Genomic DNA, 72,089 nt, shown 5'->3' with positions numbered 1-72,089 from the left:
CAGTTCATGCTCTAAGGCCTACTTCGCTGCATGAGTACCTGGGTTCTGACTGAATGATTACAGTTCTGCAAGGACAGTGCCTGACTCAATTTATAAGTGCTTGAGTTTTACTGCAGTGAATGGATTAGCACAAACTGCTTAATGGGTCACTACAATAGTGCAACGGCAGTGACAGAGTGCTTGGTGGAATTGTAAGGATACAGACTAGGGATTTGTAGGTACAAAAGACAAGTGTGCAGGTAGATAGAAGACTACAAGCATAGTACATAGCTGTTTGAAGCAGCTTATGCCCTAAGGCCTACACCGCTGCATGAGTACTTGGGTACTAACTGAATGATTACAGTTCTGCAAGGACAGTGCCTGACTGAATGTATAAGTGCTTGAGTTTTAGAGCAGTGAATGGATTAGCAGGTACCGCTGAATGGCTCACTACAATAGTACAACAGCAGTGACAGAGTGCTTAGCGGAAGTGGAAGGATACAGACAAGGGAACTGAAGGTATAAAAGACAAGTGTGCAGGTAAATAGAAGACTACCTGCATAGTGCATAGAGGTTTGAAGCAGTTCATGCCCTAAGGCCTACTTCGCTGCATGAGTACTTGGGTACTGACTGAATTATTACAGTTCTGCAAGGACAATGCCTGACTCAATTCATAAGTGCTTGAGTTTTAGTGCAGTGAATGGATTAACACAGACTGCAGAATGGCTCACTGCAATAGTGCAACAGCAGTGACAGAGTGCTTGGTGAAAGTGTAAGAATACAGACCAGGGAATTGTAGGTATAAACGAGAAGTGTGCAGGTAGATAGAAGACTACAAGCATAGTGCATAGCCGTTTGAAGCAGTTCATGCCCTAAGGCCTACTTCGCTGCATGAATACTTGGGTACTGACTGAATGATTACAGTTCTGCAAGGACAGTGCCTGACTGAATTTATAAGTGCTTGAGTTTTAGTGCAGTGAATGGATGAGCACAAACTGCTGAATGGCTCACTACAATAGTGCAACAGCAGTGAAAGAGTGCTTGGTGAATGTGTAAGGATACAGACTAGGGAATTGAAGGTATAAAAGACAAGTGTGCAGGTAGATAGAAGACTACAAGCATGGTGCATAGCCGTTTAACACGGTTCATACCCTAGGGCCTTCTTCGCTGCATGAGTACTTGGGTACCGACTGAATGATTACAGTTCTGCAAGGACAGTGCCTGACTGAATTTATAAATGCTTGAGTATTAGTGCAGTGAATGGATTAGCACAAACTGCTGAATGGGTCACTACAATAGTGCAACAGCAGTGACAGACTGCTTGGTTAAAGTGTAAGGATACAGACTAGGGAATTGAAGGTATAAAACAAAAGTGTGCAGGTAGATAGAAGAGTACATGCATAGTGCATAGGGGTTTGAAGCAGTTCATGCTCTTAGGCCTACTTCGTTGCGTGAGTACTTGGGTACTGACTGAATGATTACAGTTCTGCAAGGACAGTGCCTGACTGAATTAATAAGTGCTTGAGTTTTAGTGCAGTAAATGGAATAGTACATACTGCTGAAAGGGACACTACAACACTGCAACAGCAGTGACAGAGTGCTTGGTGGAAGTGTAAGGATACAAACTAGGGAATTGAAGGTATAAAAGACAAATGTGCAGGTGGATAGAAGACTACATGCATAGTGAATAGGGGTATGATGCAGTTCATGCCCTAAGATCTATTTCGCTGCATGAGTACTTGGGTACCGACTGAATGATTACAGTTCTGCAAGGACAGTAGCTGACTGAATTTATAAGTGCTTGAGTTTTAGTGCAGTGAATGGATTAGCAGTCACCGCTGAATGGCTCAATACAATAGTGCAACAGCAGTGACAGAGTGCTTAGCGGAAGTGGAAGGATACAGACAAGGGAACGGAAGGTATAAAAGACAAGTGTGCTGGTAGATAGAAGACTACAAGCATAGTGCACAGAGGTTTGAAGCAGTACATGCCCTAGAGCCTACTTCGCTGCATGAGTACTTGGGTACTGACTGAATTATTACAGTTTTGCAAGGACAATGCCTGACTGAATTTATAAGTGCTTGAGTTTTTGTGCAGTGAATGGATGAGAACAAACTGCTGAATGGCTCACTACAATAGTGCAACAGCAGTGACAGAGTGCTTGGTGAAAGTGTAAGAATACAGACTAGGGAATTGAAGGTATAAAAGACAAGTGTGCAGGTAGATAGAAGACTACAAGCATAGTGCATAGCCGTTTGAAACAGTTCATGCCCTAGGGCCTTCTTCGCGGCATGAGTACTTGGATACTAACTGAATTATTACAGTTCTGCAAGGACAGTGCCTGACTGAATTTATAAATGCTTGAGTTTTAGTGCAGTGAATTGATTAGCACAAACTGCTGAATGGGTCTCTACAATAGTGCAACAGCAGTGACAGAGTGCTTGGTGAAAGTGTAAGGATACAGACTAGGGAATTGAAGGTATAAAAGACAAGTGTGCAGGTAGATAGAAGACTACAAGCATAGTGCATAGCCGTTTGAAACAGTTCATGCCCTAGGGCCTTCTTCGATGCATGAGTACTTGGATACTGACTGAATGATTATAGTTCTGCAAGGACAGTGCCTGACTGAATTTATAAGTGCTTGAGTTTGAGTGCAGTGAACTGATCAGAACAAACTGCTGAATGGCTCACTACAATAGTGCAACAGCAGTAACAGAGTGCTTAGTGGAAGTGGAAAGATACAGACAAGGGAAATGAAGGTATAAAAGACAAGTGTGCAGGTAGATAGAAGACTACAAGCATAGTGCATAGCGGTTTGAGGCAGTTCATGCCCTAAGGCCTACTTCGCTGCATGAGTACTTGGGTACTGACTGAATGATTACAGCTCTGCAAAGACAGTGCCTGACTGAATGTATAGGTGCTTGAGTTTTAGTGCAGTGAATGGATTAGTACATACTGCTGAATGGGTCACTACAACAGTGCAACAGCAGTGACAGAGTGCTTGGTGAAAGTGTAAGGATACAGACTAGGGAATTGAAGGTATAAAAGACAAGTGTGCAGGTAGATAGAAGACTACAAGCATAGTGCATAGCCGTTTGAAACAGTTCATGCCCTAGGGCCTTCTTCGCGGCATGAGTACTTGGGTACTAACTGAATTATTACAGTTCTGCAAGGACAGTGCCTGACTGAATTTATAAATGCTTGAGTTTTAGTGCAGTGAATGGATTAGCACAAACTGCTGAATGGGTCTCTACAATAGTGCAACAGCAGTGACAGAGTGCTTGGTGAAAGTGTAAGGATACAGACTAGGGAATTGAAGGTATAAAAGACAAGTGTGCAGGTAGATAGAAGACTACAAGCATAGTGCATAGCCGTTTGAAACAGTTCATGCCCTAGGGCCTTCTTCGATGCATGAGTACTTGGATACTGACTGAATGATTATAGTTCTGCAAGGACAGTGCCTGACTGAATTTATAAGTGCTTGAGTTTGAGTGCAGTGAACTGATTAGAACAAACTGCTGAATGGCTCACTACAATAGTGCAACAGCAGTGACAGAGTGCTTAGTGGAAGTGGAAGGATACAGACAAGGGAACTGAAGGTATAAAAGACAAGTGTGCAGGTAGATAGAAGACTACAAGCATAGTGCATAGCGGTTTGAGGCAGTTCATGCCCTAAGGCCTACTTCGCTGCATGAGTACTTGGGTACTGACTGAATGATTACAGTTCTGCAAAGACAGTGACTGACTGAATGTATAGGTGCTTGAGTTTTAATGCAGTGAATGGATTAGTACATACTGCTGAATGGGTCACTACAACAGTGAAACAGCAGTGACAGAATGCTTAGTGGAAGTAGAAGGATAGAGTCAAGGGAACTGAAGGTATAAAAGACAAGTGTGCAGGTAGATAGAAGACTACAAGCATAGTGCATAGCGGTTTGTAGCAGTTCATGCCCTAAGGCCTACTTCGCTGCATGAGTGCTTGCGTATTGACTGAATGATTACAGTTCTGCAAGGACAGTGCCTGACTGAATTTATAAGTGCTTGAGTTTTAGTGCAGTGAATGGATTAACACAAACTGCTGAATGGCTCACTACAATAGTGCAACAGCAGTGACAGAGTGCTTGGTGAAAGTGTAAGGATATCGGCCAGGGAATTGAAGGTATAAAAGACAAGTGTGCAGGTAGATAGAATACTACGAGCATAGTACATAGCCGTTTGAAGCAGTTCATGCCCTAAGGCATACTTCACTGCATGAATACTTGGGTACTGACTGAATGATTACAGTTCTGCAAGGACAGTGCCTGACTGAATTTATAAGTGCTTGAGTTTTAGTGCAGTGAATGGATGAGCACAAACTGCTGAATGGCTCACTACAATAGTGCAACAGCAGTGACAGAGTGCTTGGTGAAAGTGTAAGGATACAGACTAGGGAATTGAAGGTATAAGAGACAAGTGTGCAGGTAGATAGAAGACTACAAGCATAGTGCATAGCCGTTTGAAACAGTTCATGCCCTAGGGCCTTCTTCGCGGCATGAGTACTTGGGTACTAACTGAATTATTACAGTTCTGCAAGGACAGTGCCTGACTGAATTTATAAATGCTTGAGTTTTAGTGCAGTGAATGGATTAGCACAAACTGCTGAATGGGTCTCTACAATAGTGCAACAGCAGTGACAGAGTGCTTGGTGAAAGTGTAAGGATACAGACTAGGGAATTGAAGGTATAAAAGACAAGTGTGCAGGTAGATAGAAGACTACAAGCATAGTGCATAGCCGTTTGAAACAGTTCATGCCCTAGGGCCTTCTTCGATGCATGAGTACTTGGATACTGACTGAATGATTATAGTTCTGCAAGGACAGTGCCTGACTGAATTTATAAGTGCTTGAGTTTGAGTGCAGTGAACTGATTAGAACAAACTGCTGAATGGCTCACTACAATAGTGCAACAGCAGTGACAGAGTGCTTAGTGGAAGTGGAAGGATACAGACAAGGGAACTGAAGGTATAAAAGACAAGTGTGCAGGTAGATAGAAGACTACAAGCATAGTGCATAGCGGTTTGAGGCAGTTCATGCCCTAAGGCCTACTTCGCTGCATGAGTACTTGGGTACTGACTGAATGATTACAGTTCTTCAAAGACAGTGACTGACTGAATGTATAGGTGCTTGAGTTTTAATGCAGTGAATGGATTAGTACATACTGCTGAATGGGTCACTACAACAGTGCAACAGCAGTGACAGAGTGCTTAGTGGAAGTAGAAGGATAGAGTCAAGGGAACTGAAGGTATAAAAGACAAGTGTGCAGGTAGATAGAAGACTACAAGCATAGTGCACAGCGGATTGTAGCAGTTCATGCCCTAAGGCCTACTTCGCTGCATGAGTACTTGCGTATTGACTGAATGATTACAGTTCTGCAAGGACAGTGCCTGGCTGAATTTATAAGTGCTTGAGTTTTAGTGCAGTGAATGGATTAGCACAAACTGCTGAATGGGTCTCTACAATAGTGCAACAGCAGCAACAGAGTGCTTGGTGGAAGTGTAAGGATACAGACTAGGGAATTGAAGGTATATTAGACAAGTGTGCAGGTAGATAGAAGATCTACAAGCATAGTGCATAGCGGTTTGAAGCAGTTCATGCCCTAAGGCCTACTTCGCTGTATGAGAACTTGGGTACTGACTGAATGATCAGAGTACTGTAAGGAGAGTGTCTAATTGAATAAATAAGTGCTTGAGTTTTAGTTCAGTCAAAGGATTAGCACAAACTGCTGAATGGCTCAGTACAATACTGCAACAGCAGTGACAGAGTGCTTGGTGGAAGTGTAAGGATACAGACTAGGGAATTGAAGGTATAAAAGACAAGTGTGCAGGTAGATACAATACTACATGCATAGTGCACAGGGGTTTGAAGTAGTTCATGCCCTAAGGCCTACTTCACTGGATGAGTAATTTGGTACTGACTGAATGATCAGAGTACTGTAAAGAGAGTGTCTAAGTGAATATATAAGTGCTTGAGTTTTAGTACAGTAAATGGATTAGTACATACTGCTGAATGGGTCACTACAACACTGCAACAGCAGTGACAGAGTACTTGGTGGAAGTATAAGGATACAGACTGGGGAATTGAAGGTATAAAAGACAAGTGTGCAGGTAGATAGAACTCTACAAGCATAGTGCATAGCGGTTTGAAGCAGTTCATGCACTAAGGCCTACTTCACTACATCAGTACTTGGGTACTGACTGAATGATTACAGTTCTGCAAGGACAGCACCTGACTGATTATAAGTGCTTGAGGTTTAGTGCAGTGAATGGATTAGCACAAACTGCTGAATGGGTCACTACTGTAGTGCAACAGCAGTGAAAGAGTGCTTGGTGGAAGTGTAAGGATACAGACTAGGGAATTGAAGGCATAAAAGACAAGTGTGCAGGTAGATAGAAGACTACAAGCATAGTGCATAGCGGGTTGAAGCAGTTCAAGCCCTAAGGCCTACTTCGCTACATGAGTACTTGGGTACTGACTGAATGATTACAGTTCTGCAAGGACAGCGCGTGACTGAATTTATAAGTGCTTGAGTTTTAGTGCAGTGAATGGATTAGCATAAACTGCCTAATGGGTCACTATAATAGTTCAACCGCACTGACAGAGTGCTTGGTGGAAGTGTAAGGATACAGACTATGGAATTGAAGGCATAAAAGACAAGTCTGCAGGTAGATAGAAGACTACAAGCATAGTGCATAGCGGGTTGAAGCAGTTCAAGCCCTAAGGCCTACTTCGCTACAAGAGTACTTGGGTACTGACTGAATGATTAGAGTTCTGCAAGGACAGCGCCTGACTGAATTTATAAGTGCTTGAGTTTTAGTGCAGTGAATTGATTAGCATAAACTGCTTAATGGGTCACTATAATAGTGCAACAGCACTGACAGAGTGCTTGGTGGAAGTGGAAGGATAGAGTCAAGGGAACTGAAGGTATAAAAGACAAGTGTGCAGGTAGATAGAAGACTACAAGCATAGTGCATAGCGGTTTGTAGCAGTTCATGCCCTAGGGCCTTCTTCGCGGCATGAGTACTTGGATACTAACTGAATTATTACAGTTCTGCAAGGACAGTGCCTGACTGAATTTATAAATGCTTGAGTTTTAGAGCAGTGAATTGATTAGCACAAACTGCTGAATGGGTCTCTACAATAGTGCAACAGCAGTGACAGAGTGCTTGGTGAAAGTGTAAGGATACAGACTAGGGAATTGAAGGTATAAAAGACAAGTGTGCAGGTAGATAGAAGACTACAAGCATAGTGCATAGCCGTTTGAAACAGTTCATGCCCTAAGGCCTTCTTCGATGCATGAGTACTTGGATACTGACTGAATGATTATAGTTCTGCAAGGACAGTGCCTGACTGAATTTATAAGTGCTTGAGTTTGAGTGCAGTGAACTGATCAGAACAAACTGCTGAATGGCTCACTACAATAGTGCAACAGCAGTAACAGAGTGCTTAGTGGAAGTGGAAAGATACAGACAAGGGAAATGAAGGTATAAAAGACAAGTGTGCAGGTAGATAGAAGACTACAAGCAAAGTGCATAGCGGTTTGAGGGAGTTCATGCCCTAAGGCCTACTTCGCTGCATGAGTACTTGCGTACTGACTGAATGATTACAGTTCTGCATAGACAGTGCATGACTGAATGTATAGGTGCTTGAGTTTTAGTGCAGTGAATGGATTAGTACATACTGCTGAATGGGTCACTACAACAGTGCAACAGCAGTGACAGAGTGCTTAGTGGAAGTAGAAGGATAGAGTCAAGGGAACTGAAGGTATAAAAGACAAGTGTGCAGGTAGATAGAAGACTACAAGCATAGTGCATAGCGATTTGTAGCAGTTCATGCCCTAAGGCCTACTTCGCTGCATGAGTACTTGTGTATTGACTGAATGATTACAGTTCTGCAAGGACAGTGCCTGACTGAATTTATAAGTGCTTGAGTTTTAGTGCAGTGAATGGATTAGCACAAACTGCTGAATGGGTCTCTACAATAGTGCAACAGCAGCAACAGAGTGCTTGGTGGAAGTGTAAGGATACAGACTAGGGAATTGAAGGTATATTAGACAAGTGTGCAGGTAGATAGAAGATCTACAAGCATAGTGCATAGCGGTTTGAAGCAGTTCATGCCCTAAGGCCTACTTCGCTGCATGAGAACTTGGGTACTGACTGAATGATCAGAGTACTGTAAGGAGAGTGTCTAATTGAATAAATAAGTGCTTGAGTTTTAGTTCAGTCAAAGGATTAGCACAAACTGCTGAATGGCTCAGTACAATACTGCAACAGCAGTGACAGAGTGCTTGGTGGAAGTGGAAGGATACAGACTAGGGAATTGAAGGTATAAAAGACAAGTGTGCAGGTAGATACAATACTACATGCATAGTCCACAGGGGTTTGAAGCAGTTCATGCCCTAAGGCCTACTTCACTGCATGAGTACTTTGGTACTGACTGAATGTTCAGAGTACTGTAAAGAGAGTGTCTAAGTGAATATATGAGTGCTTGAGTTTTAGTACAGTAAATGGATTAGTACATACTGCTGAATGGGTCACTACAACACTGCAACAGCAGTGACAGAGTACTTGGTGGAAGTATAAGGATACAGACTGGGGAATTGAAGGTATAAAAGACAAGTGTGCAGGTAGATAGAACTCTACAAGCATAGTACATAGCGGTTTGAAGCAGTTCATGCACTAAGGCCTACTTCACTACATCAGTACTTGGGTACTGACTGAATGATTACAGTTCTGCAAGGACAGCACCTGACTGATTATAAGTGCTTGAGGTTTAGTGCAGTGAATGGATTAGCACAAACTGCTGAATGGGTCACTACTGTAGTGCAACAGCAGTGTAAGAGGGCTTGGTGGAAGTGTAAGGATACAGACTATGAAATTGAAGCCATAAAAGACAAGTCTGCAGGTAGATAGAAGACTACAAGCATAGTGCATAGCGGGTTGAAGCAGTTCAAGCCCTAAGGCCTACTTCGCTACAAGAGTACTTGGGTACTGACTGAATGATTAGAGTTCTGCAAGGACAGCGCCTGACTGAATTTATAAGTGCTTTAGTTTTAGTGCAGTGAATTGATTAGTATAAACTGCTTAATGGGTCACTATATTAGTGCAACAGCACTGACAGAGTGCTTGGTGGAAGTGTAAGGATACATTCTAGGGAATTGAAGGCATAAAAGACAAGTCTGCAGGTAGATAGAAGACTACAAGCATAGTGCATAGCGGGTTGAAGCAGTTCAAGCCCTAAGGCCTACTTCGCTACATGAGTACTTGGGTACTGACTGAATTATTACAGTTCTGCAAGGACAGCGCCTGACTGAATTTATAAGTGCTTGAGTTTTAGTGCAGTGAATGGATTAGCATAAACTGCTTAATGGGTCACTATAATAGTGCAACAGCACTGACAGGGTGCTTGGTGGAAGTGTACGGATACAGACTATGGAATTGAAGGCATAAAAGACAAGTCTGCAGGTGGATAGAAGACTACAAGCATAGTGCTTAGCGGTTTGAAACAGTTCATGCCCTAAGGCCGACTTCGCTGCATGAGTACTTGGGTACTGACTGAATGATTACAGTTCTGCAAGGACAGTACCTGACTGAATTTAGAAGTGCTTGACTTTTTTTTTACATCAAAAAAGTGACACAATAGAACAACAAAGAGGCACAAAGGCTTGTAAATCTGCCCTAGAGTATATGCAGCAGTGTATGTATACCGACTGGTAAATTGTAGATTTGAAACACAAGTCTGATTCTACACAAGCAACACTAATAATTACTCTTGAAAGGCTATTGTAACTGCACACATTCCAGAAATATAAATACTGCATTTTACTGTACAACCATGAGTCATTTTGCAAATACAAAAGCAATAACTGGTTTCTAATTCTATTAAAACTTGAAAAAAGGAAAGGTTTTTAAGCACTTATATATCTGCAAACACAAAATGTACAAAAATGCTTCTCTGAGAATAATTCCTAAATGCACACAGATGCACATTGTGATTCTAGACAAAAATTATTAGATCTTGCATTTTACCAAAAAACATTTACTACTCTAGAAACGGTAAGGTGACTAAACACATTCTATATATATGGCTGCTGCATTTTGCTATACAATCCTGACTCATTTTGCAAATACATAAGCAATCTGCTGCATTATTGGCACCAACATTACATCAAAAAAGTGACACAATAGAAAAACAAAGAGGCACAAGGGGCTTGTAAATCTGCAAAACACTATGCCTGTCCTTACAAAAAGGTGAATACTACCACCTCTTCGTTATTTCTATGGTTATGAGTAGTGGGTGTATCTATCTCCTACTACCTATTTTGTTATCTCTCATCACTCTTTGTGTGGATACTCATGTATAAAATCAAGTGTGTGTGTGTAACCTAATTCCCTGTGCTCATCTAATGGCCTTCTCTACCTTTCTCTAGTGGAAAAAGGGGAGGGGGGTTGGCAACGCCTCACGGGAGTAACCACCAGGAGGATATGTCAAACTGGTACTCGCTTGACTCCCCACTGTATCATCATCAGCAGTTGCCAACCCTGAAAATAAAGGGGATAAAACTGTGCACAAAAGAAAAAACTCTGTGTAGTTACGTGAGTGACCCTCTTAGCAATAGGACCTATCCTCCAGGATATGAGTTATAGGACCTACTCAATTAAAAAGAACTCGGCTCCACTAGCATTTCCCACTTTATTCTTTGCCGTGTGCCTGTTCTAATTAAAAACGACCAACATGTTTTATCGCCGCATTATACATTACCGGCGACTTCATCAGGGTTATTCTGGGTCAGCGTGATTCTTGCACTTATCTTTTGATTTTCTCCCTTTATTTTACCAGGTCGCCTTATGTTGCAATGCGTACCAGGCTCCCGTAGAAGAAAATGGATTTAAAAGAACCCCTTTTATCCGTATATGGGTTCTTGTATCCGCCCTTTGGTCGGTATCGTTTGTGCAGTCAATTGTGGCCTCCGCTCACCCTGCTCGTTCAAGTTAGTCGTCGGGATTTCTGTTTTTAGATCTGCCCCAGAGTTTATGCAGCTGTGTATGTATACTGACTGGTAAATTGTAGATTTGAAACACAAGTCTGATTCTAGACAAGCAACACTATTAATTACTCTTGAAAGGCTAACATGACTGCACACATTCCAGAAATATAAATACTGCATTTTACTATATAACCATGAGTCATTTTGAAAATACAAAAGCAATAACTGTTTTTTAATTCTATCAAAACTTGAAAAAATTATAGGTTTTCAAGCACTTATGTGTCTGCACACACAAAACATACAAAAACGCTTCTCTCAGAATAATTCCTAAAGGCACACAGACACACAGTGTGATTCTAGACAAAAAATATTAGACCTTGCATTTTATAAAAAACATTTACTAGTCTAAAAACGGTAAGATGGCTAAACACATTCTATTTATATTACTGCTGCTTTTTACTATGCAATCTTGACTCATTTTGCAAATACATAAGCAATCTGCTGCATTATTGGCACCAACATTACATCAAAAAAGTGACACAATGGCAGCACAAAGAGGTGCAAGAGGCTTTTAAATCTGCCACAGAGAATTTCAGTAGTGTATGTATACTGACTGGAAAATTGTAGATTTGAAACACAAGCCTAATTCTAAACAAGCAACACTATTAACTATTCTAGAACTGAAATAGTGACTGCACACATTCTACATTTTTTAGTACTGCATATTTACTGTACAAAGCTGACTCACCAAACACATTAACTTACCAAATGCTTTCATCACAATGGTTATCCAAGTGCAGACAAACTCAGAATGTGATTCTACACAACTAAACTACTCCTTGCACTTTAGAAGGAGAAACACATTACTCTTATTAAAAACAAAATGCATCACACACATCCCTTTACAAGTTAACAACTCACCTTTCAAATAGATTTGTAGATAATGAAGAATGTCAGTTACACAGCAGATATTCTTATACATAATCTGTGTACTTCACTGTTCTTAGCAAAACCAGAAAATGGCAAACTTTCCCTCTGATTCTACAGACATATACATGTTAATAAACAAATCTGACTTAATTTTAACTGTACAGTTTTTTTTACGATGTGCTATTTTATATACTTCTGTAATGCTTTTATGATATCTGCATATCGAAATAAAGCTATAAACCAACCAATAAACAAATCACATTTCTTCCCACATTATTTCAAAAGCAAACACACATTTCTATTGGTTGAACTTTTGAACCCTTTCCAACTGCCATAACTTCAACCCTAGCCCCATTCTGCCTTCTACCTGTTACCATAGAAACACCTTGTGAAACACTTAACTGAGCACACAGGTCTAACGTTCATCACACAATGTTACTAATCAAAACAGCAAGTGTACTTGACTTTTCAAAACATCAGCTTATCTTATGTAACATACCTTTAATCGGTTTTTGTCAACTAATAAGAATAATGCTTTTAAAAAACAGAAACATGCACTCTAGTTTTCAGTGTAGAATGTTCTCAAACAACCAATCATTTCTTTTCTTTTTTCAAAACTGCATCTTATTCACCATTTTCGAAAAATCTTACTTTTCAAACTGCCATTTCATTCACAGAGACCATCTGAGTGCATCCAGACCTCTCTTCAACATGCTTAGAGTGTGGATTGTGGTACACAGCTACATTTTCTTAAGCCAAAGGTACGCCCAACAGAAGGGAATTCACAAAGACATAGGTTTACCAAATGCAGACATTAAATGGATTGGACAGAGAGGGTTAAAGTGGCACCAATTGATGCCATTGGTTAATTCCTTTTTACATCTCCAACACCGTGACCTCATAATTGTGCACTGTGGTGGCAATGACCTAGGCATTTTGACTGGGTTAGGTCTGGAAATGCTTATGAAGGACACCTTTGGAGAATTGATGACACTTTTCCCCCAAACTGCCTTTGTCTATTCTAATATATGCCAAAGGCAGAAATGGAACTGGTCCAACCAATATTGTCCACAGATTGAGAAAGCTAGGAAACATGTGAATAAATCTGTTTCTGCTTTTCTCTGAGACTATATAATGGGGTCCATTTACCACAACAATCTGCGTTTCAATATGCATGGCATCTACAGGAGAGATGGTTTACATTTTACAGATGAGGGAAACAGAGTCTTCTTCTTGAACTTTAGACTCTGCATTGGTACTTACTTGTAGGTACCAAAATCTCCCAATAAGCACAGGGGCTCTTTTTAGAGCCACCCAACATCTAAACACATAAGCTTCATAGATATCTGAAAAATATTTTTCGTTTTCTTGCTTGAATACGCGTACCGAATGCTTTATAAATCGTGCAACATACGGGGTACGATACGCGTACCTAACGCGTGCACACCAGCGGTCGCGCTAATCACCGAGTTGCGTACGCGTTTCCTAATTTTACCGTAAAAAAAACTGCCCTAAATTTAAACTTTTAGTGCCCCGGGGAGATGACTGACCCCGGGGCTTGGGGGGGCCCCCACACATTTACATTTGCTGCAGGGGGGTTGTGAGCGCCCTGCACATATTAAACCAATTACCCGGGGAGTGGTGGTCCCCGGGGCTCCGGGGGGGCAAAGAGCCCCCCCGCATACATAATGTTAATGCCCCAGGGGTGGCAGTCCCCTCTGGGCCCCCATTATTATAAAAAAAAGAAGCCCCGGGGGTGGCGGTCCCCGGAGCTAACGGGTGGCGTGAGCCCCCCAGCATACGTATCATTAAAGCCCAGGGGGTGGCGGTCCCCGGGCTAGGGGCCCCCTTTGGGCCCCCCATTATAATAAATGACATTGCCCCGGAACTTGCCCCCCCGGGGGCTAATTAGCACTAAAGCAGGCTTCAGGTTTTTTTTTGCTTCATGCGATACGCATATCGTACACGTATCCCGCGTTTTAAAAAACAAAAATGGCCTTGAGGGTCCTCGTGGGACCCCCTGAGCAGGCCGAGGGGGTCAGGGTGTTTCTACCCTACCCCCTTTGCGTCTTTTGCGCACTTGTTTTTCAGTTTTCTTGTGCCTCGGTTCTACGGACACACACGATGGCTGCCAACACTTCCTGGTTTGGAGTGTTGACAGAGAGTTGACAGCCAATTAGCATGCAGGTCGTGCTCGTAAGGGTAGGCACATGATACTCGGACGATACCCGTACCCTACTTCGTCCATAGATATATCTATGATTTAACTTTTGATTTTCTCAGGAACTACAGCACGGATTTACACCATTTAACAAACAGCGTAAACTGTGAACCAAACTTTACCTTTTTGCCAAATTTGGTGTAATTCCGTTCAGCAGCTCAGGCTGTAGCCGCGACTAAATGTCCCTATGGAAAATTGCATGGGGAAAACATGTTTTCTTGGCCCCTGCTGTGCGAATCACTCCAAAACTTTCAGGATAGGAGCAAAGTGGAGCAGGACATCTTCTTGGAGAATTTAGCAAAGATTCATCAACCGGCGCCAAAGTTATTTCAAATAGAGTGTTGCTGAGTTCCTATGGAAACTAGGTCCTAACTATAACTACCTACTGGCGACCGGGATATATATATATATATTTATATCCCGGTCGCCAGTAGGTAGTTATATATATATCTATATATCTATATATATATATATATATATATATATATATATATATATATATATATATATATATATATATATATATATATATATATATATATATATATATATATATATATTTATATTTATTACCTACTGGCAGTCGCCAGTAGGTAGTTATAGTTAGGACCTAGTTTCCATAGAAAATCCGCAACATTCTATTGGGAAGAACTTTGGCGCTGGTTGATGAATCTTTGCGAATTTCTCAAAGAAGATGGCCCGCTCTGCTCTGCTCCTTCCTTGAAAGTTTTGGAGGGATTCGTCAAGTGGGGGCTGAGAAAAAAGGGGGGTCCCAAAACGTGTTTTCCCCATGTTATTTTCCATAGGACGATTAGACACGGCTACAGCCCGAACTGCTAAACGGAATTACAAGAAATTTGGCAAAATGGTAGAGTCTGATTCGGAGATCTCGCTTTTGCTTAAATGGTGTAAATCCCTCCGTAGTTCTTGAGATAATCAAAAGAAAAAATATATATATATCTAGAAGCGCGCACCCGTTCGCGCACCGTGCGCAAATCGGGTGTGCGCGAGCGGAATTCTGATTTGCTGTTTAACGTCTGTGAACATTCCAATCGGTGGAAACCAGGAAGTGTTGGCCGCCATTTTGTCACTACGAGGTAGAAGAGAGCCTAAAACAAAAGTGGAGAATGTGAAAAGGGGGCAGGGTAGAGACTCCCTGCCCCCCTAGGCCTTCTCAGGGGGTCCCTGAAGGACCCCGAAGGGCAAAAAAACCATTATAAAAATATTAAAAAATTGCGAGGTGCGCGCACGTTGCACGCACCCTCGAGGCAGAAGTGAGTCAAAAACAAAAGTGGAGAACATGAAAAGGGGGCAGGGTAGAGACTCCCTGACCCCCTATGCCTTCTCAGGGGGTCCCTGGAGGACCCCGAAGGGCAAAAAAACATAAAAAAAAAATATTCGCGAGGTGCGCGCATGTTGCACGCACCCTCGAGGCAGAAGTGAGTCAAAAACAAAAGTGAAGAACGTGAAAAGGGGGCAGCGTAGAGACTCCCTGACCCCCTAGGCTTTCTCAGGGGGTCCCTGAAGGACCCCGAAGGGCAAAAAAACATTAAAAAAATATATATATCGCATATGTGATCTTAGACACATGACAGTATCCCTTGGAATTCAGTAAAATGATTACTACAGTGAAAGGGGCTCTTGCTGGGAGTACTTTTTCAGGGTTTAGAGCAGTGCAGTAGTGTTGAAAGAGTTTAGCATGTTTTGCTAGGGATGGTGTTTCAGGGTTTAGGACAGTGCAGTGGTGTTCAGGCAGTGCAGGAGGTTAAGGTGAGTCTGAGAATGTAGAAATGAAAATTCACTGAAATGATTACTACATGCTACAGAGGGAGTTGCTATGGCATTTCTACAGTACACCCAGGATCTGTATTACATGTAGTGCTACAAAGTCCTATTCAGCATGTGTTTCAGGTCTCTTAATTCCCAAATAGTCTCCATGCTGGGTAATAAAGATCCTGGGTGTGCTGTAGAAATGCCATAGCAACTCTCTCTGTAGCATGCAGTAATCATTTCAGTGAATTGCAAGGGATATTTAGATTTTTCTAGAATCAGAATGTGAGTCAGTGTGTTTTTGGGAATATTGTGACAGAATCACTTGTTCGGTGAATGTGTTTGCAGACATGGGAATACATGTACTCATGGAGTGAGTCAGGCATTAGGCCATGCAGTGCTTTATACTCCTAGCCCTTACATGATACCATACACTGCCCAAGCACAACTGCATTGCTCTAAACTGAGAAATATCAGTCCCACCTTGACCCCTACAGTGCCTGAACACCACTGCACTGTCCTAAACCCTGCAACACCATCCCTAGCAAAACCTGCTAAACTCTTTCAACACTACTGCACTGCTGTAAACCCTGAAACATCATTCTCAGCAAATGCCCCTATAATGTTCAAACACCACTGCACTGCCCTAAACCCAGAAACAGCACTCCCTGCATGATCTCCTACACTGCCTGAACACTGCTGCTGTGCCTTAAAATTACTTAAGGAGTGAACCCGACTTTACAACATATAGTGCTTTTAATTGCTATGTAGTATGTAGTGGGAGAGGTGTGGCGCCGCGGCCAGGGCGACTGACGCTGGAATCTGGGGATCACGGTTCGATCCCCGGCTCCGGCGGCAGGTTAGCCCAGCACCATGCCACTCTGGGCAATAGCTTGCTTAATCTTCCAGACGGCCCCGCAGCGCCTAGAGACCCTAACGGGTGATTGTGCGCTATACAAATGTGGATTATTATTATTATTATAGTAGTGGTCTATAATTGTAAAAAAAACAAAACATTTTTTTTCTTCACAACAGATTTTAATTATCTAGAGAAAGAAAAAACAATATGCCTTCAAAGAGTGAGAAAAGAAAAAGATATGAACAGGCTTACTTTTCCAAGAAAAAAGAAGTATAAGATTTATCTAAACAGCAATGTGTGGAAAAAACAAAGAAAGCTCCTGGTAAGACAACAAAGGATTTTATAAGGAAAATAACACAAACTAAAAAAAGTGTGGAGAATCAGGAAACAAAACAATTATCTGTAACTACAAAGAAAAACCAGACAAACAAGAAAAATGATGGAAAACTATGAGGTAAAGATATTGTATAAAGTAATAGACGAAAAAATCAGTTTGTTGAAATTCGCAAGCGAATGTTTTATAACAGAGTTGTTTTAAATTTATTAAAAAATATAAAGAATTGTAAAAGAAAAACAGCTTTTTATAATAAAAAGAAACATATTAAAACAATTGTTGAGAAGGCTTTTTAATTAAAAAAAATTGTTCATTTTAGTGATCAATAGGATTCGAACACTAGATAAGCCAATCAATGTTATGAAGGCCAAAAGTAAGTGGAAAAGACTAATTAATAGAACTAATTTTTGTAATGTTTTTTCTGGAGAATGGAAACATAGTTCAAGTTGTGAGCCGTTTTTTTAATGAAGAGAGTTACCTTCAGAGTAATGATTTGTTGCATGCAGTTGACACCAGTGGTCGAGCTTATGAGGTTAAGAATGGTTGTCCGATTGAAAAAGAGAAAATTGTCCCTAGAAATGCAGAAGAGGTGTTAGCTGATGAAGTTTTAGGGAGCCGTCCTAAGGCTCCAGTGTACACTTGAAATTGTAGTAGTATTTGTAGTGTACGACAGGATTCAATTGATTTTTTTTGCAATTTCTTATGTAAGTATAGTAAGAAAAGTGTTAAACAAAAGATTAAGATGTTGCAAGAATTAGACCCTTGCAGAGTGAGAGAAAAAACGGGTTTGCAAGGTCATTCTCTGGCTTGCCTTTCTAAAAAAGTATGTCAGAATGCTTTTCACCATTTCAGGATGTTAGCAGTGCATCATACTCAAGTGAGGAAATTAGTGAGAAGGTTGTATTATGCAAAAAGTCCAGCACTTAAGCTAAAACAGTTAAACAGTGCTCTTTTGCATGGATCTGTATTAGATGTTATCACCATTTGTGAAGAAAGTGAGGTTAGTTACTTTGGTCCTGAAGAAGACAGTGCAGAAACAGATACATTATTAAAAGGAAATGTGGAAGAAAATGTACAGAATTTTAGTACAGAAAATTTTGAGCAAGAAATTACAAGGTTTAAGGTCATTTCAGGTGAAAGGCCAAACTTTTCTTGTATTTGTTGTAGACGAATTCATTATAAAAATCAGACCAGGTTAGTTGATCTATATTTAAAAAGTGAAAAGGAGAATAATAATGAATGGAAGGAATTTGCAACTTATTTGTTGGTAGAGAATTGTTTTGATTTGGGTTCTGATCAACGTATTTGTAAATATTGTTATAATAAATTAAATGAAAACAAAATGCCTGCTAGAGCTGTACATAATAATCTTGAGTTGGTAAATATTCCTTCTGAACTGATGGATTTAAATACTTATGAGTCTATTCTTATTCAATGTGCGCATCCATTTCAGGCTATTGTTCGTATGGAGCCTAAGACGGAAATTGCCTCCTTCAGATTTACAGAGCGGATTAAAGGGAAGAGTTGTATATTTGCCTCTAGATTTAAAGAAAAATATTGAAACAATTGGTGTAGAAAATGTGGAAGAGGAACCTCTAGTTATTCTAGTTAATGGCGTTCCTACGAAGAGTAAGAAAATCTGGCAAGAATTAGTGGATGTTAGGAAAGTGAAAAAGGCAACGTTGTATTTGGTAAAAAATAATCAATACTATAAAAATGTATATGTAGGAGAAGAGGAAACAACTGTAGAAGAGGACAGTGATTTGTCAACTGCACAAATTGAAAAAGTGGATGTGTCCAGAACTGAAGAAATTTATGAACATTATAGTGTACATCCACTTCACTCTAAAGAAGTGATGGGGAATACTATTGAGTTATTCCAAATATAAGAAGCGAAAGGAAGTCCCATTAGTGTATGGGAAGAAAGCTTGGAAGCTCATTGTTTCCCTCAGTTATTTCCAACAGGCAAAGGTGGACGATATGATGAACAACCTGTGCAAATACCTGCATCTGAATATGGACATCAAGATTATATACAGAAGATCCAAGGTTTCGCCAATGTATTCCATATTCTTTTCATCTTCTGTTTGAGAGTGACTTGTCTGGACTCTCTTATGCAGTGAACCATATACTAAAAAGTGGAGTACATCTGCAAAATGTTTCGGCAAAGGACTTTTTGGATAAAGTCCAACAGAAAGATACTGTTTTGGAATCACAGCTAATTAATCTCATGGCATGTCAGCATGGTACTAATGAGTATTGGTACCGTCGTCATGGGGAACTCAAATGTATGCTAAGAAACTTAGGAACTCCTACATGGTTCCTTACTCTAAGCTGTGCAGAGTATGCTTGGGAAGATTTACTTCAATTTCTTCGAGAAGCAAATGCAAACATAGAAAATATACAATACAAGACACCTGGAGAACTGTGCTCTATGGATCCAGTTAATGTATGCAGGTATTTCAATCATAGATTTGAAGCTATGATGTCTTTTATCACAAACAAAAAAAATCCTCCTCTTGGAGAGGTTCTGGATTTCTTTTGGAGAAAGGAGTATCAAGCAAGCGGTGCTCCTCACATACATATGCTGCTATGGATCAAAGATGCCCCCAAATTTGGAACAGATTCAGATGACACAGTGATGAGTTTTATTGAACAATATTCTGCATGTGCTGTACCAAAAAGTACAGAAAAAAAGAATTTTAGACATCAAGTCTTACGGTTTCAAACCCATCGTTGTGGAAAATATTGTCGTCGAAAGTACAAATCTAAGGATTAGTATTACACAAAATGTCGTTTTGGATTTCCACGTTTAGTAATATCAAAAGGAAGAGTGAACAATTTTATGTCATCTTTGCGACATACTGTCACAAGAAAATCACCGAAAGCTACCTACAACTTAAGAAGAAATGAAGAGTCAAAATACATAAATGACTATAACCCAGTCATTTTGTCCATGTGGAATGCTAACATGGATATTCAATATGTTGCAGACAACTCTATTGCTGTGGCTCGATATGTAACGTCTTACATTACTAAATCTGAAAAGACGGACCTAAAGGAAATGTGGGAAGAAATTTCTCATGAAAAGAGCCTAAGTAAGAAATTGTACAGCAATAGTTTGAAGATGTAAATGTAAATGTATTTCGATTTATATAGCGCACGAATCACCCAGGGGTCTCAAGGCGCTTGCTTAGGGAACCCGTCCTGGTATTCCCCTGTGAGATACCCCGGCAGGGTATTCACAAGGTGAAAGCCAGGCATCCCGCCGCGAGGGGCCGGAGTGGAGATTAAGCAAGCTATTGCCCAGAGTCGCAGAGTGTGACCCCGTGAGTCGAGTAGGCACCGGAGCGAGAATTGTCGAGTCCTTGGAATTTTTGAGCCCGAGACCCGGCGAGGCGGGGGAATCGAACCCTGGTCCAACGGCTGATCTCAGCTTCCGGGTCTGCCGCCTCTAACCACTGAGCCACGCTTCTCCATGTTGTCTCATCAAGAAATTGGAGCACATGAATGTTCAGATCCCTTATCATCTGCAAGTCACAAAACCGAGTTTTGAAATCTGTAGAAGAAATTGAGTTTTTAGCAGAAAGAGAACCAGACAGTACATATATTTTGAAGACAAATATGTTGGATACACTCAAACCAAATAGAAGTAATCATCTTGAGAACGTTTTTCTCTATGAAGTACTGCAAAGCTATACTTTTAAGAGGAATATTACAGAAGATATCAATAAAGGAGTATATGCTGTGATTGGATCTGAAGGATGTTTAGTGAAACAAAGAAAAGGACATTTGATTAATCACTGAAAACTGAGTTGTGAAACTCCTTACAAAAGGGAATTTTACTATTTAGCTCTTTTGCAACTCTTTAAGCCATGGCAAACAGAACTGGAACTACTTGGAGATTCTGACAGTTATGAAGATTCATTCAACCCAACTAAAAATACTATAGAATGTCCTGTTTTGACTAATTATCAGAAAATGTTGAATGATGAAATACAGCAAGAAGCTACAATTGCAGCAGAGATTGCTAGAGACAGTTCCCAAGACAGTCAAAGTTCTGCTTCGTTGAGTCAGGATCCACTAGGAGAACCAATTATCCAAAATGAAACAGCAACTGCCATGGATGAGGTGGAAACACCAATGAAACAAGCTCAAGAGGTTGTAATAAAATTAGAAGAATTGGAAAAACAACTAAATGTTGAGCAAAAACAAATATATGATCAAGTGACAGAACAGATTGAGCATGGTTTATATCATGAGAAAAAAGAGTGCTCATGAACGTCATTTAAACCTGTCCAACTGTACGTGAGTGGAGAAGCAGGAACTGGAAAAGGTTTTCTAATTAAAGGAATTGCAACTTATCTACAGAAAAGAACAGAGTCGTCACTCTCTTGTGTTGTTACTGCTCCAACTGGGTTGGCAGCACATAATATTAAAGGGATTACTTTACATCGTTTATTGATGCTGCCAGTAGAGCATGAAAATAAATTAGAATACCACAAGCTATCTGGAGAAGCTTGTTGTGAAGTTTCTAGAGTCTTGAAAAAAATGAAACTTCTCATTATTGATGAGGTAAGCATGGTATCAAATGTAATACTTGCTTTGTGCATTTAAGAATGCAACAAATCCTTAAAACAGAGTATGATGTGTTATTTGGAGGCAAACACGTCATAGTTTTGGAGATCTACTACAACTAACTCCTGTGAAAGGACAACCAGTATTTAAAACAGTTACCCATGAAGACACCAGAAAATGCCTGGGAAGCATTGGAAATGTTAATATTTGGTCATATTTCAAATATTCAGAACTCATTACAAATATGCGACATGCAAAGGACGCTGATTACAAAAGTATTCTTGAAGATATAAGAATTGGAAAAGTGAGTGAACATGGCAAAGAAGATTTACAGGCACGATTACCTACTGTTTCCAAACGAAAATATTCTCCCAGAGAATATATATAGAAAAATTGCAGAAATGAAATCAGTGATATGCTTGATGCCAACTCTGCAAGAATGTTCAATATTCAATGAAAAAATTTTAAAGTTAGAAAATCAAGAAATTATAAAACTGGAAGCTATTGATAGAATAGAGCATGAAGGAGCTACTATTAATTTGTCAGAAAAGTTGAAGTCAAAATTGGATTCTTTAGAGAAATCAATATCTAAAACTACTGGTTTAGAAAAGAATCTATATGCATGTATAAATTGTCGGATAATTTTACAACGTAATTTACATGTGGAAAGAGGTTTAGTAAATGGAGCAATGGGTAATGTTGTTGATTTTGTGAATTACCCAAATAGAGATGACATTGAATTTTTGAAAATCAAATTTGATGAAATTGAAGAAGTACAACAATTGAGTCGTTGTTCAGCTCGATTTTTGCCTGTAAAAGATTTATATGTCCGCCAAAAACAGTTTCCTGTTTGTTTGGCATATGCGGTGACTATTCATAAATCTCAAGGTTTAAGTGTAGATAGTGCTTTGGAGAATATTGAAAGTTCTGTGTTTAAAGAGGGTATGGCATATGTTGCTCTATCTCGAGTCAGTACTGTATCTGGATTATACTTGATTGATTTTGATGAGACAAAGATTAGTGCAGATGTAAATTGTGTAAAAGAGTATAATAGGTTAAGAAGAGAACATGCTCCCAATTTACCTCAATATCCAGTATTTGAAAAGCATGTGGTAAGCCGAAAAAGAAGATATGAGAAAAATTGTAGCGAGGTTGCAGAGAAAAGAAAAAAACTAGAGGAACCAGTGCTAGTAAGCAAAAAGAAAAAGGATTCTATTGAAGAGGTTGTTGGTTTTCAGTTTGAAAACAGTTCTGGTGTCACCTGCTATGCTAATGTAGTGGTTAATGTTTTTTTTTTCTTGAAACTTTACAACAACAAATTGTTGAAAATCGGGACAAAAGATTTTGCTGTTTGTTAAATTCTGTGTTTGAGAAATGTAACAGTAATAAAACTAAAATAGAAAGTGTTTCTGATATTCGAAATGTTTTAGACATATGTTCTGGTTTAAATAAATTTTCACAGAATATTCAGCAAGATTGTCAGGAATTTCTAATGTATATGCTTGTTGTATTGCAAGATGAAGGTATAGATATTGAACATCTTTTTGGCCTTTCTTATAAATGGCAACATGACTGTGACAATTGTTCGTTTTCCAGTAGTACTAAAATAAACACTGAAAGATTTATATATTTGACTTTACCAGACTGCAACTCAGTGTCTTTTAATAATCTAGCTAGAGAAGCAAATCAAAACAAGGTCTGTACCCAATGTAACTCACTAATGTTATCAACATTATTTATTCAAAGATATGGACAGTATGTAATTTTAATGCTGCAACGATGCAGACCTGATGGAAGAAAACTGACAACTTTAATAAAAAATGTTGTGGCTTCTCAACTATCAGGAAGAACTTTTGTAACTGTAGCAAATATTTTCCATGATGGTCCTTCTACAACATCAGGACATTACACAGCTTATTTAAAATGTACAAAAGGCTGGACTCATTGCAAATGATACTCAATTGAATTTTAAACAACGTTTGCCTTATGACTTACCAAATTCTTACCTAGTGTTTTTACAACCAAAATTTTAGGGAAAATAATTGGCCTGGGAAAATTACTGCTGTTAAGAAAGGGTAGTCCAGTGTTGAAATGTACTTCGTGAGTAAGGGTGATGAGGTTCAAAAAATTCTTGTAGTTGATGTAGAGGTAGTGTAAGTGTATCAGATAGTGGGTGATGTAGCTATCACAGGAGATGTTGATCATCAGTGAGGCAGAGGTGTTTTAGACTTGTTGGAGTTGTTGTAGATGTTGCTGACATTTTTCATTCCCTTGTAGAGGTTTCTTTTAATGGTATACAGCTCCTTGGTAAGATAAAGGATGAGTAGAGTGTCATCGGCATACCAGATGATGTTGAGATTCTGATAGCATGCTAGTTGTTTAAGGTTCTATGTACATGATAAATAGCATCGGGTGGAGGTATAACCATTGTTAGATGGTACAAAAGATGTTGGTGCTTTTGATTCAGAAGGTTGGGAAACGGACGCTTAAGAGTACTATTAAGTATCTTCCAAACTAAGGATTTCACACATACTAGTTGGCCATGAGGAATGGTATTTTTGTACATAACTTTTTTTAGAGTGTATAAAAAAGAAGTAATGATGTTTTGTTACTTTGTGATTGTTGGAGATGTCCCGTATTTACGTAAGAAATTGCTGTTCGAAAAAAACATTTAAGATATGTTTTTTCTAAATTTTACATTATTAATGAAAATGTTGAATTTTTTTTAAGACAATCTTATTGGTTGTCTTTTTTTTGCCCGCTGTTATATGAGTACTAATGAACTCACTGTTTTCAGTGAAATTCAAAATATTCTGAGAACAGCAAAATAAGAAACATAACATATATACATTATTTTGTATTGTGAAATATATATTATAACTCAATTTTTTCTTCTCTTCCACAGATACTATATTTATAAAAACTGTATTATTAACTTTTCATTACTTATAAGGTAAGTATGACAAACAAAAAATACTTTATCATTACTCTCTTATTTCTCTTTCCCTTTTCCACTTTCTTCACTCTGTCCCTTAGTCTCCTTCCTTTACACATCTTACTCCCCTTCCCTCACTCTCCTTACTCCCCTTCATTCACTTTTTCACTCTTTCTCTCACCATCAGTAACCTTCCCTCACCCCCACGTACCTTCTCCCTCTTTCCTATCCTGGACTTTTCTTTTCTTTCTTCCTCCATCACTACCCTTCTTTTTCTCTATCCCTTACTCTTTTCTCTCTTCGCCCTCACTTTCTTTCCTTCACACATCCCTCACTCACTTTCAGTCACTCCCCTTCTCTCACTCCCTCACTTTCTTTTGCTCGCTCCTCTTCCTTTATTCCCTCCCTCAATCCCCTTTTCTCCATCTGTCTCCAAGTCTCTTTCTCTGTCTCAGTCACTATACCTGCCTCACTCCCTCACAGTCCCTCACTCTCCCTCTCTTTCTCTCTCTCACTGTCTCCCTCTCTCTCCACCACTCTTCCTTTTCTTTTCTCTTTCTTTCTATAAATCCTTCTCTCTCACTTACTACTTTTTCCTCTCTCTTAATATGCTTCTTTTTCCGTCACTCTCCTTCCTGTACCCTCATATCCCTTCCCTCACTGTCACTGCCCTTCACTTAATCTCACGCCTCTTCCCCTACTTCATGTTCTCCTCTCTGTGCATCACTCCCATTCCCTTTCTCCTGCTCCTATTCCCTCACTCCCCCTCACTCTCTTTCCCTCACTCCATCCGTCAGTCCCCAGTCTCTCCTCATTCCCTTTTGCTAACTCCCATTCCTTTAGTCTCTCACTCCCCTTCACTCCATTTCTCTCTCACTCTCTCCCTCTCCCTCTCTCTCCCTCACCCTTCCTCTCTTTCCCTTTCTGTTTCCGTCACTCCTACTTTATCCCTCAGTCCCCTTTCCTCTCTCTTAATCTCCTTCTTTCTCTCTCATTCCCCTTTTGTCACCCTCATACCCCTTCTCTCACTGTTACTGCCTTTCACTCACCCTCAGTACTTTTCCCTCACTCCCCTTCCCTCACTCCCTTTCCTTTACTCCTCTTTCCTCACTCCCTCACTTACTCCCCTTCGTTCACTCCCTCCTTCACTTTTTTCATCCATGTTTCTCTCCCTTCCTCCCTCTATCTCACGCACTCTAACTGTCTCACTCCTTCTCAGTTCCTTGCTCTCCCTCTCTCTCCCTCTCTCCCTCTCTCTCCCTTACCCTTAATCTCCTTTCCTGTCTCTTTCTATCTCTCCTCCTCTCTCCCTCACTCACTTTCCCTCTCTCTTAATTTTCTTCCTTCTTCCTCATTCACCTTCCCTCACCCTCATACCCCTTTCCTAACTGTCACTGCCCTTCACTCACCGTCACTCCCCTTCCCCCACTCCACTTCCTCCTATCTGTATCTCACACCCCTTCCCTTTCCTGCTCCCTTACCCTCACTCCCCCTCGCTTTCCTTCCCTCACTCCATTCCTTACTCCCCTTCCCTAACTCCCTCCATCCCCTCACTCCCCTTCTGTCTCCTTCACTCCCATTCTCTCACTTTCCCTTACCCCCCTTTTCTCATCCTCATACCTCTTCCCTCACCGTCACTCCACTTCCCTTACCTTTCCTCCCCTTACCATGCTCTACTTCCCCCTCTCTGTCCCTTACTCCCCTTCCCTGTCTCCATTCCCCTCTCCCCTTCTCTAACATCCCCTCCCTCACTCTCCTTTCCTTACTGCCATTCCCACTCTTTCACTCTCCTTACCTCACTCCCCTACCCTTAGTCCCCTTCTTTCAGACATTCTTTCACTCCCCTTTCATCACTCACCATACTCCTCTTTCCTCACTCATTCCCTCAGTCCCTTCCTCCCCTTCACTCAGTCATTTTGGTCATTCATTTATACACTACACATTCATTCAAAAAAAGCATGACACAGTATATAAAATATATAGGGGGCCTATCCTTGTGTTTTGGGGGCATTTGTTGAAGCATCACTTACCGCTGGACCCAGGGGCCACTGCGAGGCGCAAAACAGCTGACGGCTTCCCCCGCCGCCGAAGTCCATTCCGGCCGCCGTGTGGGGACGAGCAGCGCCTCACGGACCACAACTCCCAGCGCCCCCTGCTTGACCGGGATGCCGCCTCCTCACGCCTGCTGCTTCCGCCCGGAGGCGCTTAAACAGCGGCAGCACCTCCGGGGGAGCGGGGGCCTATCCTTGTGTTTTGGGGGCATTTGTTGAAGCATCACTTACCGCTGGACCCAGGGGCCACTGCGAGGCGCAAAACAGCTGACTGCTTCCCCCGCCGCCGAAGTCCATTCCGGCCACCGTGTGGGGACGAGCAGCGCCTCACGGACCACACCTCCCAGCCCCCCCGCTTGACCGGGACGCCGTCTCCTCATGCCTGCTGCTTCCACCCGGAGGCGCTTAAACAGCGGCAGCACCTCCCGCGTCGCGGGACGCGCGCGGGCGGAGCCCGGGCAGAGGGCGGGCCATCTGTGGCCGTCCGGGGACGACCAGGGACGGGACGGGCTATCCCCTTTGGTTCTGCTGAAAGGTATTGTAGTAACTGCCTTCCATATTCCAGAAGTCCACATTCAGAAAAGATTGAGGGACTGGTGAAAAAGCCTGGAAAAAGAACACTGAAAATCGCCAGACGTGAATGTGGTCATATTAGTGGAATTGTTATAACTGGTTTGGTCTTTACTGTTTTATGTACAACAGGAAGAGGGAAGGAATTATCTATATTGCGAATTGAAAACTATGGCTACTAAACCCAAAACTCGCTCGACAAAAAGCAAAATAGGAACCCCCCTCAAACCAAAAAACTCTGGCCCAGAGCCTATCGATGTATCAGCCCAAAAAGCCACCCCGACGGTCATTGACCTAATGTTACGCAAGGTTGCAGGGGATATTGAGCGTGCTGAGAGACGTTTATCAACGACTTTAACCTCCTTGCCATTGACTCCTACACAAACTGAGGATCTAAGCCCCGCTGACATGTCAGCTGTAGGGAGATGGGAAAACTCACTAGACGCAATCCCCTGTGCACAATTAGCAGTAGAGGAACAAGCATCTATAAATATAGACACCAACACAACATCTAAACTATTAACTGAAAAGCGTCAAAATAAGAACCGGCAAACAAAGGCAAGCCAAAAGACACAGAGGATGAAGTTCTAATAATAGAACCTAAAGTCCCCCCAATCCCCCCGAGGTGGCTTGATCCCATATTACTAGATTTACAAAAGAACCTGGAGACATTTATAACGAGCCTAAAATCGACAAAATAGCTAGCGAATTGCAGAGACAGGGCAAGGCAAGGGAATCCCCAATACCTAAACAAATAGATAAGGGGATACAAACAAATAATTTCCCAGCCCAACTACCAGTAGCAACAAATAACTGTGTTAGCTATGATCAATGCACCATCGCCCAGGTGCATGTTGCGAGTGAAGGGGTAACTGCAGACGGGGGGGGGGGGTACAAACACACATGGAAACACAGATAGAAATAAATCTCAAAGACAGGGTTTAGGAGGGCTAAGGCAGCCCACATCAGATAAATAATCAACAACAATCAACAACAAAATACTGAGCAAAATGCTAGAGCTCAAGGCCCCCCTTTGTGTGTAAGCCTACCCCCGGAAGCCAGACCCTTTGTCGTAATTTTCACTGGGGTACCAGGGCTTAGACGGGGGCAGAGAGAAACCTATATTGAACTTAAACAAAAAATCACAACCTGGCTAAATATTCATAGACCCTTGCAGGGAGAGAGAGGGGGGGAAATTTTACATCTAAGGAGGGCACATTGGGTGGGAACTAGAAGGAAAGAAATAGAGGGGAATTGCATTATTGCCAACTTCAGGGACCCGAAGCTAGTGGATTATATACTAGCTAATGACAACAGAAATACCACTAGTACGATAAGGACCATGCCACTAGCATATTTTTACCCCAGGCAATTGGTTACACACCAATTACATTTCCAACTGCCGGGTAGGAGTAGATTCACAGATGGACAGGGTCCAAGGCCCATGGAGTATGGCATACAACCCATAGTACACCAGGGAGGTCCCCAGTGGACAAATAGATATAGTCCCTTACAGTCCCTGGACGAAAACGAATGACTAGGGGCAGGAGAGAAGGATGAGGGAGAAAAGACTGGAAAGCAGGTTAGAGGGGAGGTAGCGGAGGAAAGTGAATATATGCAAAATACGGCAGTATACTTAAACAACAAAGCAGTAGAAAAAGCGAGGGCCGGCATAGAGAGGTTAATTGGCTCAAGCCTTTTCTTGCGTGACATGAGCAGTGGGGAAGTACCGACACGAAAGCTGAATAATTTGTGATGGAACATAGCGGGTTTATCAGGTAAATTTGATAATCCCGAATGGAGGAATGAAATCCAGGGATTCCATATTTTGGCATTTCAGGAGACATGGGCAGTCTGCTCGGCATCATACCAAATAGAGGGCTACAAGTGCTTTTTTTGTGCCCGCACAAAAAGGTAGGGTAGGAAGAGCAAGAGGCGGGCTGGCGCTCTATGTCGATCTAACTATAGAAGGCAGATGGATTGCACCAACCTGGACGTCACATACCCTGCAAATGTAACATTTCAGAGTAGAGGGCTGAGGGTACAGCTTTTTAATGTTTACAATCCTGAAAAATGCCGCACTTTGTGAGCTAGATGATAGACTCACACAAGAGGCAGAGCTGAAGAAGGGGGGGGTACCAATGACAATAGTAATGGGCGATTTTAATTGTCATCTTTGCCCAGATCTGCCCCCGGACCTCCTAGACTGGGATACCTGTCCCTTTAATGATGGGCCACATTAGGAACACAATCAGGAGGGCATACAAATAAATGCAATGATAGAAGCCCACTCACTAGCGCATACTATCGACTTAATAGTCCCAGAGGTAGAGGGCACATACGTTCCAACCTTCAAAGGAAGAGGGAGCTCCACTATTATAGACTATATATTAATATCATCCTTTGCCAAAAATAGAATTGCCAAGGTCAAAACTAAATGGAGTACCTTTAGTGACCATAACCCCCTTGTTATGGAAATTACACACACTTGCGGGGGGGCAAACCCATAGGGGGGGCACTAGCCTCCAACCAATAGACCAGGGAAGACGACTAAAGTGGGCAAGGATAAACTCCCATGAGTTCTACAAAACTCTAGCCCAAAAAGGAAGAAAAGAGGTAGAAGACTGTTTGGACCCCCTAAAGGAAGGATTAGAATTAGTGGAGTCATTTACATACCTCACAAGTCTAGTGGATAAAATGTTGGAAGTCAAAGGCCCGAGGAAAGATCCCAAGAACCCACGGTGGTTCGATAAGAGCTGCTCCAAAGCCTTAAGGGATCTAAAAGCTTCTCTCAAAGTTAAACCAAGGAATAAGACAGAAGTGGCCATCTGTAGATTAAACTATAGAACCAAAGTGAAAGAGAGGAAGAAGGTGCTACAAGCAGAAGTGTGGGCAGACTTGAGAGAGGCGGGAGAAAACAGGGACTTTGCAGAATTTTGGAGAATTGTAAATAGGCCCTGTTTTAACGAGAACTCCGCCCCGGTGATTAGTAGCAACATCCTCCCAGATCAATGGGTCAATCACTTCCAAGGGTTATACAATAAGCCAAAACTAGAAATCCAGGAGGGCGAGTGACAGGGTACCCGGAGTGGTAAAATAATCCTCTCGTTAGAGGAGATAACAAAAGCAATCAGCGGGTTGACCCCTAATAAGGCCCCTGGTCTGGATGGTTCTCCACCGGATCTATATAGAAGTAACATAGACCTATGGGCCCCGATTTTAACCAGGGTCTTAAATGCGGCCATTAAATCCGGCCTACCACGCTCCTGGTCCACTGCACTGATTGTACCCATTTTTAAGAAATGGACCAGGGATGATCCTAAATGTTATAGGCCGATCTCGCTCATAGATGTTTCTGCCAAAATTTTGGGGCGAGTGATTTTAAGTCGGCTAATGGAGTGGACTGAGGAACATCAAATTTTAGCTGACATACAGTATGGGTTTAGATAGGGCAGATCGACCAGTGACCAGTGCCTAAATTTGTATCTTTTAACAGCCAAATATACAAAAGCAGGCAAGGGCACGGTCTATTTGGCATTTATGGACCTGGCCGCGGCCTTTGACAATGTCAATAGGACTAAACTGTGGTCTATGATGCATAACCTAGGTATTGAAGAGGGGCTGATAAATATCTTGAAAGAGCTGCACTGGAACACCACGGCCAGGGTCCGTTTCAGTCCAGAGGGGGGGCGAACTGACCAATTTCTATGCTCAGGAGGAGTAAGGCAAGGGTGCATATTAGCCCCTTTTCTCTTCTCACTCTACATTAATGCCTTAGAGAGTGCCCTCACCGCCCTAGAAGTCGATTGCCCTAAAGTAGGACCGCGTCAAATCCCAGTACTATTGTACGCGGATGACGCGGTCCTGCTGGACAGGACCCCAAGGGCTCTAAAACTTTTGGTGGACGGATTTGTTAAATTTATGGCTGACTTGGACCTATCTGTTAACTTAACTAAATCCTTTGTCATGGTGGCTGGCAAAAAACCCGCCAATAAGAGCGTGTTTAAGATAGGGTCACATAACTTGGGCAAAGTAAAGGCCTTCCCCTACCTAGGTCTGCTAATTGATGGTGACATTCAGTTTAGCCAGCTGATCGAGGAACATTGTACCAAGCTTGTTTCCTCAAATGGGGCCATATCAAGCTTTGCCCGTACGTTGGGACGTTGGTGTCCAGAACAGATAATGGCATTATATGGCTCAATCAGTACAGCAAAGGCCTTGTATGGTGCTGAGGTATGGGGTTTCAGGGACTGCAAGCAACTCCAACAACAGGAAGATAAATTTTTCCGCAGAATCCTGAAAATCCCACATACCATCCCGACCGAAATTGTCCATGCCGAACTGGGGATGCCTTGTATCTCAGACAATGCTAAGCTGAGGCCAATCATGGCATGGACTAGAATCTGGACCAACCCGGAGGCATCCCTGACCAGGGAAATTGTGTCAGACTGTTTGCAGAGAGACAAGGGGCTACAAATCCCTTGGCTAAAATATGTGAAAGACTCTTTAGTGAACATTGACCAGTGCCAACACTTTAAGGATCCTTCCTCGATTTCAAATAGTTGTAAACTGAAGGTGAAAAAATTGCTTTTAGAAAAATTGGAATCCGACAGAAGAGGCCTTGGCTTGGTAAAGAAATCAATAGCAGCTTACGATCTTGTAAGAAATGGGGTGGGAATGGAATCCTATCTGTTTCTGATGTATAGCCAAAATGATCGATTTGTAATGTGCCGTTTTAGGCTCAATTGTTTACCAAACATTTTAGCTTATCCCGCTGGTTTTACTGTAACAATTGAGCAGAAGGGTTCCTGCGGCTGCGACAATAGGTCTCCGCAGGACACCCTTCATTTTGTACTTTTATGTTCATTTTATAGAAATCCTAGACGTTTGTTTTTGGTAGACATTCTTAGGAAACAGAAATTCCGCCATGCAAAAATCGCACTGTTGTTTCTACAGAAAGCTAGTGATACCCATACTCTATGTGCCATTTTAAGTTTCTTAAAAGTAGCCGTAAGACTGAGGAATACAAGAAATGAATTTGTTTCGCAAATAATCAAACTCGCTTAATGAATTATACCCTCTCCTTTTTAAAGTTGTTTTTTATTATTAAAAGTTCAGGAATGATGTGTAATGATATCTAATGAAATTTTATTATGTAATGTGTTTTTATGAGGAATTTTTATTCTTCGAAATAAAGATTTACTGAACTGAACTGAACACTCCCCTTTCCTCACTCAACATACTCCTCTTTCCTCACTCATTCCCTCAGTCCCTTCCTCCCCTTCACTCAGTCATTTCAGTCATTCATTTATACACTACACATTCATTCAAAAAAAGTATGACACAGTATATAAGATATATAGCTCTTCTTGGAGAAGTTAAGTTAGTTCTTAGAAGAACTGTTTTTTTGTTTTACATTTTTTGTAACTTTTTTTGAACAATTTTATATATTTTTGGGATTTTCTGTAACAAAAAAGAAAACAGGTAACCAAAAACTGCTCAACAGGAACAGGAACAAAAATAATAAAAGAAAAACTATTAACGGCGGGAGCATCTGTGCTGCCTCTTCTTTGCCACAATTAAATCTATGCTCTGCTCTCCGTAGCACAAAATTTCATTACAATAGTTGCAACGTATGTGCACATTTGCAAAATCCGGCCGGATATCTAGAGCAGTTGCAGATGGCGATGCTCCCAAAGAAGAGGTGCTGGGGACAGCAGCTGGAGGATTGTCCCTGAGGTCTTCAGTAGATGCCCGAGCATAATTGATGGGGTGAAGATTTTTTACATGCCGAATTATCGTAGCAATACTAAAAGAATAATGTTTGGTAGCATCACCTCTGGAAAGGATGCTGCCACAGATTTTGCAAGTAACCTTTGCTGCATTTACTATTTTTTGCCTCTCTGGATACGTGAAAAACTTCCAAATGAAAACTCCTTGGTTTTCTTTTTAGGTGGCTGTTCAGGAACAAACACCACATCAGAATCAGAGGAAGATTGCTGTGGCTGCTGCTGTTCTGCCATTTTTAGAAGGTGAAAACCACAAACAACTCCTTCTAGATGTTTCTCCCTGGAAAGTGAAACAGCTTGTGAGGGAAGTGGGTGGGGTTTTTGAAGATTTAAAAGAAACTACTCTAAACCAATCAAAAGTGTTGTTTTCAAGTCACATGACTTTACGTGCGCGCAAGGTGCGTGCATGCCTGCGCGCACGGTTTTCGCACGTCGCATATGAATGACGTTTTACCCGATTTTCGTAAATGCTTTTAAAGCTATTATACGGTTATAAAAAGTTAAAAATTCTATTTTTACAGTTATGTCACAGAATATCTTGGGTTATTATGTACATTACATTTACAGAAATGACTTTTTGGAATGACATTTTTTTCACGGGGTGCCAACACTGTGCGCGCATGCGTGCGAACACCGTGCGCGCACCTTAAAAAACACCCCCCAAAAAAATACAGCCAGAATTATTTAAAAAAAATCAAAAATTGGTACATGATAATACATTGATCAAAATTAAAATTTTAGTATTGTTAAAAATATAGAACATTTGTATAATAACACAAAAAAGACAATAATTGATACATTTTAAAATTAGCATTTAAAAAACCTTTGAAATTCACTGAAAAAACCATAGGTTTCACACAAGTTATAGTTAGTAATTAGCATTTAAAAAAACCTTTGAAATTCACAGAAAAAACCATAGGTTTCACACATGTTATAGTTAGGAATTAGCATTTACAAAACCTTAGAAATTCACTGAAAAAAACATAGGTTTAAAACCAGTTATAGTTAGCTGGACATTTTACTCATACAAAACCATTGAAATTCCCCCATTATAGTTAGTTGTACTCACTATAACTCGCGCGCCCGCAATCCACTGCTGATGATGTCACATATTACATCTTTTATGACATGGTCAGTGACATCACTGATGACATCACTGATGACATCTCAAATGACATCACTGATGACATCACTGATGACATCATCCAGTAAATGTGGTTTGCTGTGATATTTAAATATGTATTATAAATACACTACTTTGCATTGAAGAATGAGTGGATATATAAATATAAATGTGTGAATGGTGTATTTAGTAACAGTGTCTTTGATTGTTTCCTTGACTAATTTGTAGTGTTCTCACTATATATAATGTTTAGTTATTAAACTGTGTGACAGTCTTTATTACTTTGTCTTAATTGGTATGTTAAAGGCTATATTTGTTATTGGTTTCTTAACTGAGTATTTGTATGGGTAAATGAATGTCTATGTGGTTTGGTGGGGGGGTGTGATTGATCAAAAATGTGTGAATAGTTTATTCAGTAGGTATATGAGGTTAAGACTACATGTTTTAATAGTTTTTTCAGTGAGTGTATATGTTTATGGGTGTGGTGGTGATGAAATATGTCTCTCAACGGTACATCTCCATTAAACTTGAACAAAAAAAGGCAGTGTATGTGACAGTTATATCTAATTAAGTGTGCTTAAGACTTAGTGATTGTACGAGTCACTATATGGATAACTGTATACTTGTAATAGTGATTTTATGACACACTAAGTGTGAGTTACTATTTATATAAATGGATGAAGTGGTGTTTATATAAGTGTGTCGAAGAGTAAATGTAAGTATAATCAATTGTTTGCATAACTCAGAAGGTTATCTTTATAAGTGAATTCAATGTGTGCTGGTGTGTAAGTTGAAATAGGCGTATAAGTATATTTGATAGTGTATTGTTATTTATTTACTGTATATAACTCTGAATCTATAGGTAAGTGATTAGATGTGTGTATAGATGTATGAATCACTGAGTGGGTGTTTAGAAATTACTATTGGTGTGTCAATGGTTTGAAATATGGCACTTTCTATTTTACGGTGAGTGAAGAAATATTATACTAGTGTGTGATGAGGTGTATTTCATTGTCACATGGATGAGGTCATCAGTGATGTCATTTGAGATGTAATCAGTGATGTCATCAGTGATGTCACTGACCATGTCATGAATGATGTAATATGTGACATCATCAGCAGTGGATTGTGGGCGCGTGAGTTATAGTGAGTACAACTAACTATAACGGGGGAATTTCAATGGTTTCGTATGAGTAAAATGTCCAGCTAACTATAACTGGTGTGAAACCTATGTTTTTTTCAGTGAATTTCTAAGGTTTTTTAAATGCTAATTCCTAACTATAACGTGTGTGAAACCTATTTTTTTTCTTTGAATTTCAAAGGTTTTTTAAATGCTAATTCCTAACTATAACGTGTGTGAAACCTATGGTTTTTTCAGTGAATATATATATCTTAAAACAATACCGTTTCAGACATAGAGTGACACATAAATTATGCAAAAAGAAGCAGAGCACTCTGGGTAGTTCTCAAGTTTAGTTGGAAAGCAACTCCTGTAGAGCACTCTTAACACCAGCAACATTCTAAATTTGCTCACCTCAAATGTCTGCTTTTCTATCAAAATGTTTAAGCATAGGATTAGCACAGTGCCATCCAAGCCAAGATAGTTAGGGACAATGTTTTCTGCCATTTATACAGCAAAATCTTCAAGTATAGGATTAGCACAGTGCTATCCATGCCGAGCTGTAAAATGGCCAAAGCCTTTTACCACTCAAGGCACAGTTTTACAGATTTGGATTGGTAAAATACCATCCAACCCAACCTGAAATTAATAAAAGCAACCCCTGAAATGTGTTTTCCTCTCATTAGAGCTCTTGAGAGAGGTAAAGCTTTGTTCAGACACAAGGGGACACCCAGTATAAGTCAAAACAATACCCTTTCGGGCATAGAGTGATGCATAATATTATGCAAAAAAAGAAGCAGAGAACTCTTGGTAGTTCTCAAGTTTAGGTGGAAAGCAGCTCCTGTATAGAGCACTCTCAACACCAGCAACACTCTAAATTTGCTCAACTCAAATGTCTGCTTTTCTATCCAAATCTTTAAGCATACGATTAGCACAGTGCCATTCATGCCGGGATTGAAAGGGCCAAAGTATTTTTCCATTTTTACAGCAAAGTATTTAAGCATAGGATAAGCAAAGTGGTATCCTCCGCTATAAATGTTTTATACTGCAGTTAACATGGCACTTTAGAGTTTATTGTTGCATATAATTGTATGATAACTACCACCCCAGCCTACTGCTTGATTCCTGATTGCGACTCAACATTTCCACCATTCAACCATGCGCCCGCCTAACCCCACCCAGAACTCCAATCTTGTGCATTATGGACCCAAATTCTGGTCCATTAACTACCCAGACAAAATGACCAGTAATGCAAAAAAGAACTTCAAGCACAGTACTCTTAAACAACACATGTAAACACTCATTGTAGATACCAACCACACAGCAACCAACGGCAACATGAAAACTAGCTTAATTGTTTACACTAATCGCCTAACTAAATGCAAAAACACCCTCTCTCTTCACCTTCAAGTCTCCAAGTCAGTAATCATTCCCTATGGTGAAAAAATCTCCACTACCATATTCCTGACCGTCAAAGGGTAACTCACAATTTCCATCTACAGAACGGGAACCATTCTCATACAGACCACCAACCGCACCTCACCACTTTTGACCGCCACTTCCCCGGACTTCTCTCCTTGTTAACTCAATTGAGTCATCTAACCCTATCTCCCCTGTCCCCCACCCCCTGACTAATAACGTGGAACTGATCCAATTTCCCTGCCCTGAAGAAACTCTCTTCATCTCATGGACATTCACCATCACTCAATACAATCACACTACCCCTATAATTACTCTCAGTTGCCAAACACCCACCATTATTACATCAACAGATCACACCAGGAATAACAAACTCACAATTAACAAACACCACAAGGCCGATCTCGATCTTGACAGCTCGGAATCGATCCTCAGCTCTCCCGCAACTGAAATCCCCACAAGCACTCCCCTCTCGACCCCTGATAGTCTGAACTCTCCCTTACAATCTACCCCTTCTTCCAACACATACCCTTTTCCTGGACCCTTACTTCCCCCTTTTCCAATGTCATCTCCAATACAGTGGTCACTCTCCCCCTACTACCACTGCACACTCCCCTTCCGATGTCCCACATCCACAGGCACAACCTGTCTCTACTGCTTACCTCACTGACAACCCCCGTGACATCCCCATGTCCAACGTCTTCTCCAATCCAGCAGACACTTTCCCCTCTATTATCACTGCCCACTCCCCTTCCGCAGTTCCACACCCACATACACAACCTGCCTCCACCGCTAATCTCATTGACATTCCACGGAACTCTGACTTCCTACCTAGAATTTCTCTCCCTCCTCACTTGGACAGTAGAACCACTCCTCCTCCTCTGAACTTCTTGAATGGGAACATTACTAACCTGGCTCCCTGCGTCCAACCTCTCCTAATCCCACTGATTCTGTCCGATCCCTGACCCCTGTTCACTTTCCCTCCATAGACCCAAGTCATTCTTAGCCCCTGCCAAAAACCTTAAACTTTTTCAGCTAAAAAAACACAGCAACTGAAAAGAATACAGCGGAAAATTACCTCCCTTGCTGCCGATTTCCTATACTTACAATTAGACCTACTCAAAAGGACCAAGCCACCGTGCTCCCTCTCCCCTGGTATATTTGCTCCTACCCCTCAATACCTCTCCCATGGCCCCACAGAGCACCCCTCGACCCTCCAGTCTGTCAGCGAGTCAGGCACTTCAACCCAACCAGGATTGCCAACCCTTTTTGGTACCGAAACCTGATGAGATCAACAACTTTTACCGCGCTTTGAGCCAGAAGTCAGCCCCTCCCCATCCCTGTTTTTATTGGCACTAACAGAAGCCCTAAAACTGTCCAATTGCCTAGATCTCCTGCTCAATACTCCTCTATCCACCTAACTCCCCCATCATTGAGGCTCACTGCCCTCTCTCTTGCATGCACCTAAACTGCAGATCAGCAGTATAACATGCCACAGACATTGCAGAAGCTCTACTCGCTGAAGAAATTGACATCAGTTTCCTCACAGAATTCTGGCTCAATGTCCACTCCACCTCTATTCTTGACATTCTGACCCCTCCAAGGTACAACATCATCAGACAAGAGACAGGCCGATCAAAACCTGGGGGTGAACTAGCCATCATTCACATAGCTGGAATACAGATTACCAAACTTAAACCTGCAGAATACCTATTGTTTGAATACCTGGGTGTTGGACTCACTGCCAAGGGCACCTCACCTATGAAATTCCACACCATCTACCATCCTCCTGGAGAGCGTACCCTTTTCCCCGAAGAACTAACAGACCTAATAACACGTTTCTCCTTGACAGACCCAAAATACATGATCCTGGGTGACCTCAATATCGACTGGAATGACCCAGAAAACCCCACTGTCCAGAACCTATCGAACCTACTTGAAATATACAACCTCAAACGACTCTGGAATAAACCAACTAACATCAAAGGTGCAACATTGGTTGCGATCATTAACAAATATGTACTGGTCTCTCTGAGAGCGATTTCTCCCATTGACTGGTCCAACCACCACCTCATTCTGTTCAAGATTGACACACTTGTCAGCCACCAACCTATTCGTGATGACAAACCTAAGAACTGGACCAGAAACATCAAAGAAGTCCCTCTACCCAAACTTGAATCCAGAATTCATGCCCATCTACAACTCCAAACCCTCATCATGGACGGCCGATGACCTCACTACACACTTTAACACAAAAATGACAGAGGTTTAAGACCAAGTACCTCCACTCAAGCTCAAACACATGAGGCAAACCTGGTTCAACGTGGATCTGAATAATGAAAGGCGTCAACTCAGACAAACAGAAAGGTCTTGAAGACTAAACCCCTCGACCTTGCACCTAGCGCAACTTCGATCTGCTCGGCAGGCATACAAAAAACACATTTTCAGTGAAAAGGCGCCTTTCTTCAGCAGCCAACTAGATCTGGTGAAAAACAGACCGAGAGAACTCTTCACCATTGTCAAAAGCCAAACAAACTGCACTCCCTCTAACGAAATCAAAGCCACCAAAGAGCAATGTAAAGAAATTGCCACCTTCTTCACTAATAAAGTCTCAAAAATTGATCAATCCATCCAAACCGCAAACCCTCCTTCTCTCTTAACCTGCCCCCCTTTAAGCACCCTTGACCAATCAGAAAGAGTTCTTACCAAGGACAATCAGGTCTGACTCCAGCTAAAAAACAATTCGCATTGGTCCGACTTTGAACTAATGTCGGAATACGAGGTCTTCAGTAAAATTTCTAAACTAAAACCTTCCTCCCACACTATGGACCCCCTCCCATCCACAATTATAAAAGAACTTAACCACACCATTTCCCCTTTCTAGACAAAAATCACCAATGCCTCTTTCATCTCAGGCTGTGTCCCAGACTCTCTTCAACTAGGACAAATCACACCCATTCTCAAGAAACCAGGCGCCGACCCTAATGATCTTAACAACCTCAGACATATCTCCAACTTCCCGTTCCTTGCAAAACCAAACACATTGATAAGTTTAACCTCCTCGACACCTTTCAATCAGGATTCATGGAAGGCTGTAGCACTGAAACACCTATGCTCAACATCTCTGACGATATTCACAAGGCTATATATGACAGTGATGCCTGCCTACTCATCCTTATTGACCTATCTGCAGTATTCAACACAGTAAATCATCCAGCTCTTCTGGAGACTTGTCGAAGCGCTCCGGCATTAATGGCACATAACTAAAATGGTTCAACTCCTATCTTAACACCGCTTGCAACAAATTAAAATCAACTCCTGTCTCTCGAAACCAACAAAAGTCACACTTGGGGTCCCGCAAGGCTCGATCCGCTCCCTGTCCCTCTCCAATCTCTTCATGGAGCCCCTCACAATCATCTTGAAAAAAGCTGGAGTGAATTACCACCTTTACGCTGATGACACCCAAATCTATTTCAAAATCAAGTCTCCCAGCGACATCCGACACCTCAATGTCACTCAAACCGAGATCCAAATTTGGTTCAGCGCTAACCACTTAAAGCTCAACCCAGATAAAACAAAACTAATCCTATTCTCTCCAAAAAGTAACCATTGACCAATCTAAGAGTGGCTAGAGAATCTGGTTGCCCTAAAATGCCCCCTCGTCTTATCCAACTCAGTTAAGTCTCTGGGCATCACCCTTGATCAGAACTTATCAATGGAGGCCCACATCAAAAACTCTGCAAAAGGTGCTCTTTTCTCACTAAAACACCTAGAGCAATTGAAACCTTTTCTCCCTCATGATGACCTCAAGACAGTAGTTCAATCCCTAGTCCTCTCTAAAATCGTCAACGGGAATGCCTTCCTAAGAGAGACTCCAAAAGCTCAACTAGCTCCACTAAGGGCAGTGCTGAACATGGCTGCTCGACTCATATCTGGAATAAAAAGATTTGAACACATCACTCCAGCACTCAACTCCCTCAACTGGCTTCCCAGGGAAGGAAGGTGTATTTACAAGTTGGCCGGCATCACACACAAAGCCTTTCACTCTCTGGCCCCCAACTACCTGAACAAGAAACTGGTAAGAGCAGGTCAATCCAGAACGCTGAGAAGCTCCAACTTACTCCTTCTTATCCCTCCGAAACTGAAAAAGAAAACCATCCAATACCGATTGTTCTCTGGCAACGCTCCCAGGATGTGGAACGCTCTCCATAGAGTCCTTAGATTCAACCGCTCCTTCTCCTGTTTCAAAAGGGACCTGAAAATCCATCACATTAACAAATAATTTCCTGGCCAATGTCAACTAACCTAGACTTCAATATCCGAGTTGACTCCTCTCTCTCTTGACATTCAAGGATAGTTGGTGACCGGACTGCGTTAACCACCTTCGTGTTTTTTCTCTCCCTCCCCTGCACTGTTTACCTATTTTTCATGTTGTATTTTTTATCTCAGTTTTGCTTCCTTACTGCCTTTCCACTGTGTAATGCGATTTGTTTCTTTTTTTACAGTGTGTATGTAAAGCGCTCTGTATCTACTGGTCAAGCTAGCGCTATATAAAACTTTTAAAATAAAATAAAAAGAGTGTCGCTGGTGTTGAGAGTGCTCTATAAAGGAGTAGCTTTCCACCTAAACTTGAGAATTACCCAGCGTTCTATGCTATATATATATATATATATATATATATATTCAACCATATGGCTCCCTTTCCTCTCCCGATAGGCGCTGCTGGCGTGGCCGCGTTACTCCCGCGGTTGAGCCCAACCGCTATAAATCCCAACAACGATTCCTCTGGTAGAGAAAGCTTGGAGTCGCAAACAAAGGGTCGCAATCCACACAATAAAATGTTTTTATTGATTTATTCTTCAATCCATGGGGTATCAAAACAAAGCAAAAATCCAACGCGTTTCGACAACCTCCGCTGTCTTGATCACGGTTAGTTTGTGAAGGGCATGTTCACAACTTATAAGCATCAATAAAGTTTCTTACAAGGGTCACTCCCCCAGGGGGTGTATCCTAACCCGCAAATAGTTTCTATTGACCACACCCACTGACTTGCAAGGATTCTGGACAATATAGTAATTCCTGAGTTTTGTATGCCGTTATAAACACAATATACAAAGTGATATATATTTTTCAAGTATTTGTCGAACATTTCAGTCCTTTGTAACCAATTAAAGAGGATATCTGTTTATCCTGAGTTGGGTGTTGGATGTTTGGTGTTTATACGATGTATATATGTTACCGCCCTCTAGTGGGCAAGGGTGTAATTTGTGCAATCTGATGAAAAACCCAGTTCAGACTCTGATACATTAGATACATTTGGAGTGTGTATGTCATGTTATAGTAGATACGGGTTAGTAGGTGTTAGAGGTTATCCCCAGAGAAGGGTGAATTGTTGTTACAGTGTGTGGGGGTTATAGGTGAAGGGGAATATTAAAAACAAAATCAAATTACGTGAAGTTGTGTGTGTAACGGGACTGTCTGTAGGAAGTTCATAGAGGAAAAAGTCTCCTCATATCATTATAGATGTATGTATAGTTCTTCAGATTGGTTAAGTTCATACGGGGTCGTTGTCCTGAAGTTGAGGATATGTCTGGACTCTTTTTGCCGCAAAAGTTTCTCCTTATGACCTCCCCTGTCAGACAGGAACATCGTTTCTAATCCCTAAAATCGCAAGGGTTTCCAGTCCCCATTGTGGTGGGCCTCCCTAGGTTTTGCGACAGCATTGCTCTGTCTTTTTTTGTACTGTTGCACGGACGTGTTCTAAGATACGTTTTTTAAGTTCGCAGATGGTGCTCCCAATGTATCTTAACTTGCAAGGACATTCGATCATGTACACTGTGTATTGGCTGTTGCATGTTATACATTCTCTGATTTGCCACATTTTCTTATTATCTTATTAGACATTATTATTTCGGTAGTTGGTTTGGCAATTTCACACGCTTTACAGTTATAACATTTGACAAAGCCCTTAGTTTCAGACACAATTTTTTCTTTGTTTTTTTTTTTAAATGACTGTGGACCAATTGGTCTTGTAGGTTTTTTGCCCTTCTGTAAGTGAGGACTGGGTGATTGCCCATTCTTTTGCCTATGACTGGGTCCAGTTGTAGAATTTTCCAATTTTTTCTTAAGATTTGGTTTATCCTTCTGGATTCCTGACTGTAACTCAGAATTAATCTGATTGGTTCTTCTTCTGTTGTTACTTGATCTGTTTTCTTTTTCATGCAGTCTGATCTTGATTTTTGGTTTGCTCTTTCCCAGCATTTTTGTACAACTTTTTGGTTGTATTTTCTCTTTTGGAAACGTTTGATGATATTCATACTTTGTTTGTTCCACTCTTTTTCCTCACTACAGATTCTCCTCAATCGGAGGAATTCTCCCTAGGGTATGCTGGAGATTAGTGATTGCTGGTGGAAGCTGGTGGCTTCCAGGGTCGCATTGGTAGCTGTACTCTTTCGGTGAAGTGTTGTTTCTATTTGGTTGTTATTGACATATACTTCCGTGTCTAAGAAGGTTGCCTTTGCTGGATTTATTGTATATGTGAATTTTAGACACGGGGTGCTGGTATTTAGTATTGTAAAGTATTCCTGAAATTTCTCTTCACTCTCATTCCACACTATAAGTAGGTCATCTATGAACCTTTTCCATGTTACAATGTATTGGGTAAATTCTTGGTATTTTTGGTTCCATGCTGTTGTCTCCTCCCACCATCCCATAGCTATGCAAGCATAGCTTGGGCTGAAGGAAAAGCCAATTGCGGCACCGTTCTTTTGTCGATACATCAATTCTCCAAACATGAAGATGTTGTTGGTGAATATATTGTGGATCATTTCCATCAACATGTCATTGTGGTCTCGGTAATGGATGTTACGTTCTTTCAGGTAGTATCTGCATGCATTTAGACCCAGTTCGTGGTCGATATTAGTATACAATGCGATCACGTCCATAATGATCATTAGGAAATTGGGTTGCCAGGTCAAATCCTTTAGGACACATAGAAAATCCGTAGTATTTTTTATGTAGGATTTCAGTTGTTTTACATAGGGGTTTAGGTAAAAGTCGATGAAATTCGCTAGGGGTTCAAACAAAGATCCATTGGCTGACACAATCGGTCTCCCTGGTGGTTTAGTGGAGTTTTTGTATATTTTTGGCGGAAAATACAGTGTTGCCGTTCTTGGGAAGTTGACTTTTAAGTATTTCTTTTCATCAAAGTCTATTAGATCTTTCATTTCCCATAGATGTAATTTTTGATCTAGTTCTCTTTTTATTTTGTCAAGTGGGCTTGTTCTCAATTCTTCATAGTAGTGGGGGTTGTTAAGTTGTTCCTCTGCGGTGTATAGGTCCCTGTCCCACAACACCACGTTCCCTCCTTTATCCGCTATTTTTATCTCAAAACTTTGATCATTCTTTAGGTATGTTAAAGCTTCTCTTTCTTTTGGTGATAAGTTGTCGTTATATTTCATTTTTGGGATCTTGTAAAGGTCATGGGTAACTGCTTCCTGAAACATATCAATTTTGTTTCCTGGTGTGAGATGTGGGTAGAATTTTGATTTAGCTTTCAGGTTGCTGGTTCCGACTCAAAGTTGAGGTATTGCTGTATTTAGACTAATTTCTTTTCCCTCTTCCGCATTGATATTGATTAGAGTCAAGTATGCCTCCGACTCCTTGACTAGTAATGTCGATGTTAATTCAGGGTGAGTTTTCTTGATTTTGGGTTTCTTTTCTCTTTCCATGAAGAACTTTGCTAGTTTTATTTTTCGAATGTATAGATACATATCTATCCTAGTTTGGGCCATGTCCATTCGCTGAGTTGGACAATAGTTGTTCCCTTTTTTAGAAGTGAGGTTTCTGGCTGTGTGATTTCTCTTCGTGAGAGGTTTATTATTTGTAATTCTTCATTTATTTCCCCTTCCTCTGTTTCATTAGTCTGGTCTGGTCTCCGTGCCTACTTTTTCGTTTGTAGCGGTTTCTTCTCCGACTTCTCCTTGTTGGGGTTTTGCGAATCTGGATTGCCAGGGTTTCCCCCTTCCTCTTCCTCTGCCTCGTATATTTCTCTGCGCCCCCTGATTTTGTTCCCATTGGCATTGTTTGAGAACGAGGCGCATGTCCCCTAAAAAAGCCCTTTGTGCTGTATCTAGATTGGAATCATCATCGCTTTGTTCAATTGATGTTAGGGACGACATGCTGGATGATGAGATGGTTGTGTTTACAATCTGTTGTTTGAAAGGGTCATATTTGCGGGCGAATGTAAAAATTCGTCCTTGTGCATAATCGTTGGCATCTCTCGCAAATTTGGTCTGTTTTCTTAGTCTCACCACTTCTTCTATTTGTTTATTTAGATCTTCCTTGAATTTGGTCATTTCTGGATTAAGTTTCAAAGTTTCTATTTCCTTTTCTAATGTTCTTAATTGTTCTTTTACTTTTTCCAGAGCGATCTCTATATGTTTGACCAATATCTTGATTAGTCCCAATGAGGAGTTTAGAGTATGTTCCCCCCATTCTTGTAGTAGGTCGTTTGTAGCATCCTGTTGGCTGGGCATTAAAAGTATGCGTAGACCCCTCGGGACTCTTTCTACTTCCAGGTATTTCTGTAGGGAGATTAGTTCCCATGACTTATTTCTTTCTTTTTTGTTTAGTTTTTCCCATAATCGGAGTTTATCCTTTGTGTCATTTTTCCCTTGTTCTTTGCTAGCTTCTGCGGGTTTTTCCATATTTCCCTTTTCAAACATTGTAATAATGTGTTCTTTCCTTTTGGCATCCCGTTTATCCATCTTGTGCTTTGTTTTGACAATACCCCCTCTTTGGTATTTTTTTAAATTTCGATTGTTCTTATTTTTGGTGTGTATTTGGGGCGACACTTTATGACGTCTTTCTGTGAAAACGGTAGTACGTTTAGATCCTTTTCTGGCTTGCTATATCCACGTTGGGATATTTCATATTGCAAGTTTTAGTTTAAGACGTTATACGGCCGTATTTTTCTGGAAATATGTCTGCCACATTAACCGGGTTTCACTCTCGTGTGATATAAACGTTTGTGAAGAACAAATCAATAAGAACATTTTATTGTGTGGATTGCGACCCTTTGTTTGCGACTCCAAGCTTTCTCTACCAGAGGAATCGTTGTTGGGATATATATATATATGTATATATATATATATATATATATATATATATATATATATATATATATATATATATATATATATATATCACGCTCAAAAACCCTCCATGTCGGGAAAGGAAACAGCACTCCGGTGGTGACAAATAAACAGCGAGTTTATTATTTGCAGCAAACAAACGTTTCGGCAGAAGCCTTCGTCAGTGTTTCAACAATTTACATATAATTCCGGTTTAAATAAAGTTTTGTGTGCAAGAATGGACATCAACAAGGGACAAGCCCTTCCAGTACCAAAATGAGCGCCATCTTGGAATGGGTTCCTAACATAGGAACTAATGCAGAATAGTACCATGAATTGGTAAGTATACATGCAAAATGGGCAAAAGAACAATCAAATGTATATATAAATATGATAAGGCCGTGGATCGGCATTTGTCCCTTGAAAAAAGATGCACATAAAGCAACAAATAAATAGACATTGCTATCCTAGGAACTATGTACATAAGTTTGGCCTATTTCATTTAACGACAATTCATTGTGAGGCATAATAGCATCAATCCAGACAATCAATTGATCGATAATTAGAAAAGAAAGATAACCATCACAACACTAGACGCGGCCAAATGTCCATCCGGCATGAAACGAAAAATGCTGCGTATTAGCAAAGATAAATGAAGGAAAACCCTCATTACAAAAATATCGTAAGTAGATCATAATAATTCATAGCACATTGTTAATTGACAATACAATTCATCCAGAAAGCCAAAGTCATGTGTTATAAAGACACTGAAAATGGAGAGTGTGAAAATGCAAAACAGGTTCAAAATAATCATAAATGATTTCATCAAATCACAAACTCAAAAAAGTGTCCTGAGAAAAGATCCAACAAAATAATAGGGTAGCCAGACATAAAGAGTATCCTACTCATAGTTTCATGTGTCATAATTAGCAATGGCAACAGGACATGTAACAGATGGTAAATAATGTTCCACACAATATTCTATAGCGCTTCAGATATTACCATGTTATTTTCCGAGGTGGACTGCCATGTCCTCCCCGCTATTCATGCCCTTCGGGTTCTTGGTGGACAGATCAATGATATATCTTGATTCAAGACGTCTCAGCCTTCTTAATCTGTCCCCGCCCCGTGGATTATATGGAACATGATCTAGGCCAAAGAAGCGTAATTTATTCCTGTCTTTGTTATGATGTTCAGCAAAGTGCCGTGCTACTGGGTAGGAAGGGTCTACTCTGTCTATAGCCCTAAGATGTTCCAGCACTCTCAATTTGAGTTGGTTGATGGTGCTACCTATGTATCTCAAGCCGCATGGACATATTAAACAATATATACGGCATAGGTAGTGCTACAGGTAATAAATGTATGGATCTTATTCGTTCTACCTGCGTCAGATATGTCATAGTGAAGAACCCTCCGGCTATTAGCGCACGCTTTACACTTCCCACAGGGGAAGAACCCACTCATGTCTTTTAGAGTATTAGGCTGGGTCGTTAGGGGTTCTAGATGACTGTGTACCAACATATCACCCAAGGACCTAGCCTTACTAAAGGTCACTAATGGGTGTGGCGGCAAATCTTCTTTCAACACATCATCTGTAAGCAAGATGTGCCAATTCTTGCGCATCATTGCTCTAAGTCTCTCAGCGCCCGTAGAATATGGAGTGATCATCCTAAAAACGTTCTTTGCATTAGTGTCTGTCCCACCCGATATCTTTTAAAGTAGGTCCTTTCTAGGAATCTTTTTCACTTTCCTCAAAGTGTTCAGTAAAAGTGGTTCGTCATACCCTCTGAGCCGGAAACGGGATAGGCAATCCGAGGCGGCCGCCTCAAATTCCTGGTCTTGGGTACTATTCCTCTTGATTCTTAAGAGATCCCCATAGGGGATACTCCTAATAAATTTTGGTGGATGCGCACTTTTAGCAAAAAGAATAGAATTCCCCGCTGTGTCCCTGCGGTACAGCGCCGTATGGACATGGCCATCCTCAATGTACACCCGTAGGTCCAAGTAGTTCGCTGCCACCCCGCTAATTGTCCCAGACAGGTGCACATTGTAGATGTTGTTATTAAGAGAATGGATGTATTTCTCTGCCATGTCCTTGGTACCCTGCCACACGATGAACAAGTCATCAATGTAGCGGTACCAATATACAACCTTCCCGTTCTCTATGCCTTCTTGGTAGCTTCTGGGCACCCGCTCCTCCCACCAGCCAACGAACAAGTTCGCATAGCTGAGGGCGAAGCAGGTGCCCATCGCTGTGCCAGAGGTCTGCCTGTAGATCCTATCCTCAAACAGAAAAATGTTGTGAGTTAAGCAAAATTGCACAAATTCCATCAGCATAGTATTATGTTGTGCAAAACGGATTGGACGTTTGCTTAAATAGTATTCAACGGCAGCCAGTCCATGGGCATGATCGATGATAGTATAGAGACTGGTGATATCCATCACTAGAAATAGATAGTCCGGTTGCCAGTCCATATCAGCCACTTTATTCAGAAAATCTTTGGTGTCTTGAACATAAGATTCCAAATTTATAACAAGGGAAAATATGTAATTGTCTACAAAGTTTGACATATTTTCTGTCAGTCCACCGATAGATGCCACAATAGGGCGACCTGGAGGGGAGATATTGTTGTTATGTAATTTGGGCAGGTGGTAAAACGTCAGTGTCATTGGGTTGTTGCTGCGTAGGAAAATGTGTTCATCCTTCCCTAGCATGGAAAGGTTATACCATTTCAAAATCAAATTGTCATATTCCCTGATACTAGATTCATATACTTCCTTGGTAGTGGTCGTATAGTACTTGGTGTCAGAGAGTTGCCTCATAGCTTCCTGATGGTAATATTCTCTTGTCATTAAAACGACATTCCCCCCCTTGTTCGAGGGTTTTATGATGATTGTCTTGTCGTTTAATAGTTCTTGTAAGGCTTTCTTTTGAGATTGAGTGATGTTGCTAATACTCGTATGGGTAACCTTTCTTTGCTTTACCAGTTCCATCATCATGGCCTCTGAAAAAGCATCAATGGCATCCCACGGAGACTGGGGGATAAACGTAGAGAGGGGTTTAAAATGACTACCATCTCTTTCTTGTTCAATCCCCTGTACTGCTGCTCTCTGTACCATGTCCATGCCATGCCAGCAATATCAGTGTGTTCTGTTTCAGTTCTCAAAGCTTCCATAGCTTTAATGCAAGGCATATCTCTCCCAATCAGGGTATCAGTGGCCTTTAACCTGATCCCAGGTTTCAGTGATCCCTAGGTATGTGGTCTTATTTTGAAATGCTTATGTAGTTTTAGTTTTCTGGTAAACTTGAAAAGATCCATTTTGGTTCGCGTAAATTCGAGGTCGGTATTAGGACAGAAGGTGAGTCCCAGGCTCAGGAGTTCATGTTGTTCATCAGTCAGAGGTTTATTCGTAAGATTGACCACAGTTAGGTTATTCTCCTTTGTCAGATCTGTGTTTCTTACTTCCTCGTTTTGCGGCTGAAACACAGATCTGACAAAGGAGAATAACCTAACTGTGGTCAATCTTACGAATAAACCGGGTCTGGGGTTTTGGTTTCCTCCTTCCTCTTCCTTTTGCCGCCTCCCCCTGATCTCCTGGTTCTCCTTCGTCTTGTCACTCTGGGGGCTTGTTCTTCCCCCCTCTCAGCCAGTTTTGCCGGATTAATTGAAACTCGGTGTGAAAAGGAACAGTGACTCTTCTACGTTCACTCCTCTGGTCTCGCTGCTCCTCACCCGATTCATCTGCAGTTACCTCGGACTCCGAAGTTGGTGCACTCGAACCAGGTGTTGTTATTGTACCTTCGTTCATAGCTTTCCTTGGTGCATCATACTTTTTAGCAAACGTTAGGATACGTCGCTGGCGGTTGTCATTCTCATCGCGCTCAAACTTTTCCTGTTTGCGTGCCATTATCTTCTGTTGGTATTTGACCAGGCGTTTTTTCATGGCCTCCTTAAGTTCATTTATCTTAGCTGTATCCTCCTCTGTGTCGATGATAGCTTCCAGGGATTGAATTTCGGCCAGTGCCTTATCCCTATCGCTCCAAGCGTATTTCCCTAAGAGTCTATGAATGCCCACACAATACGCTTGAGTTTGTTCCTGCCAGTCCGTTAATAGTTGGGGGTCTGGATACTCATAAGCAGGTACAGTATACACCCTCAGCCCCCTCGGTACCATTTTCTCATCAATGTAACTGCTAAGGCTGGTGGCCTCCCACCATTTGCGAATTTCTCGCTCATGTAACTTTTCAAGTTTATGTATTAATTCATTCAATTTATTGCTTCCACTTCCTGCCGTTGAAGACGAGGCCGTCGCTGTGGATGGTTTATCACGTTTTTTAAACATGTCTTGTGAAAAAGCACGTCGTTCTTCCTTGCCAAACATATTCATATTACAATGCAATTTGGTCGGTTTCACTAGTTTTTATGTGCTCGTGCTCGTAACCAACTTGGTGGAGCCTCGCTGAGTCTGTCACCTTCCTGGGCGCTCTGCCGTAAATCACTGCGCTGCCTCACAGATGCAAAGAAGGAAGAAGGGGCTCACCGGTGAGACGCGTAGTCGTAGCTCCCGTTGGGCGTGTAGAGAGATTATTTCGGCATTGCTTCAAAAACCGGTCCTCTCTGATGCCCATATGCAGTCGCGGCGGTGCTCGAGAAATGTCAAATTCCAAACGCTCAAAGCTCCACGAAACTCTCGAGCACTCTGGAGCGGGTGCTGTTCAGCGGGCCGTAGACTCCCGCAATATAACACGCTCAAAAACCCTCCACCTCGGGAAAGGAAACAGCACTCCGGTGGTGACAAATAAACAGCGAGTTTATTATTTGCAGCAAACAAACGTTTCGGCAGAAGCCTTCGTCAGTGTTTCAACCATTTACATGTAATTCCGGTTTAAATAAAGTTTTGTGTGCAAGAATGGACATCAACAAGGGACAAGCCCTTCCAGTACCAAAATGAGCGCCATCTTGGAATGGGTTCCTAACAAAGGAACTAATGCAGAATAGTACCATGAATTGGTAAGTATACATGCAAAATGGGCAAAAGAACAATCAAATGTATATATAAACATGATATATCTATCTATATATAAAATGTTCGTTGCGTAGCCATTTGAATGTGTTTAAACAGTTGTGACTGTCTCTATTCCTGGATCTGAAAACACCTAGAAACATGCAGGATATATTCCAAAATAAGTTTTGTATTGTTAGCATTGCTGTTATGATGCCCTAATGTACATCTTTTTTACATTTAGAGTCTGTTGGAAAGTATTGTGGTGTCTGCAACAAAGATAGTTCATCAATTTATTTGCAAAACTTAAGGGTGAAGATCAGAAGTAACTGATATAAGTACTTGGGGTATTTTGGTGACATTACGTCTCCAGTTCCCACTTGCCTGATGCAGGGTGTATGTTAGTATGACACAGATAACTGAGGGATTTCCAAGGGTCTTTTCAGAGTTGTGTCCACCATGTTGGTTTGCTGGCTATGCACGCTTCCTAGTAATGGACTCATTACCACTTATGAGTGTAGACAGGTCACTGTTTAGTATGTAAATACATTTAACTTATCATAACAAAAAGCTATTGACCTTTAAACAATGCAATGTTAATAACAAGTTATGTTTCCCTATCTTCCCAACAGGCACAATGTTTAGAATGCCACAGATGGGTCCACCTTCAATATATCAAAACAAATGTAACATCCTGGTTACCTTCAACTGGTTTCAAATGTACCAAATGTATGTATTAAGAAAGTAAAGATGTAATCGCATGTAAGATGTCAAATTAGATGTTTTGCATACTCCTGTCATCTAGTGTTGTGTCCGGATTATCATAAGAAGTAATGTTGAGACACACTCCCTTCAGCTGTCACGACTTACACAATCCTTTTAGAGGTGAGCCAGACTTCCTTTAACATTCCTACTTAATTTTCTGTTTGAAATCGAGCAACTATTTCGTAAGGTGTTGAAACATAAATGTAATTCTTCCTCTTCTTTGAAGGTCAACAACCAATACCACTCATCAACATGTTATTGTTCAATGATAGTCTAAAAAGTAGAGGTAATTCCACTATCACTAAGGTAGACGTTTGACAGTACAATCTATAATATAGTTACACCACTATTGCATGGTCATAATCCAAAAGGTGTGTTTAGAGTGAACAAAAAGAACAATCATATACATTTTATGCTGGACAGTATTGCTTCTACACGCCCTTTCACTTCTTTCTTCCACATATTCAAAAACGTGTTTTTGGTTTTAGATGCATAGTCTTTCAGGTCTGTCTATCTGTAATGTAAAACAAGCATACTTTCACCTGTTTTCTTTTATCACTGACATATATAAACTCATCAGTAACTCATATGGCAAGCCTTTACAATCCTGAAGGCTAAGTGCTGGATTTTCCGTGACAGGATGCCCATACATGAGCATGCTAAGTTTTCTTTGCCTGCATGGAAACATGTACTTTAAGCTGTCAAACAGTTTGGAATGCTACCCTCCCACCAGTCCAAGAGGCGGAGGTAGAAGTCAACCATTCCACAACAAATAGAATAGGATGCCACTAAGTACAAAGTGTTTCTGTATTATGTAAGCCCTAATGTGTTATTTTTCGTCCCTACCTCCCAGAGTCAGGAGTGTGTACTTTGTGCACATGCTTCCTTCCGTAGATGTAGTAGCCGTTTCTCAGGCTCCCACTACGGAATCCAACTCCCAGTCTATATAATGGACTTGAAAACAAAACACCCACTTCCCTGTCAAGGCAGTGACTACTATCTATACAGACATGGTGACTACTTTCTAATTATGTTAAAAGGTGAGTACTTTATAGGTCTTTAAGGATTGATGTGTGTGAAAACACATAAAGTACTCAAAAACTAGTGTGATAATGGTACCTAAATACACACAGATAAACAGTGTTATTCTAGACAACCAACAGTATCTCTTGCATTTTACTGAAATAGATGTACAAGTTTCTTTTTTTTTTCTTTTTTTTTTATCCTCATTTGCATTCATAGCTCCAATCTATCAAAACAAAAACCGTCACAGAGCAGAAGATCAGGCAATGCCTCAATACTGTTTCAGCGATAGCTGGCAGGGATAACATAGGAAGGATGGCGACCAAATCCCAACAGTAAATGCTGGCAAGCCGCGGATCTCTCGCGTAAGGTCTATCTTTGTTGGTCAATAGTGCCCGAGATACCAAGGCCCCAAAAGAACCGCAGCGTACTGCCACGGAACCAGAAGGTGAGCTATGTCAGCATTAATCATTGGACCTGGGAAAAAAAAAACCCTGGCTCGACAGTTAGCACACCAGTAGGTTCCAAAAGGCTCTCTTTCCCTGATTCCCTCCCCTTGCCAGATCGAGTTTTGAAATCTGGAGGATAGAAGAACGCCATTCATAGAAAGTAGGTGGTAAGGCGTCTTTCCAATGTCTGCTAATTTCCCTATGCGCCGCCAGTATGGAATAAAACACTAAGTTGGAGGCAGCGTTGCGGGACTTCCCACTCAGACCAAAAATGATTAGGCCTAAGTCTATCGAGATGCGAGAGTCCAATATTAAAGATAGTTTACTGCTTATGGCATCCCAAAAGGGGGTAATTTGTGGATATTCAAAGAACATATGAATGTCAGAAGCCGCCCGCAATCCGCATCTTGGTCAGGAGACCGGGCCTGTCAGGGAAAATTTTGACAGCCTCTGCGGGGAATAGTAGGCCCTGTGAATTGTAAATAAGTGGTTCCTTCGGAGCCAAGCTGGTTTGACCAAGTCCCACAACATCCTACATGAAGTTGTGCAGAGTTCTTCCACATCTTTTCCTGGGAATGACTCAGCCCACAGTAGCGTTGGGAGGCAAAATTTGCCATCTACTTCCTCCAGAATCATATTGTACCAAAGCGAGATCTCCTTCTTTGCAGGGGGTTTATCTATTAGACACGCCTCTAACTCGCTTCCTCCCCCTAAAGGTAAACTACTGTTCCGCGAAGATTGTGTACGGGATGCCTGAGCCCAACTTGCGATTTGTAGATATTTAAATTTTGAGAGTCTAGGCCCAACTTTATTAACCAAGTAGTTCCATGGTAGTAGAGATCCATCCATAAACAAGTCGCCCCATAATTCAATTCCGGCCTCTTTCAAAGGTAGTGCTAATTGATCTTCAGCCCAGGTCGGGGGGCGGGTAGATCCCATAGAGGAGCTCTGCTTGAGTGATAGCATAAGTTGAATAATAGGGGAGACAGGGGGCAGCCCTGTCTCGTACCCCTCGTTACCCTGAATGGCTCGGATAGGCCCCCATTGATCAAGATTGAAGCTGATGGTCTTCCGTAAAGTAGATTTATTACTCTACGAAATTTGTTCCCCACGTTAAATTTTCACAAGGCCTCCGACAGGTACAACCAATTTACCCTGTCGAAGGCCTTGGTGGCGTCCAACGTGAGAACCGAAAGGGGCAAAGCTTCCTTAGTAGCCACATCTATAGCGCCCACAAGATCATAAATGAGCTCATAAAGCTGCCTCCCCTTTATAAAACCTTTTTGGTTGGGATGCAAAATTTCCGGGGCTACCTGACTGAGCCTTTTGGCCAATATAGCCGCCAGAATCTTGTAATCGGCGTTTTAAATTGATATCGGTCGATATGAGCCACAGTCAGATGGGGGCTTTCCTGGCTTCAAGATGAGTGTTATTGATGCACTGTCCCAGGAAACTGGAGGGGCCTCTCCTTCCCTCAATATCTGATTAAACAAGGTCACCAGGACGGGAGACACCTCCGATATCAAGTTTTTATACAATTCAGACGGTAAGCCGTCCATTCCTGCAGGCCTTGCCTCCATTAGCTCCCCTTATGGCCTGCTCCACCTCAGTCAGAATTATTTCATTTTCTAAGAAATTGCTCTGTGCAGCCGACAAAGATGGTAGTGAAATGTCCTCTAGCCAGCTGGTAATGTTTTCAGGTGTGACACTGAGGTCTTCCTGATATATTGCCTGGAAGAAATCCTTAAAAGTTTCCCTAATGTCTACATCATTTGTGAAAGTACTTCTATCTGTTGTAACCGAGTCAATGTGATTTCGAACCCGGTCGGATTTTATTTTCCATGCTAACAACCTGCTAGCCCCCTCCCCGTATTGAAAATGAGATAGTTTGCTCGCCTCCCATCTCTGCAAAATACGCTTATCTAGAACAGTTGACAGCTCGTTTTTCAATTCTGCCAATTTTGTAAGTTTCGGGGTTAAATCATGACTATCGTCTACTCTACAGTTATCGATGTCTATCTGTATTGCTGTCATACTCGCTTCAATAGAGGACACCTCATTTATATACTGCCTTCTTCTGTATACGGTCCTATTCTTTATTATCCCTCTTAATGAACACTTAAAGGCATCCCAGACTACCCCAAGTGGAGCTGAACCAATGTTGATTGCAAAAAACTCCTGTGCTTCTGATTGAGTAAACTCTATGTCCTCCAATGAGGTAAAGAGGGATCTATCGAAAGACCACGACGGAGTAGGGGGCTTATACCCCCACTCGAGTTCCAGCTTCATAGCAGAGTGGTCAGAGAGGTGTGAAGGGATATAGTCTACGCTCTTTACCGAATCGACCATGGCCCGGCTGATTAGGATGAAATCTATCCTCGACCGATGTCGATACTTAAGGTTCCTAAATGAGAACCCTTGCTTCTGCCCTTCTCTAACCCTCCATATATCAACGTAGCCGTATTGGTTCATACACCCAAGTAAGCAATTCCTGGATTTTGAAAGAGTCTGCTGTCTACTTGTTGGTGACTTGTCTAATGAAGGATTCAACACAATGTTAAAGTCCCCAGTAATTATAACTGGTTCTGGAAACTGTAAGAGGTGAAAAAATAAAGATTCTAAAGCCGTTGGATCGTCACGATTCGGCCCATAGTAGCCGACCAATGTAAAGGATGCGCCTCCTATCTCAACCACTGCAATGGCCCATCTACCTCCAGTGTCCGCCTTATGCTGTACAATTTTCATGTTCTGAGATTTTTTGATCAGTATAGACACGCCCCTTATATTCAGCGATTGAGAGGTAGAGACTGATGTATCTAGCCACCTATTCTTCTTGACTAACTCCAACATTTCGCTCTAAATTAAGTGTGTCTCCTGGAGTACAATGATTCCCGCATCAACATCTCGTAAGTACTGCAAGATTTTATTTGCTCGGGGTTTGGTGCGGAGACCATTGACATTCCAAGAGAAAATCTTAAGCTTACTCATGGCTCTTAGAGTAGATATTAGTGGAACATGCTGCCTGATTATATGATATCCTGCTTTTCTGCCAGAAAATTAAAATAAATTCCATGATATGCATTGATTGGAGCTTCTTCGAGGATACATTTTTTCTTCCCTTTTTGTCCCATCCCTTCACCCCCCAGTGACCTCCCAAACCACCCCCCCTCCCATGAGAAACCCTTGTACTCACTATCCGGAGATCCGGAAGTAAGTGCCCCTGCTCTTCCCAGCCCCCCCATAAGTGCCTCTAATTTATGTTGTTGTGTACTTGTTCGCCCCTCTTTCTATTTTTTTTTATTTATTTTTTTATTCCCCTTTAGTTTATTTATGTATTTATTTATTTTTTTTTATTTTTTTTTACTATGCTTCTGCATCCTAGAACATTTGGTATGGTTACTTGATTTATTTCCATTCCAAGGTTTACCCATTTTCTTTATATATTTTTTTTTTTAAGTTTATTTATTTGTTACTTTTTCCATAGCCACGTGGGCCAAGCCTTTTGAAATTGGAGATACTATAAAGAGGACTTATTGATCCTATTGGGATGAATCTACCTATTGCCCTAGTCAGCTGGCCCTTTATTATTATTATTATTATTTAACGATTTATAGAGCGCCTGGTGACCCGAAGGCATCCCCGCGCTATATTGATTGTGTGATCCAGAGGAGAGGGGAGAAAGAAGGAGGGAACTTTATTTAGGAAATAACAGCGTTTTCAGTTTTTTTCTGAAGATCAGATAGCAAGGTTCCAGCCTAAGGGTACGGGGGAGGGAATTCCACCCGGCGGATACCTTCACGGAGAAGCGTCGGCCACCGGTCCGTGTCTTCTTGTATCTGGGGATGTTGGCCAGGCGCTCATTCTCAGATCGAAGGGATCTGGGGGCCTTGTAAGGAGTAACCAAGTCACTGAGGAGCGCAGGGCCAACGCCATTCAGCAGTTTGTGTGCAGTGCACATGGTCTTAAATTCCACCCTTTGACGCACTGGCAACCAGTGTAGGGCCTTGATAGCTGGTTTGGCTGAAACTCTAGAGGGAAGGTTCATAAGTAGTCGGGCTGCTGCATTCTGTGTGCGTTGAAGTTTAGCCATGGTAGCCTCTGGGGCCCCCAAATATACCATGTTGCTGTAGTCCAGTCGTGCCAGTATTAAACCTTGGACTAGGAGTTTCCTAGATACGGGCGGGAGTAAAGGGAGTATCCTGGGGGTGGTGCGCATAAGCCCAAAACAGGTACCTGCTGTTTTGGATGCTTGCGTTTTCATCGAAAGCTCGGGTTCTCCTTCCTATTACCTAAAGACAGTAATAGCTCGTCTGCAGCCAAAACTGATTGTATATTATGCATTTTGTTGTCATGCATTATTTTAAGGGATGCTGGAAAACCCATCTGCACCGTAGCACCCAACCTTCGAAAAGCCTCCATTCTTCTGCCCAGCTCCCACTGTTTGTCAAGGGTAAATCTAGACAAGTCCGAGCGAACCTGAAAGTTGAATCCTTTGCCTGCTAAGGATTTTTGTTTTAAGGCGAGGTTCAAGATTTGTTCTTTCAGAGTATACGTGTGGAAGTTCACGAGGATTTTTCTCGGCTTGGTTCTCTGCGGATTACGCCTGAATGGATCCCTGTGGATGCGTTGTATATCCATTGCAAGATCTTCGCTAGAATGTTGTAGGTTGAGTGACTCTTTTAGCAGCAAGATTATAAAACCCTTAATATCTGTTCCTTCGCTGCCTTCCGGGACATTTAAGATACGAATATTGCATCGTCTGGCATTGTTCTCCACCACCTCCATTCTCTCTGATAAGGCCAAATCTTCTCTTTTCAGTTTCACTATATCGTCCTGGACACTCTCTGCACGCATAGAAATTTGCCCCACAGTCTCTTCTAAGGCTTGAGTTCTTGCCGAAAGACCAACAATTTTTTCATCCAGGGACTCGCAAAAACTTCTTATATCTCTTTGATTGGAGGCAGACTCCTCAAAGCCACGCTTGATCTCGGCTGATAATGCTGCAAACATCTGCTGCAGTGAGGTGACAGAAATGGACATGGAGCTAGGATCCAAGCCCCCACTTTCCTCAGAACTAAGGCAGTCACCACCAATGGCAGAACTAGAGGCCGAAAGGGGCTCTGAGAGGGGTAACACGTTAGTTTCCACACTGTACTCGATATTGCCCCTATCTGTTGCTGTTAGATGGCCTTTACTCCTGTTATCAACTAGGGAGAGTGAGGGAGTCTGGGCATCAACGTGGGTTGATTTAGCCGCTGGTATATCAACCTCATGAACTGGTCCTGGGGCATCCTCTTGACTGCTAAATATGTCTGAGACAGTTGGAGTTAGTAGACCTTCTCCCTCACCGAGGCTCAGTTGAGCATCGGAATCTGTAACTAGTGACTGACCCACAGATCCGCTGGGGAGATCCGGCTCTAGATTTTGCACCCGTGATGCCATTTCGCCGTGCTCGGTAATTGGCACAATTGAATTATTGTCCTTCGACTGACGGTCTTGACCTATTTCTAGTACCTGTGGGAGCGCTTTAAAGTAAGAGCGCAGCGAGGGAGTAATTTTTGGGGTTGGAGCAGTGGGAGTTTTGACCGCCTTGCTACACTTTCTACCCCTCTTGGCCTTCACCTCTACTGAGAGATACGAAGATGTTTTTTCAAAATTTAAGTCAGAGGGTAATTGAGTGAGGACTTGGAAGGGCACCCCAGCCCCGGTACCAACTGGGGCCACTAAGGTTTCTGACTCTTCCCTTACTGATTCCCTAACAGACCTCTCTGCTGAGGACAACACCCCACCTTTGCCCCCCCTTTTGCGGGGGCTCTTTGCTTTCCCCCGACCTTTAGCCAAACCCTTGCTCTGGCTCTGATTTGCTTTCCTGTTCTCAGCTGCTTTCATATGCCAAGGGGTAGATTCTGAAGCTATCGCCTTACACCCACCTTCCTTCCCCTTTACCTCAGATACGGTGTCCGCCTCAACCTCTGCCTGCCGTCCACTTGCCGGTTGTCTTGCGTCTGCCCCCGTTTTAAAGAAACTAGCACCGGAGTCAGCACAAGCACTAGAAACTGATGCTCTCTCGCAAGTTTGACTCGTATGGGAGTCTCTGCGGAGACTCCGTAAATGCCTGTTCCTCCGGAGCTCCAGGGCGGCCTGACTCCAATGCAGCAGCTCTGGCGCTCGCTGCTTTCTCGCTCGGCATTCCCTGCAATCAGCCTCGGAGTTCACCGCCTCTCCGCCGGGATACACACACATCAAGGTGGGGCCAGAGCGGGACGGTTAAGAAGTGAAAAGCGAGAAGCCTCGCCGACCGAGTGTGCTAGTGACGGGTAAAAGTTGTTTTTTAGCGTTTGGTCCTTTATCCAAAGTTGCAGTTCATTTCTTCTTTAGAACAGCTTGCGAAATGCGTAGGAAGCAAACAAGCGCGGAGAGAAATCTGTGGCACTTATAGCGGGTCAGAGCGGTGCACTACGGCAGTCAGCCTGCTGCCGCCATGTGTCTCCTCCCCCCTTAAAAAATATAACTTTTATCTGTACTAGTTTCGAACAGGTAAAGTTCCGCCGTGAGCAAGGGGGCAACGCCGAAATACGTAGGGTGCTTTTTTGTTTGGCTCACACTTAATAAATCATATGGCTTTGTAGAAGAGTATCTGAATTGGGAGTAATTTCTGCTAAGAGGAGTGCACGGGCGCTTTTTTGCTCGGTGAATCATATATATATATATATATATTCACTGAAAAAACCATAGGTTTCGCACCAGTTATAGTTAGGTGGAAATTTTACTCGCATAAAACCATTGAAATTCCCACGTTATAGTTAGTTGGACTCACTATAACTTGCGCGTGCAATGCACTGCTGATGACGTCACATATTACATCACTCATTACATGGTCAGTGACATCACTCATGACATCACTGATGACATCTCAAATGACATCACTGATGACAACATCCTTGTGACAAAGTGGCAGACCTCCTATCAGCATGAAATAACCTTTGACACACACATTCAAAAATAGAAACTAACATTTTCTTAAAAAAGGAGAAACCACTACCAATTACAACAACTTATTAGGTAATTCCAACATCTACATACACATCCACTCATTCACCAACAGTTCTATATAGTCACTCATGCATGTACTTACTCATCATATGTACTCATACACCTATACATCCTTTTACACACTAATACTCATCCATATAGTTACTCACACACAAATTCACACATGCAAATAAACTATCAAAAAAACATTTACTTGATTATACTGCTATATACCCACACTACACATACTTCTACAGAAACGGAAACATATTTACTCTCTTAAACAATCAATTATAAAAACACATACTCACTAACCCACCCATACACACAATCATCCACCCATACAGTCTTGCACACATGCTGTCTTCAAAATACATACATATAGTGAGTCACTCATTCATGCATCTGTGCTCTAAGTAATATCCCCCACCGAACCATACAGACACTGATAATGATACTAAAAAAACAACTAATAACCCATATGCACACTCATGTAGCTACTCACCAACCCATGCAGCCACTTATACACAAAGTGAGACACAGATACAGATATTTAAATATTTAAACATTACTCGCTAATATATGTATTCACTAAGATACATTTAATGAGTGAGTTAACCAATCAATTTTACACAAAAAAAAACCATTTAGACATTAATTTACCCATTTATTCTTCCATCAACCTTTAGATATACATATATAAAAAATATTTATTTTTCAGAAAGATACACATTCACTGGATGATGTCATCAGTGATGTCATTTGAGATGTCATCAGTGATGTCATGAGTGATGTCACTGACCATGTCATGAGTGATGTAATATGTGACGTCATCAGCAGTGCATGCATGTGCAAGTTATAGTGAGTCCAACTAACTATAACGTGGGAATTTCAATGGTTTTATGCGAGTAAAATTTCCACCTAACTATAACTGGTGCGAAACTTATGGTTTTTTCAGTGAATTTAATAGGTTTTTTAAATGCTAATTCCTAACTATAACTGGTGCGAAACCTATGGTTTTTTCAGTGAATATATATATATATATATATTACCTACTGGCGGTCGCCAGTAGGTATATATAGTTAGGATTTTTTCCCTATGGGATTTTTGAAAATTCTATGTCTAATAACTTTGGCGTTTGTGGACGGAATTGGCTGAAATTTTCTGGAAAATGGAACATTTTGTTTCTGAGCAGCCACTGGAAATTTGGGGGGAGTTGGTCCAGGGGGGGCCGAGAAAAAAGGGGGGTCCCAAAACGTGTTTTTAACATTGAGTTTTCCATAGGGCGGTTAGCCTCACTTTTAGCCCGAACGGCTGAATGGATTTGCACGAAACTTGGCAAAATATTAGGGACTGATAGCCCGATGTGCCTTTTGTAGGTCTCAATATATGTGCTCCAGTGGATTTTGAGAAATTAACGTTTAAAAAAAGATATATATCTGTAAGCGCGCTCTGGGCAGCGCTCCGGTCCGCGGACCTTAAGCGTACCGGAACTTCGCGTAGCTAAGCTGATTGGCTCTCCGGTGTCTGTCAACATTCTAAACAGTCCGGAGCGGCCGCCATCTTGTCTCTCGGTAGGATTGAGAGACAAGAGGAGGCCAAAACAAAGGGGGAAATAACTATAAGGGGGCATAGTAGATCCTCCCTGACCCCCTAGGTTTGATGTGGAGGCTTTAAAGGGGCCCCGCGAAGCAAAAAAAAATAATTTTTTTTTGTTTTTTTTCGTGGTTAGCGCCCGGTACGCGAACCGGGAAGCGTTCTGGGGAGCGTATCACAATGAAAAATGAATGATAGACTTTTCAAATGCTGTATGTTAATTGATTGTTGGTTTTGTTGATTATTTTTTTTTTTTTTAAGTTTTTTTTATTGTGTTTCATAATTTAATAAACTTTCTAACATTTCATTGTCAGAAATTTCATAATCATGGAATATAGATTGTAGTCTCTGAGGTTGTAAAATGTCCTCATTTGCAAGGAGGTTATCTACTGCTTGTACACATTGCAGTAGTTCTTGGTCCCAAGATTCATCCATAAATTCAATCTCATTTGGATCAATGATTTCTGTGTTGGACTCTGGAAGGACAATTTCAAATGAAATGTTTTGTTCACTTTCCATTTTTCCTGAAATTTGCATAAAAAAAATATATATTAGTAGAGGTAGGGCACTGTTGGGATTAATTTTAGATAGGCAGTTTTTAACAGAGAATTTATCTTTGGGCAGTGTATAGTATCAGAGTGGAAGTAGGAATATAAAAAAGTGTATCTAAATTTATAAGTACTACAGAGGGATAGTATATAACTAACAGAAAAAGTTTGCCATATTAACTTAAAGTGCTCAATATACTTCAGTTTTAAAAATAACAACTTACCTTTAAAAAGAAGTTGAAGTTATTAATGAAAATTCTAATAGAAATGTACACCAGGAAGTAGTAGTCAAAATGGCTGTGTTTCCTTCTCTTCCTTTATATATATTCGGGTACATAACCAATCAAATGTCAGGTAAAAAAAGTAGAAAATGAAAGTAACATTTTAATTGGTTGTCAATTCCAACACTTCAGATGTGTTTTGTGAAGTAATTTACCTCACGGTATTTAGTGAGTTCTATAGGCTAAACGGCTAAATGGAATTCCAATCAAATTTGTGAAAATGGTAGGGATTGGTATGTAGTATGAGCTAATCTATATTTGGTGAAATTGTCTCCAGTGGCTTTTCTGTGAACTACTTTCCCACCTTTTTTGATGGTGCGCTTCCCAGGAAGCGACCCGGTACGCGAACCGGTGAGCGCCCTGGTACGCGAACCTTAAGCGTAACGGGAGTCCACCATTTTGTGTTTCGGTCGAATTATGATACAAGATGGAGGGCAAATAATGTTCAGAATAGGTAGAAGGGGGCATGGTAGACTTATCTTGACCCCCTAGGTTTTGTGAGGGTGGCTGAGGAGGCCCATATGTGCGAAAAAAAAACATTTTTTTTTAAAATTTCGCGAGGTTAGCTCCCGGTACGCGTACCGGGTAGCGCCCCAGGGAGCGTACTTTGTTGAAAATTAGTAAAAAAAGTTAGAGTAAAATAATAATTGTGAGTGATTAGATGTAGGGTAGCTCTGAGAAGAGCTTTTGGGTTTATGGTACATTTTGGTACTTATAAGTAGGTACCAATGCACATTTTTAAATTCAGAGTGAAAACTCTGTTGCCCTCATCTGAGAAGTGAACTCCATCTCCTCTGTAGATATCTTGCATGTAGTAACGCAAGTTATTGTTGTACAGGGAGCCCATTCCATGGTCTCTCATGTAAGCTGAAACAGATTTGTTTACATGCTTCCTCGACTTCTCAATTTGTGGACAAAATTGGTTTGACCACCTCCATTTCTGTCTTTGGCATATATTTGAATATACCAAGGCAGTCTGAGGAAAAAGTGCCATCAATTGCTCAAAGGTGTCCTTTAAAAGCATTTCCAGACCTACACCAGTCAAAGTGCCCAAGTCATTACCTCCACAGTGCACAATTAACAGGTCAGGTTTGGGCAAATGCATAAAGGTTTTCACCAATGGTATCAATTGGTGACATTTTAATCCTCTGTGGCCAAACCACTTAATTTCCACATCTTGTAAATTGAGGTTAGGTAAATTCCTGCTTTCAACGTACCTTTGAGCCCAGTGAATATAACTATGACCAACAATCCAGACAGAAAACATGGTGAGAGAAGGTTCTCCTGCAGTCAGATGAAGTGTGGCAATGAAATGGCAGTTGAAAAAATGTGAGTTTGAAATGAAAAAAACTGTGGAGTTTCTGTGTTCATGAAGTAGTAACAGTGATTGGTGGATTTTGATTGATGAAAACAGAAAGTTAGGGTGTAGAGATGTGTTCTTTGAAAGATGTATTTTGAGTGGTCAATAAAAAATCATTAAATGAAAGAAAGCACTGGATATGCAGGTGCACTGAGAGTTCAGAGTTCAATTGCAACATTGTTGTGTGAATTTGCAAACACCAGAGTTTCTCCAAGAGGTGGTTGCTATGGAAAATAGGCAGAAAGGGCAGAGGGGGAAGGGTTTTCATTTGAAAAAAAGTGAGGGAAGAGTTTTGATTGGGTGACATGAGAAATATGTGTGAAGAATTACACCATTTCTGTGCTTTTGATAGCTGCAGACTCTGGAGTGCATACCTTTTGCTCTGCTGAAGACAAATTGGTGTGTTTCTGAGACTGTTTTCAAACTCAAAGTATTTGCTAAGGTGAGAAAATATTTCTTTACTTTAGATAGAGAATAGTGTGCTTTAAGGAGAAAATTATGATTTATGTGGCGCAAATTGCTTGTAAATATGCTCTCACATGTGCATGGAAAATTTAGATTTTGAATGTTTTTGTTATATAGCCATGTTAAAAGTGACGCAACCATGCTGGAAAGCCAATCAAAAAATGATTTCATGTGTTTTAATGACATTTTAAGTCATTTTCTGATGTGCAGTGTTTAGAAATTATGATTTGAAAATCGTTTTTGTGGAAAAGGAATTGTTTTTAAATTCATGACAAGGATATAATGGTGTATGGTTATTTATAAGGCAATTGACTGTCCTTGATGTTATTTTTCTCATTTTAGTGTAAGACCTTTCTCTGTGGCGCAAATTGCTTGTAAATATGCTCTTACATGTGCATGAAAATTTTAATTATCAATGTTTGTGTTACATAGCCATGATAAAAGTGAACCAACCATGCAGGAAAGCCAAAAAAAAAACGCTTTCATGTGTTTCAATGACATTTTAAGTCATTTTCTCATGTGCAGTTTTTTGAAATTATGATCTGAAAATCGTTTTTGGGAAAAAGGAATTGTTTTTAAATTCATGAGAAGGACATAATGGTGTATGGTTCTTTATAAGGCAATTGACTGTCCCTGATGTTATTTTTCCCATTTTAATGTCAGACCTTTCTTTGTGGCGCAAATTGCTTGTAAATATGCTCCCACCTGTACATTTAAAATTTTGATTTTGAATGTTTATGTTACATAGCCATGTTAAAAGTGACCCTACCATGCAGGAAAGCCAATCAAAAAACGCTTTTATGTGTCTTAAGGACAATTTAAGTAATTTTCCCATGTGTAGTGTTTTGAAGTTATGATTTGAAAATCGTTTTTGAGGTAAAGGAATGTTGTTAAAATGTATGTTCGCCATATGCCCCCAAATTTCTTTTTCAGGGTTGCAGCAGGGTGTTCTTGAGACACCCCTGCACTTTTGGAATAAATTCCTAATTTGTGATGAGCAAATTGTTAATCGCAAATTGCACCTTCATTTATATGAGCCTCCTAGCCCATGGAAATGAATGGGTAATTTGCAATTAGCAATTTTCTCAAACAAATTTGGAATGGTAAAGAATCGCTATTTATTCCTTAAAATTCGCTTTTTTGGAAATGCAAAATAGTTATATGATACATATGGCGGTTGATGTCTAACAAGATAAGAAGCTTATGGATACATTTATGATGACTGGTGCAATGAAGTAGAAATCACTTACTTCATTGGTAGGCCTTTACAATAAATTATCTCCTCTGTATTCTTCATCAAGCATAACTTTAATCTGCAATCCTGAGTAGGCCTCACCTTAAACAAACCTCTGGATAGGCCACATCTTATTGTCATCCTGATTTAATCATTTATAATGCTAGGGACAGATTTATGATATGTGTATACCTCTTTTGTGCCACTTAGAAAACATTGTCCATGGGGAAATGACTTAAAATGTCATTAAGACACATGAATGTTTTTTTTTAAAACGTTTGCAATTTTTTTGGGTCACTTTCAACATGGCTATGTGTCTGAAACAGTCAAAATCTAAATTTGCAATGCACTGGTGGGAGCATATTTACAAGGAATGTGCTTCATGGGGAAAGGTCTTATAATGTAATATGGGAAAAATGACATTAGAGATACTGAAATGCCTTATAGAGAAGCATACACCATTATGTCCTTGTCATAAATTTGCAAACCATTACTTTTCCCCAAAAACGATTTTCAAATTATATTTAGAAAACAGTGCACATGTGGAAATTACTTAAAATGTCAATAATTCAAAATTTGTGATTCCTTAAATGCAATGTATCAAAAAAAAATATGTAAAAAATGATATTAAGGATTTGGAAACTACCACCAACTTCTAGTTTGTGGTAATTTGCGAATTCTTTTCAAAAAGCATTTTTTTTTTTAAAAAAAAAAAGGTCCCATATGACGCCCATACATGCCATTAGGGCATGTAGATGTAACATGTGCTCCCAAATTTCTTTTTCAGGGGTGCAGCAGGGTGTTCTTGAGATACCCCTGCACGCTTGAAAAAAATCCTATTTTGTGATGAGCTAATTGCTAATCACAACTTGCAACATTAATTCCTATGAGCCTCCTAGCCTATGGAAATGAATGGGTAATTTGCAATTAGCAATTTGCTCATTGCAAATTAGGAATAGTAAAGAATCGCTATTTATTCCTTAAAATTTGCTATTTATAATATGTAAAATATTTTGATGATACATATGGCAGTTCATCTGTAACAAGATAAGAAGCTTAGGGATAGATTTATGATGAGTGGCGCATCCCCAGGGATGTGACAGTCATCCTGCGCCACTGTTCCGCCACCCATGGTGTGCTGCATTTACAATGCGGCGCAGCATGGGGCAAAAAAGGCACAGATGCGTGACGCATCTGTGCTGTAAAGGTGGCACATTGCTGGAGTTGTATCGTAAGTGCGATGCAGCTCCAGCAAGGATCAGGGGTGCCCCATCTATACAATGCTGCGTCAAGACCTATGCCAGCTTCAAGCAGGCGCAGGGTTTTGAAGCAGCTTTCTCCTATCTGATTGTAAATGCGGCACACCATGGGTGGTAAAGCAGTGGTGCACATTAACTGGTGCATGCCTGGGGATGTGCCATTTAATATAAATCTGCACTTTAACATTTGAGTATGTGCAGGGGACACAGAGTCGTTGAGGCTTATCCAAGGTTAAGAACAGATGAGTCCTGTTCAGTGAAAAATTAGACATAGGCTTCACCTGCTCAGCATCGCTGGACATGGCTAAATAATAGCTGCAAAATGTTACTCTTGTTAAATAATTTTACTATTATAATCTGTGAGATTTGTCTCTTACTCTGCAACATCTCATTGTTGTTGTCTTTCTTTAAAGATAAAGACAACCTCAACATGAGCGACAATCTGCAATCAGTTGATTTTGACCTCATCATTGAACTTGTAATTGAAACATCAGTGGATGTTGATCCATTGGATGATTTAAATCCTGAGGATGAAGAAGAGCGTGATGAGGATGCAGATTTGTCCGAATTATATGATATAGGATGGGAAGCTGACCTGCTTGAGCCTTTGGAATTATAAACATTTATTTTTAAAATTTATAATCAATAAAAAGTAAAAAGGTAAACCGTTTAATTTAAAAATAAAGACACCTTCAAAAACAGGTTATGTGTAGTGTCTTCAATAAAATATTAAAATATGCTCATAAAATTAGATCAGATTCACATATAAAATAGCATAGGTAACATAAATATAAATCTCATTTCTTTTCTGCTATTTCTGTATTGTAAATTTGCAAGGACTAAAAAATCTTCTATTTAAAATGTCAAGTAGTGTGTTATGTTTTTGATCACTATTACTGATTTACTGTTTGATAATAATGTTTAATAACATTTTTATTATATTTTTCCTCAGATTCAACTATGCCTACAAAAATAAGAGAGATGAAGGCTGCAAAACGTCAAAGACAGCAGGAGAAAAAAAAAATGCAGCAGTCCTCTAACAAAAAGATTTCTCAAGCGATGAAGAAAGCACCGGGTAAGAGCTCTAAATATTTCATAAGAAATATTTATAATAAAAAAAATATTAGTACAGAAAATGTTTCAATCCATAACAACACAAGTAAATCAAATGGAAAGAAAAGGACAAATGAAAATGTTACTGCTAGAGCAAGAGATAAATCTGTGCATGATAGTAGAAGGAAACAACAGTTTACGGAGATTCGTAAACGAATGTTCCGTAACAGGATAATTGGCAATTTGTTAAAAAATATTAAGAAAGGTCAACAGAAATTAGTTTTTTATAGGAGAAAAAAAAAAGTTGAGAAAGTTATTGATCAGGCTTTTGAAATTAAACGTAAGTTATTTATTTTGATAATCAATAGAATTAGGAAGCTAAACAAGGCAATTTTTGATTTCAAAAGAAATAGTAGATGGAAGAGAATAGTTAATCGTAGTAATTTTTGTGAAGTTTTTTCTGGAGAATGGATACATAGTTCAAGCTGTGAGGCATTTTTTAATGAAGAGAGTTATTTCCAGGATAATGATTTGGTGCATGCAGTTGACATCAGTGGTCGTGCTTATGAAGTGAAAGATGGTTGTCCAGTTGAAAAAGAAAAACTTGTGACAACAGAGGCAGAAGAGTTGTTAGGTAATGAGGTTTTAGGAAGACGTGGTAAGGGTCCTGTGTACACCTGGAAGTGTAGTAGTATTTGCAGTGTGCGACAGGATTCCATCAATTTGCTTTGTGATTTTGTACGGTCATTTAACAAGAAAAGTTTGAAGCAGAAAATAAGGTTGTTGCAAGAATTAGATCCTTGCAGAGTGAGAGAAGTGACAGGTTTGCATGGTCATTCACTGGCTTGTCTTTCCAGGAGAGTATGCCAGAGTGTTTTTCATCATTTCAGGATGCTAGCAGTGCATCATAACAAAGTGAGGAAGTTAGTTAGACTGTTGTATTATGCTAAGAGTCCAGCAATTATGCTGAAACAATTATGCGCTGCTCTTTTGCATGGTTCTGAAATAGATGTGAAGAATATATGTGAAGAAATTGAGTTTTGTTACTTTGGAAGTAAAGAGGAGAATGTTGAAATTGAGCAAGAAGTAGAGGGTCATTTGGAAGATAGTGTACAGGTTTCCAGTACAGATAATTTCCAGAGGGAAATTGCGACGTTTGACATGAAATCAAGTGAGAGGCCTAATTTCACTTGTGTGTGTTGTAGACGCACTTATTATAAGAATCAGACTAAGTTAGTGGATTTATATGCAAAAAGTGAAAGGGAAAATAATAGTGAATGGAAGGATTTTGCAACATACTTGATGGTAGAAAATTGTTTTGATTTGGGATTGGATCAACGTGTGTGTACTTATTGTTGTAACAAATTAAAACAAAACCAGATGCCTGCTAGAGCAGTTCATAATAATCTGGAATTGGTTGAGATTCCTTCTGAATTGAAGGATTTAAATACTTATGAATCTATTTTGATTCAAAGTATCCATCCCTTTCAGGCTATTGTAAGAATGGAGCCAAAGACAGGGAAATTGCCTCCATCAGATTTACAGAGAGGATTAAAGGGAAGAGTTGTTTATTTGCCTCTAGATTTGAAGAAAAACATTAACACAATTGGAGTAGAAAAAGTGGAAGAGGAACCTCTGGTTATCTTAGTTAATGGGGTTCCGACAAAGAATAAGAAAATATGGCAAGATTTAGTAGATGTTAGGAAAGTTAAAAAGGCAACATTGTATTTGAAAAAAAATAATAAATACTATAAGAATGTATATGTTGCAGAAGAGGAAGTAAGTGAGGAAGAGGATAGCGATTTGTGTGCTGGTCAAATTGAGAAAGTAGAACCCTCTACTAGTGAGGAAATATATGAACATTATAGTGTTCATCCTTTGCATTCAAAGGAAGTCATGGGGAATGCTATTGAGTTGTTTCAAATGAAACAAGCCAAAGGGAGTCCCATTAGTGTTTGGGAGGAAAGTTTGGAAGCTCGGTGTTTCCCACAGCTTTTTCCAACAGGTCAGGGAGGAAGATATGATGAGCGACCTCATCAAATTCCTGCTTCTGAATACCGGACTTTGCGATTGTATGCAGGAGATGCTAGGTTTCGACAATGCATTCCTTATTTGTTTCATCTCCTGTTTGAAAGCGATCTGTCTGGACTGTCATATGCAGTGAACCACATCTTGAAAAGTGGTATACACATGCAAAACATCTCGGCAAGTGATTTTATGGATAAAGTGAATGTCCAAGATAGTATTTTGGAATCTCACCTGATTAATCTCATGGCGTGTCAGCGTGGTACTAATGAGTACTGGTACCGTCGTCATGGTGATTTAAAATGTATGCTGAGGAACTTAGGTACTCCCACATGGTTCCTCACTCTGAGTTGTGCCGAGTATGGCTGGGAAGACTTACTTCAATTTCTACGAGAGGCAAATGCTAACGTAGAAAACATCGAATTCAAGACACCCGGAGAACTGTGCTCTTTGGATCCAGTCAATGTATGTAGGTACTTCAATCATAGATTTGAAGCTATGATGTCTTTCATCATGAATAAGAAGAATCCACCTCTTGGAGAGGTGTTGGATTTCTTCTGGAGAAAGGAGTACCAAGCAAGAGGAGCTCCTCATATACATATGTTGCTGTGGATCAAGGATGCACCTAAATTTGGAACGGATCCAGAAGACTCAGTGATGAGTTTCATCCAACAGTATTCTACGTGTGCTGTTCCAAACGCAAAGGAGAAGAAAAGCCTAAGAGAAAAAGTTCTGCGTTTCCAAAGCCATCGATGTGGAAAGTACTGCCGTCGTAAATTCCGAAACAAAGACAAGTTCTACACCAAATGTCGTTTCGGCTTCCCACGACCGGTGATTTCTAAAGGAAGAGTAAACAGTTTGATGTCTTCGCTGCGACATAATGTGATGAAGAAATCACCTAAAAACACTTACAATTTGAAGAGGAACGAAGAGTCCAAGTATATCAACGACTACAACCCGGTGATTTTGTCCATGTGGAATGCTAACATGGATATACAGTTTGTGGCTGATAACTGTATGGCTGTGGCTCGGTATGTGACGTCGTATATCACCAAAAAAGAGAAGACAGAATTGAAGGATATGTGGGAGGACATTTCCCATGAAAAGAGCCTCAGCAAGAAGTTGTACAGTTTCAGTCTGAAGATGTTGTCGCATCGAGAAATCGGAGCGTACGAATGTTCTGACCGGTTGTCTTCAGCAAGTCTCTATGCCAAGTCCAGGAGTATCGTTTGGGCGAGTCTTGGTCTTGCTGCAACGCGTAATCGAGTTCTCAAACCTGTGCGGGAAATTGAGTATTTGGCGGAAAAGGAGCCAAACAGTACCGACATTTTGAAGACAAACATGTTGGATACATATTATCCAAATCGAAGCAGTCACCTAGAGAATGTTTGTCTGTATGAGGTTCTGCAAAATTACATGTTCAAGAGGAACATCAAAGAAGATACTGAGAAAGGAGTGTATGCTGTAATAGGAAGTGAGGGATGTCTGGTCAAGCAAAGAAAATGCCACTTGATAAACCATCGAAAATTGAGTGGCGAATCTCCTGAAAAAAAGGAGTTTTTCTATTTAGCACTTTTGCAACTTTTCAAGCCTTGGCGTGCAGAAGAGGAACTGCTTGGAGATTTCCTCTGTTACGAAGACTCTTTCAATGCCGCCAAGGAGACCATAGAATGTCCTGCTTTTCCCAAATATGTAGAAATGTTGAATGCGGAAATTGAGCAGGAAGCAACGATTGCAGCCGAGATTGCCAGAGACAGTTCTCAGGACAGTCAGAGTTCTGCTTCATTGAGTCAGGATCCACTAGGAGGACCTCTTATTGAAAATGAAGCTGCCACTGCTATGAATGAGGTGGAAAGAGCCATGGCACATGCTCAAGAGGATGCGGTTAACTTAGAAGAGTTGGAAAGGCAACTCAACGTTGAGCAGAGGAAAATATATGACGAAGTTACCATGCAAATTGATCATGGATTAAGTCATGATAAGAAAGAATGCTCATGTACGTCGTTGAAGCCTGTCCGACTGTACGTGAGTGGAGAAGCGGGAACTGGAAAAAGTTTCCTCATTAAAGCAATTTCATGCTATTTGCAGGAAAGGACAGAGTCATCACTGTCTTGTGTTGTCACTGCTCCAACTGGACTGGCAGCACATAATATTAAAGGGAT

The sequence above is a fragment of the Lissotriton helveticus genome, chromosome 8, assembly GCF_964261635.1.
Source record: "Lissotriton helveticus chromosome 8, aLisHel1.1, whole genome shotgun sequence".
NCBI lineage: Eukaryota > Metazoa > Chordata > Amphibia > Caudata > Salamandridae > Lissotriton > Lissotriton helveticus.
The sequence above is the reverse complement of the archived record's forward strand: the minus strand, read 5'-3'. Positions refer to the sequence as shown.